This window comes from Budorcas taxicolor, chromosome 6, assembly GCF_023091745.1.
Source record: "Budorcas taxicolor isolate Tak-1 chromosome 6, Takin1.1, whole genome shotgun sequence".
NCBI lineage: Eukaryota > Metazoa > Chordata > Mammalia > Artiodactyla > Bovidae > Budorcas > Budorcas taxicolor.
This window is the reverse complement of record NC_068915.1, coordinates 89433777-89505865: the sequence shown is the minus strand read 5'-3', so window position 1 is coordinate 89505865 and position 72089 is coordinate 89433777. Positions and strand designations below refer to the sequence as shown.

At 38.9% G+C, this 72089-nt stretch overlaps 1 protein-coding gene across 1 annotated transcript; it reads right to left on the bottom strand.

The window, feature by feature from the left end:
- Positions 1 to 37665: 37665 nt before the first annotated feature.
- On the bottom strand, positions 37666 to 46914 carry AREG (amphiregulin). The gene is made up of 6 exons (XM_052642394.1): positions 46854 to 46914; positions 45375 to 45605; positions 42524 to 42725; positions 41639 to 41794; positions 39594 to 39693; positions 37666 to 37743 (listed from the first exon to the last, which is right to left on the bottom strand). Exons 1-5 carry the CDS (start codon positions 46912 to 46914, stop codon positions 39600 to 39602), a joined length of 744 nt encoding a protein of 247 aa, XP_052498354.1. The 3' UTR covers positions 37666 to 37743; positions 39594 to 39599.
- Positions 46915 to 72089: the final 25175 nt, after the last annotated feature.

Here is a 72089-nt window from a genome sequence, read left to right as displayed (position 1 = left end):
ACTTCTTGTGTTATTTGCTTGTTTCCAAGGTTACAAAGACCAATGGGCACTATTTAACATATATGCGGACTAACAACCACTGAACAGCTCTGACAGCCTATCTCCCCTGATTGTTTGCCATATTACTACGCACCGCCATCTGAGAGCCTGTAGCAGCGAGCAGGACCAAGAAAGGGCAGCCATTCCAGCCATTGTACTTCTCAGGGGTTTAAAGGAAAAACAAGCACTCTGGTGAAAGTAAGGAGCTACAACTAGATCTCCCATAAGAGAAGAGCAATGTTCTCTGGGTCCTGCATTGGGAAAGTCTCTTTGTTTCGTATTTGTGGTTAATACCACCCAATGGTAAATTCAGTTAAACCTAACATCTTGATTGTGGCCTGTGCCAAAGATTTAACTGGGAATTCTGCTGTTTCCATCCTGTGTCCTAATTTTTTCAAACAATTAGTGTGTGCTCCATACAATCAGAGTTCAATTAAAGCTATTCAAAACCATGAAAATTGGGGATTCTGTCTTTAGAAAAGGAAGGCAAAACCTTTTCCAAGTGGGCATTAGTCTTTAACTTCATAGCTTATAAACATTGGTATTAATTAGCACTTTAGATGTTTTAACTGCATCTTGCACTGAATTGTAATGATTTGAATCTCTGTTTCTCCTGGTAGAATCTATTTCTTCTATAATAAAAAAGTAACTTATGCACTATTTCATTCCCTAGGGCTCAGGATTATGCCTGGAACTCCTCGGAGACCTTTGAACCCTCTCTGAAGTTGAATCTGCACATATATTTGAATTCTTCAAGTGTTCGTTTTCTGTGGATTAGGAGCTGGGGGTCCACGTGTGAGATGGAATTACACGTAAGCAGAGTTCCCAGTACAACAGGTTATAATTACAGGCAGGCATAGGTGGGGATATTAAAATGTCTTTTTTTGTTTTGATTTGCTTTTCAGATATCCTACAAGGTAGAGAAATTAGCTGGATTCATGTGGATATTTCTCTCAGTTGCTTTTTAGAGAGTCGAAGAGTTCACATGCCTTTGAAACTCTATATGCAAGAGCACAGCATTCTCTACCACCTTGGGAGAAATACAAGTTTTTTTTCACTGGTGCTGATGTCCAATCATACACATACTGACTAGAAAGAAACCTAGTCTCCACTGTCTCAATGTTCAGTGACTCCAGAGAAAGATAAACATAAAATAACAAGGGGATATGTTTATCTTTGTATAACACCTTGTACCATTGAAGAAATCTCAGCTCTGGCTCTGCTTCTTCTCAGGCATTTCCTCCATTTGTGTTGTTGAGTTTTGGTAAATCTTAGAAAAGTTTTGTTTTTTTTCTGGTTGCCTGATACCGGAGGCTGGGGCAGAGCCCGCCATTCACCATTCATCTCAATCTGGATCCTTATCCCCTCACTTTATCTCTTATTTGTGCTGGGTCACAATGAACTTCAAAGGGGACTTTGGAGAAAAAATAAATACAGCGTGGTGGGAAACATTAGATGCCTTGGGTTGTAAGAAGTTCCTCAATTTTTTTCCTAAAAATAAGAGTCTCTGTGAGTTTTTACACAGAATTTGGCTTTGAGCCAGAGTATCAAAATATTGATAAAAGCATCCTTTTCTGTTATCTCTACAGAAACGAATTTCCCCAAATCAGAAGGAGATTACTCCTTTTAATTTTAAATGATTTATTTGCTCCTCTGTCTTATTTTTAATTCCTGTGAACATACAGAATGATATTAAAAACAAGGATAATCTTTGTATGCTACGGAACAGTCAATGACTTTTAAGAGACACTGAGTCCAATTATTCATCTGGGGAAAATATGGAAACATAAGGAGCAAATACATCCTTTTTCTGTTCTGGAGGGTGTGAAATGGCACATTATCCTGATTATATGTTCTCATGTCGCCAGTTTCATAAAAATGCTATTGGTGTAAAAATGCAGTGCAGATATTTTTTAAAAATTACATTAGGTATAGTTGTTTTACATAGCTATGTTAGTTTCTGCTATATAGCAAAGTGAATCAGCTGTCTGTACACATGTAAGCCCTCTGTTTTGAATTTCCTTCCTCTGTAGTTCACTACAGAGCACTGAGTAGAGTTCCCTGTGCTATACAGTAAATCCTTGTCGGTGATCTGTTTTATACATAGCATCAGTAGTGTATATATGGCAATCCCAATCTTCCAATTCACCCCGCCCCTCTTTCCTCCCTTAGTATCCATACATTTGTTCTCTCTGTCTGTGTCTCTATTTCTGCTTTGCAAATAGGTTCATCTGTACCATTTTTCTAGATTTTTTAAAAATCAAATTAGTTCTTATAGTGCATAACAGATAATCTAGGCCACAAAGATAACATATTTATTTTTGCCTATATTTGTAATCTACAGATTATCTGGGCTTCTCAGGTGGTAGGTTCGATCCCTGGGTGGGGAAGATCCACTGGAGAAGAGAATGGCAACCCACTCCAGTATTCTTGCCTGGAGAATTCCATGGAGAGAGGAGCCTGGAAGTTTACACCCATCGTGTTGTGATGAGTCGGACACGACTGAGCAACTAACACTTTCACTTGATGTATTAAGGCTGTATATTATCCAAAACAATATTGCCACATTCCTATGAGAAAGTAGGTTATACTATCTGGCAAATGATCACATTTACTTTGCAAACTATATCTTGACCTCAGCAGAGCATAGTCTTCTTTCTTGGGTGATACTGGATTTCCAAAAAACGTTTGAATGCACCACTACCTCATGGGATTAGGTCTGTGAACATAGTTTAGACTTTCTGAGGCACATGCTGGGAAATACAGTTCTTTTTCTCTCTCTGTGCTTCAAGGATTCCCTGGTGGCTCCGGTGGTAAAGAGTCTGCATGCAATGTGGGAAACCTGGGTTCGATCCTTGGCACGGGAAGATTCCCTGGAGAAAGAAATGGCAACCCACTCCAGTATTCTTGCCTGGAAAATCCCATGGACGGAGGAACCTGGAAGGTTACAGTCCATGGGGTTGTAAAGAGTCAGACACGACTGAGCAACTTCACTCTTCCCTGTCATTCTGCACCTCACAGAAAGATAAGATGCTTCAGTTACCACTTCTATTTACAAAATGGAAGTGAAAAGTTATACATGTGGGAGGTGTGATGAGTGACAGGCCAACCTAACTTGGCAAAAAAGTACCTGGGAGAACACAATCTGCTCTGTAGGGAAGGAGATGGTACCAAGTTACTCCTGTCGGAGTCAACTCTTAGTGGGATGGCCTCGACCTGCATGCGTGTGATACAGGTGTGCTAGCAAAGTCACCCCAAGCCACTTGTGCCTTGTCTCTGCCTCTAGACAAGGTACACCAACTGTAGACAAGAATGAGAGAAAAAAGATGTCTTATTGGAAAACCCTATCTAGAGAAACCCTGAATGTGTGGTAGTGGCAATCTGCCTTCTCAGGGTTGAAGATCTCTGTAAAATAGACATGAGAGATTCTCATCTCCATTTCCCCTGCCCCTTTCTTTCTGGTTCTTTTAATTCCCTTTAGTTCCTGGATGACTTGTTCTTTGGCTGAATCAGCCTTATCATAGGTATTATGATAAACTAGTAATATTTTAAAAGTGGTACATATCTACAATGGAATATTATTCAGTCATAAAAAGGAACAAAATTAGGTCATCTGTAGTGATGTGGATGGACCTAAATTCTGTCATACAGAGTGAAGGAATTCAGGAAGAAAAGAATAAATATTGCATATTAACACGTATATGTGGGATCTAGAAAAATGGTACAGATGAACCTATCAGCAGGACAGGAGTAGAGATGCAGATGTAGAAAACAGACATGCAGACAGAGGGGGAAGGGGAGGAAGGGAGGAACTGGGTCGGCAGCACTGACATAAATACACTGCCATGTGTAAAATAGATAGCTAGTAGGAAGCTGCTGTCGGAGACGGCAATGGCACCCCACTCCAGTCCTCTTGCCTGGGAAATCCCATGGACAGAGGAGCCTGGTAGGCTGCAGTCCATGTGGTTGCTAAGAGTCGGACGCGAGTGAGTGGCTTCACTTTCACTTTTCACTTTCATGCATTGGAGAAGGAAATGGTAACCCATTCCAGTGTTCTTGCCTGGAGAATCCCAGGGACGGGGGAGCCTGGTAGGTTGCCGTCTGTGGGGTTGCACAGAGTCGGACACGACTGAAGTGACTTAGCAGCAGCAGCAGCAGCAGCAGGAAGCTGCTGTATAGCCCAGGGAGCTCAGCTCAGTGCTCTGTGGTGACCTAGAGAGGTGGGACGGAGGGGTGGGTGGGATGGCGGGGTGGGTGGAAGGGCGGTCAAAGAGAGAAGATACACACACACACACACACACACACACACACACACACACAGCTGATTCATGGGCTACAACAGAAACTAATACAAAGTTGTAAAATAATGATACTCCAATTTAAAAAAAAAAAAAAGATGGCCAATCTCTAGTATTGGCTAGAATTCAAAATGGCATGACCTTGAGGCTTGGGGGCAATTTGACATTATCAAACTGTGAGGCATGCATACTTTAGGTATGGATCTAGGAATGCCTTCAAGCAGGGGGTGTTGGAGGTAGGCAGACGTTTCCCAGAGCTGACTGTATGCATTTTGACTCATGTCTAGGGTCTATAAAACTGATCAGCTAGCTACTCTGAGTGTGTAAAGGTACATAGAATGGGAGCTAACATTTATTGAGCATTTTTTATGTACCACATATTGTTTTAAGCATGCATGTTAATTATTCCTTATGACAATAATAGGTGCTGTTATTATCAACCTTAATTTACAGATTATGACATTTAGAGGATAAAGAACTTAAAGTCACACAGAGAATAGGCAGGATGCCAGAATTTGAACTCAAAACACTTCTCCCCCAAGAAATAGCCAAACTTAACCACTTACCTCCTCCTGATCAAGATGCTTATTTCAGTCAACACACTTGTAATAGGGTGAAAAAAATGAAACTACCTAACTAGCACCATTTCCAAACTATTACCTGGAATATTAAGCATCCATTAAAATGAACTATATAGAGCTAAATGAACTCATTGAAGACACCCATTATGTATACTGTTAACTGAAAAAGTGCAAGGTTTGAACTATGTATACAATGCTCTCATTTTTGTATAGCATCAAAACCAAACATTAAAAACAGAAATAACAGGGAACTATATTCTATCTCTTGTAATAACCTATAATGGAAAAGAATCTGAAAAAGAATATATATATGTAATCAGTTCAGTAGAGTTCAGTCACTCAGTTGTGTCTGACTCTTTATGATCCCAAGGACTGCAGCACGGCAGGCCTCCCTGTCTATCACCAACTCCCGAAGTTTACCCAAACTCATGTCCATTGAGTGGGTGATGCCATCCAACCATCTCATCTTCTGTGATCCCCTTTTCCTCCCGCCTTCAATCTTGCCCAGCATCAGGATCTTTTCCAGTGAGTCAATTCTTCACATCAGATGGCCAAAGTATTGGAGTTTCAGCTTCAACATCAGTCCTTCCAATGAATATTCAGGACTGATTTCCTTTAGGATGGACTGTTTGGATCTCCTTGAAGTCCAAGGGACTCTCAAGAGTCTTCTCCAACACCACAGTTCAAAAGCATCAATTCTTTGGTGCTCAGCTTTCTTTATAGTCCAACTCTCACATCCATATATAACTACTGGAACTCTCTGCTTTTTAATATGCTGTCTAGGTTGCTCATAACTTTTCTTCCAAGGAGTGAACGTCTTTTAATTTCATGGCTACAGCCACCATCTGCAGTGATTTTGGAGCCCCCAAAAATAAAGTCTGACACTGTTTCCACTGTTTCCCCATCTATTTGCCATGGAATGATGGGATCGGATACCATGATCTTAGTTTTTGGAATGTTGAGTTTTAAGCCAACTTATTCACTCTCCTCTTTCACTTTCATCTAGAGGCTCTTTTTTCTTCTTCACTTTCTGCCATAAGGGGGGTGTCATCTGCATATCTGAGGTTATTGATATTTCTCCCAGCAGTCTTGATTCCAGATTGTACTTCATCCAGTCCAGCATTTCTCATGATGTACTCTGTATATAAGTTAAATAAGCAGGGTGACAATATACAGCCTTGATGTACTCCTTTTCCTATTTGGAACCAGTCTGTTGTTCCATGTCCGGTTCTAACTGTTGCTTCCTGACCTGCATACAGATTTCTCAAGAAGCAGGTCAGATGGTCTGGTATTATCATCTCTTGAAGAATTTTCCATAGTTTGTTGTGATCCATACAGTCAAAGGCTTTGGCATAGTCAATCAAGCAGAAGTAGATTCTCTTGATATTTTGATGATCCAGCAGATGTTGGCAATTTGATCTCTGGTTCCTCTGCCTTTTCTAAAACCAGCTTGAACATCTGGAAGTTCACTGTTCATGTACTGTTGAAGCCGGACTTGGAGAATTTTGAGGATTACTTTGCTAACGTGTGAGATGAGTGCAATTGTGCCATAGTTTGAGCATTCTTTGGCATTGCCTTTCTTTGGAATTTGAATGAAAATTGACCTTTTCTAGTCCTGTGGCCACTGCTGAGTGTTCCAAATTTGCTGGCATATTGAGTGCAGCACTTTCACAGCATCATCTTTTAGGATTTACACCAGAAAAGTCAGCAAATGCTACACAACAAGCCTCCCCCAGGCAGTTAAAGATGTCTCTGCACACCACTGCCCCAAAGCCTTTTGAAAGTGTTAACCCAGAAAATTTGAAAGTTGTTCAAAGGCTTCCAAACCACCCCATTTGCCTTGAGAAACTCAAAACGCTGACTTCTCCTATTCTGTTAAGAAAGAACAGTCACACAGGAAGAGATTAATTGCTTAGGTGGAAGAAGACATTGCTTGTCCCAGAAGACACTGGTCATTTCCCAGGAGGCTCAGAAGCAGCACCAGAATTGTTAGCCTAATTTTTACCCTCACTGTGTCCTACAAAGCCTCCATCCCTCAATGAAAGAAGGAAGAGAGATATTTCTCACCATGATCTGGGTGATGAATGAACTTGGAGGAAAACAGACGGCCCAGCAAACTCATGTTTGTGAACCTGAACCCCATCCCCCTAAAGGTCCACGTCCACCCAGGACAAATGTCCCACTCAGAATGTTTCCTCCCCATCTTTTCATTCCTCTTAGGTCAGTATTCACTATGGTGGCCTACCTGCCCTTTCTTGTGATTCAGTCTGCTTATTTTGAGAACTAATCGTGTGATGGCAATAGCTATAGAGCTCTGTACTTTTTTTTCCTTGCTGTGAGCATTTAAAAAGAAGTAAACAACTTAAAACTAGCAGTGACAGATGCCACACAAGCAACCAAACTTCTCCTTCTCACCAAACCTGTCTGGGAGCCCAGCCTAAGGGGGCACTGGCTTCAACACATCCCTCAACCTGGTACATGGTTCTCACTGCCAACAGCATTCCGCCTCTCAGCCCATCAGTCTGAAAACTCAGCATGCCTACTGTAGGTGGCAGGAGATGTCTGTAAGGCCACCCCTTTTGCCCCCCTCTCCCGCCTCCTCCCCCTTCTTCTTTCAACCTGGCTTCCTTTCCTCCCTTGAAATCTTTGATGTTAGTACTTGGATCTGAAGTTCTATGTCTCTGTAGGAGGTTTTCTGAGAGACTGTATTCTTGTATTTAAGGGCTTCCCTAGTGGTGCAGAGGTTAAAGCGTCTGCCTGAAATGTGAGAGACCTGGGTTCGATCCCTGGATCAGGAAGATCCCCTGGAGAAGGAAATGGCAACCCACTCCAGTATTCTTGCCTGGAGAATCCCATGGATGGAGGAGCTTGGTGGGCTACAGTCCACGGGTCGCAAAGAGTCAGACACGACTGAGCGACTTCACTTTCACTTTACCCTCAGATCACTGAGGCAAATAAAACCAGAGTAATAAAGTTTTTGACTAGAAGGAACCTCAAATCATCTTGCCAGCCACCTCATTTTTTATAGCTGAATAAGCTAACATAGGAGTGATAGGTGACTTGCCCAAGATCAGACAGGGAGGTGGCAGAAACATAATCAGAATTCACGTCAAAGCCCATACTCCTGATCTTTAGGCTTTAGTCAGTGTAAATCTTTATCGTCACTCAAAGTCCAACTGAAGAGGCTGCACCTTTCTTTCCTGGGACCCCAAAAGGATATCATTCCTGCCTACTCTGTCTGAACGATTATGCCTGCATGTGTGCTAAATTGCTTCAGTTGTGTCCAACTTTTAGTGACACATGGACCTGGCTCCTCTGTCCATAGGATTCTCTAGGCAAGAATACTGGGATGGGTTGCCATGCCCTCCTCTAGGGGATCTTCTGGACCCAGCGATCGAACCTGTATTTCTTCTTTCTCCTGCAGGTGGCTTCTTTACTAGCACCACCTGGGAAGCCCCTGAACCATTATAATATTCTGTGTATCCCTGTTATGCTCTGTTTTGAATTAAAATCACCTGTCTTCTTTTTTTCCCCCTCCTCCTAGAATATAGATTTCTTGAGCTAAAGCTGGATCTTCCTTGTCTCTGTTGCTGCATTGTACTTGGTAGGTATTTAATAAAAATGTACTGAGTGGACTTGAATTGACCTGAGATTTGAGTCTGCTTTTCTGCAGTAGTTATGAATTGCATGTGTGTAAGAAGCAACTCAGGAGTTTATTAAAATGGAAATTTCTGGAATTTTGATTCATGCGCTCTTGAAAAGATTCCAGGGACCTTTATTTTCAACAAGCCAACAAGTGATTCTGAAGCTTAGATCTATCTGTGCTTCCTTTCCAAATCTCTCTTGTAAGAAATATATTTCTGAAATATTTGGCCAAGATTAGAGGCATCATTGAGTTCCCAGAACATGCCGAAGAGTACAGGTCCACACAGTGTCAGATTTTAGAGAATTAATTTCAGTAACAGAGATGTCTACTGAAGTGTTCTCAAATGGGCTGTGAAGTAAGGAATTTCACATTCTGTCAAATGCCAGTCTCACCAAACTCCCCCGCTCCCCAAACTGAGACAAAGTTCTCTAGCAGTGGAGAAGGAGGGACATATAAAGGCTTTCTGTCCATGAAGTCAGCGTGGAACTCATACCTTCCAAGAGTACGCAGGCATTTTAGAAAGAATAAAGAGCTTAAACAGAGCCTCATTACAACACTGACACTCTGCAACACGATATGCTCAATTAGTTAATGTTTGTAAAGTGCTTTGATCTCATAAAGCCGTGAGATAATCCCAGCTTTGTTTACTGAGTGCCTCTCTTCCCAAGGGCTCCAAGTGGTTTATCGGCAACAAGCCCAGTGCTTTGCTTGCCAGTTTGGAGGGGCGCTTGGAAAAATTGGGGGTGGTTGTCTTGGAACCAAACTGAATGAAGGCACTGTGGGTATAGTGATCGTCCATGTTGGGGAAGATCACAGACCCCTGGTAAGTTTCAGGAGGTAAAACAGGTCTTCTGTGCTCACTTATCACCTGTGCTATCAGAGCATTTATCATGCTGTAGGGTAAAATCAACATTTGTTTACAAGTCTGCCTTCTCCCTAGACTCTGAGTTACTTGAACAGAGAAATTGGGTCTTTCCGTTTTGCATGACCTGGCCACTGTCCAAGTCTCCAAGCTTAACTCACACAGCTTTCCCTCTTGTTAACCATCTCCTCTGGAGGAGATGGCAACCCACTCCAGTATTCTTGCCTGGAAAATTCCATGGACAGAGGAGCTTGGCAGGCTACAATCCATGAGTTTGCAAAGAGTCAGAAATGACTGAACTACTGAGCATGGCCTGGCACCACCTCCCGCCAAACTGGTCTTTCTGTTTCTCAAGCATACCAAGCTTCTTTCATCTGTTGGGCCCTTTACACCAAAGCTATTTACCACCACGGCCTCCTCTCAACATTCAAATTTCAACTCAGCTGTCACCTCCTCAGGTGACTCTGATCATTCTTAGCTAAAGGTGCTACTTCCTAGCCACTCTCAATCGTATTATTACTCTGTTTTATAACTGTTTGATTTTCTTCATAGCATCTATGTTTTCTGGCATCATTTGATTTTTTATTTCATATTGCTTATTTTTTTAACATTCTGATATCATTTTGTGGGGGACTGGTGGTTATCTTCATTTTTTCCTCTCTTATTTGTTTCTCTTTTATTTCTTCTATGATAGTCTGTAAGCTTCTTGAAAACAGAGGCTTTATTCACCTCATTCACTGCTGCAGCTCTAGTACCTAGAAAATTTTAAGTGGTCCCTAAAATAATGTTGGTATAAATATTGGTTGTTTCAGTATCTTGTACAGCACTTGATAAATGCTTTTTGAATAAATGAAGACGTGAACTAATTTTAGACTAAATGTTATGCTTCAGCATAAATTCCGTAGATCACTAAATCGCTGGTCATTCCTTTCATTCACAAAATATGACAGGTTTGGATTTCATATACCTCTGGGTATATGATAATCTTTGAGTCTCAGCTATCTTTCAGCTTGTGATATATCCAGCCCTCAAACTTGTTGATTTTTCTTTTCTTTTTTTTTAACATTTCTTGATGTCCACCATTTTTAAAATCTTTATTGAATTTGTCACAATGTAGTTGTTTTTTTTTTTTTTTTTTTTTTTTTGGCAGGAGGCATGTGGGCTCCTAACTCCCTGACCAGGGAGCAAACCTGTATCATTTGGATTGGAAGGCCAAGTCTTAATCACTGGACCACCAGGGAAGTTCTTGATTTTGCCATTGCATTTTCTCACACACCTTTCTTTTCCTTTCCCACATCCATTGCACCTCTATAGTCCATAATTTTAAAATTTTGCATGCATGAATTTCAATATTGTCTTTAACAATGACCCCCAGAGAACCCCGCCATGATGAGTGCTTCCCACGATTGGCAGATTCTGCTGTGTCTCATCCTGTCATTCTCTCCTTCTCAAAGCTCCAAGTATTTATCCTCAAACTCTTTGGCACTTCTCTTTGCCAGCTATGGGGCCATGAGCAAGTTATTAACATAACTTCCTCTTCTGTAAAAATGAATCTAATTCATAGTACCTAACTCATGTCTTGCCCTGAAGATTAAAGGAGTGGGTTAATTCTTATAAAGATGGTGACAGTTGTGGGGAATCACCAGATGGGTAGCTCTTCTTATTTTCTGATTAATAATAACAATGGTTATAGTAGTACAGTTGAAATGCTTTAGCTAATGTTTTTCACTCTACTCCAGGACTATCTTTCTATCTTAGTTTTTCAACACCTTGGCTCCACTATTAGCTTTTCTTTTACCATCTTTACTTTTCTAATCCCAAACATGATTTGTTTTTTTCATCCAAGAGATTATTATTTCTTCTTGTTACAAATTTGATGAGGATGATGTTACTGATGTTGTTGATTTTTCTATTTTTTAGTCTATTTTTTCTGTTCTCTATTTTCTTTTTTTTAATTTTCTTTTTTTATTTTTGGCTGCATGGATTTATCTCTAGTTGTGGCGAGTGGGGGCTACTCTCCAGTTGCAGTGCATGGACTTTTCATTGCAGAGTTTTCTTTTATTGCGGAGCACAGGACCTAGAGCATGCAGGCTTCAGTAGCTGTGGCACGTGGCCTCAGCAGTTTCAGCTCTCAGGCTCTGGAGCACAGGCTCAATAGTTGTGGTGCCTGAGCTTAGTTCCTCCACGGCTTTTGGTCTTCCCACAAGACCCAGAATCAATCGAATCTGTCTCCTGCATTGACAGGCAGATTCTTTATCACTGAGCCACCAGGAAGTCCCCAACTCGATTTTCTATCCCTCCTCTGAAATTGTGTAGCTGTTTTTACTGCCTTCTTAACATACTAACTTGTGAAACTTGTCCCATCACAGTATTACCTGAACTCTTGTTTTGGTTTCTTTAATTGTAACTAGACTGCTGATTCATGGAGACCTTTGAATCCCAAGGAACTCATCACAAAGTATAACATCCTTTTGTTCTTGTGTAATTCTTTGTATTAGCCAACTGCTCACACTGAACATATTGACATGGACCAAAAATGAAAGATAGGGCCAGCCATAGTTCTTTGTCTCAGTCCTTCCTTACTCAACTGTACACTGAAAGTAGAGTGTTGACAGAATGTGGGCATAACAAGGAGTGAAATAAACAGAGTTGAGTTATTTTGGCCTGGTGTTTCTCTTATCCTGGAAACAAAGAATTACGTATGTGTGTATAGAAAAAGTGTACAATTTCAGGGATTCAGCAAATAATGAAGTACAACTATATTTGATTTTAAAAATTAGCATTGCACAATAGAAGCATGAATGGTAAAATCCAAGCTAGTAATATATAATTTTAAATTTTGTTTTACTTAGACACTTAAAAACACCATGATAGGTCAAAAGAAAGATTGCAGAAGTAATGAAAAACTTTGTATCTCAGTTCCTTTAATGGTACTATTTTCTTGCTCTTTGAAAAAAGAGTGTCTCATTTTCATGTGGCACTGGGCTCCACAAATTATGTAGCTGGTGAATATTGATGTCCATGCAATTTCATTTGGAGCTTGAGAATATTCAGATTACATATGCATCTTATACTGTTTCTTATGATGTCAACTTACATGACTATACAAAATTCTAGGGTAAAGCCTTAAAATATATGCTGCATGTTCCTGGTTCCAGCAGAAAGGGGATTTGAAACATAGTTCTTGTTTACTTCTGTTTTGTTTAGAAAAAAGAAAGTGATCTTAATTATTGTTTTGTTTTCTCTTTCCTGCTGTCCTGTTATGTTCAAAATATTATCACATGGGTCCCTACCTTATTACAGTAAGCCTATCACCACTGTACCAACAAAGCTCATCAAGCCAAGACTATATGTGCCCCTCAGATTAAATGATAACTGAACCAGAGCAAAGCCTGCTACAGTTGAATGGTTCTTAGCCCAGAGTGACCTTCACTGCACAAACATATGTAAATATACCCAAATATATAAAGTCAAGCTTCCAGGGCTTCTGACCTGCTTTTTTCCCCTCTTTGACATCCTTCTTTTGTAGCTGTTTGTAGGTGGAATATCCAGGCCCTGCTTTTTGTGCCCGTCCCAGGAGCCCGGCCCCTTTGATGACTTGTGGTCTATGACTTCAAGACTGTGAACCTGGTGCACTCTTCCAAAACCACACCTTCCCCTGGCAAGGCCAAGGACTCAGAGCCATGAGCAAAACTCTAGTTGAGGCGGGTTACATGAGGGCACGTTGCCCTGTTTTAACAACCTGTCAACAACTCAAGTAGAATTGCAGAACATTTTAGCTGGCAAGGTGAAGAGATCAACCTAAGCGGGCAAGTTGCCTAGATTGAAATGAGTCTTAATTACATATATAAAGGTATAGAGATCATAGGACTTTTTCTCTGTCTCTGCATCAACCACCTCCCAGTTTTACCAATGCATTTCCTGTAGCTCATCAATTCCCATATAACTGTTCTAAATAAGGGTTGAAAATGTACCAGTAGGCTGAGCTATGAATACCAGGTTCTGGTTGGAGTACAGCTAAAGAAAGGAAATTTGGTTCCTTTCATGAGTCACTGCCTGATAGTGTGGGAATACTCCATTCATTGGAACTGGTAAGTACTCACAAAGACAACACTTCCTGGAGAGGGGTGAGGCTGCTTGACTGTACCTAGAACCAGATCTCATATTAAAATGGGATCTTAGAAAATTCTGGATTTTTTTATTAAAATTGCAGTCCTGATGTGACACCTTGAAGGGTTGCTGACTAGACAGTCTGAAGTTAATTTCTCACATTGATCCAGCATTACTGTCCAGCCCACACCTGTCTTGAAAAACCATCATCTAAAGGAAGAATGATCCAGGCATGATTAAGCATTGTTTTGATTCCAGAAGCCAGATTATCCTGATCACACTGAAGTAGCTGAGGATGGGGATGTTGGCCTCAACTGAAAAACTTGCTATTATCCTGGCTGGGTAGAAGTTGCTGTGCTGTATAGTGGCAACAGTGGTGGACTGCATCTATAGGAAAATAAGAGAGTGAGTCCCAGAAATGATACTGGAGGATACTCTCAGGGTTATATCTTTTCCATTTAAGGTTTTCAGGCAGATAATGACTATGAAGGAATAGGTAGTCATTTAAGAAATAATAGAGAATAGTGGCATTGGATATTTAAACAGGGCAATTATATGAGCAGTGATTTGTTCCAGTCATACTAACCAAGCAGTTCTGTGATAGATTAATTGGGGAGAGGGATAATAAATGATTGAGATGCAGGAAATTCATTGGAAGACTTTGTGACCATATTAAGCAAGAGATGAGTAGTGCTACACAAAAAAAGTTGGGCTGAAAAATACAGAAAAGACATAGAAAGTTTTATTGGCTAAATGAAGGGAAAAAGTGAAAGCAATGAATGATTTCATTTTCTTGGGCCCAAAATCACTGTTGACGGTGAAATTAAAAGACACTTGCTCCTTGGAAGGAAAGCTATAACAAGCCTATATAGTGCATTAAAAAAGCAGAGAGTCAGTTTGCCAACAAAGGTTCATATAGTCAAAGCTATGGTTTTTCCAGTAGTCATGTACAGATGTGAGAGTTGACCATAAAGAAGGTGGAATGCTGAAGAATTGATGCTTTTGAATTGTGGTGCTGGAGAAGACTCTTGAGAGTCCTTTGGTCTTCAAGGAGATCAAACCAGTCAATTCTAAAGGAAATCAGTCCTGAATATTCATTGGAAAGACTGATGCTGTAGTTAACGCTCCAATACTTTGGCCACCTGATGCCAAGAGCTGACTCATTGAAAAAGACCCTGATGCTGGGAAAGATTGAAGGCAGGAGGAAAAGGGGCTGATAGGGGATGAGATGGTTAAATAGCATCACTGACTCAATGGACATGAACTTGAACAAATTCTGGGAGATAGTGGAGGACAAAGGAACCTGGAGTGCTACAGTCCCTGGGGTTGCAAAGAGTCACACACAACTTAGCAACTGAACAACAACAAAAAATGGAGAAAACAGAGGATGAAGTAAGTGGTGGACAGAAATAAGGAAAACAGCAGTCTTAGGAATAAAGGTGACTGGTTCTCTTTGGGAAATACTGGTTGAGATGCCATCCCAGCATCCCAGCATCAAGGTATAAGGAGGATTTGACACAAAAAAGAATTAGAGTGATGAGGTGACCGTTTTCTCCCCCCACCCAGAGAAGACAGCAGTGAGAGTATGAGGGAAGCTGGGTGACTTGGAGGGATAGAGCCAATTCCGAAGAAAAAGAATGTGGAGAATTGGAGAGATTCCAGTGAAGAAGCTCAAGTATTTTCAGAGATGGTCTATGTTCTGAAAAAAAAAAAATCAAAATAAATAGACCCAAATCTAGAGTTGAGGGAATATGTTCCCCAGGAAAATATTAAACCAAAGACAAAGAAATGAAGAGAACTAGAAGATTTATGGAGCTGGATGCAGAAACTTCTGGCTTCCTTTCAAAGTGAGACTGTGGGGCACTGAGGTTGTATATCTGGAAGAGAAGGCAGATTGCTCAGAAGCTTCCTGAAGATTGACTGAGGGTGAGCGGGGTGCTGCCCAGTGCTGGCCTCCTCCCAGTTTTGCTCTAGATGTGAACTTAGCCCCACCCACAAAAAGAGAGCTTGTTTCTAGTCTCTGAAAACAGGGGATAGTCTGTTTCTCGTCTTTCCTTAAGCTTGAGGACCAACTCAGTCTTCTCTTGCCCATTGATCAGGGAGCAGCGTTTCTCTCTAACCATGTTATCACGTGGCTTGTCTGCTGAACATATATTTCACCCTGTGTCTGCTTCCCTGACTCTATGGGAAGTGTGGTCTGGACAGGACCTGAATCTCTGTTTCTCTTATAATCACCTCAAACCAATACCTCCTTGGGTAATTGGTCAAAATCTCATCTAACGCTGAAAATAAGAAACATTCCAAATTTTCTCAACCATGCTCATCTTCTAATAGAGCCGCAGACAGGGATATTGAGACCAGACCTGAAGGTAGATGGCAAGCTTCTCCCAGAGCCTGTCCAGCCCCTTTAGGACAACTTCGTTTCAGCGGATTCCCTTTACCCTCTCTGATTCCCTTTACCCTGTCTGATTCCCAGCATGCCTCAGTCAGCATGACTCTGTTCATCCAGCAGATCAATGAGCAGAACAACTTGGTCCATGGAAAAAAGCTATGCATCTGTGGCTCAGAGAGGAAGCAGCCTCAGCTTTGTAAATGATCTAGGGACCCTGAAAGTGCTCAAGCCAAGTCTAGTCAGTAGAGTGCACTCAGAAGAAAAGGGTTTCAACACAATGGTGATGGGGGCAATGGTGGAGGGGGTATATGCTAGAAGGAGAGTCAGAAGCAGTGCCTGGGAAAGACTTTAATTCTTTTAATTCCTTAAACTAATTATGTAACATGACATTATGTAGTATGTGACTGGTCCATTAGGTAGTATGGACTCCGTGTGTCGGGAGTCCGGCAATGTTGGTGACTTGCACAGTGATATAACTTAGGGCAGGGATAGGGTAAGCAAGAGCAGTGCCTCTTAAACACAATGTGAGCACCACTTCCCTGGAGATCTTGTTAGAATGCAGATTTTTATTCATTATGTCTGGAGTGGGCCCTGACATTCTGTGTGCCTAACTAGTTCTCAGGCGCCAAGGTCAAACACTGAACAATGAGCATTAGAATTATAGTTAGTTGTGTACCAGCCTTTCTCTCCCACTAAATAAAATGTCTGGCCCATAATGGAGAACAGTGACTGTTTATTGTTTATTGTTATTGTTAAGCTGAGCTTTTGAGCCTTCATTTTATTATTTATAGCTAGTCATTTAATGTAATTTAAAAGTAATTAGCTTACTACTTTTAAATGAAATTCTTATAGAAAAGTGCATACAACCAGTTAAAATCTTGTTTGTACTTAGCCATTTTCTTTCTAAGGTTTAAAATAATTTTGTTCATTATACATTATTATTTTCTTAAAATGCTGAAAGGGCAGTGGGGAGGTTTCTGGAGAGAATCTCATTTGTATCTGCCTCTGTAATACCTACCGTCACATTCAGTGCTCAGAAGCTCTCTGCTAAAAGCCTAAGCACTTCTGCCTGATTCTTAGTTTCTTCTGTATCTGTCTGGATTCTTTTTATAAAAAGATACTCACCACCCTACCCATCCCCCAAATATACAACATATGCTTCCATTCTTAATCAGTAATGATTTAAGTACAGAAAATTTCTCTTTAATAAACATTTGGAATTATTATCATTTAAAATCAGAAAATAGTTCAACTTTGCAAATATTGCAGCCATTGTCTTTTAGTTTCCATATTTCAAGAAATCTTGCTCTTTTTACAATCACTAAAATGCTTCATAAAGATGTTACCCTGTAATTTATGTTTGATTTTTAAATAAATTAAGGATTTGGGAACAGCTGAAATTTGAACCATGTTTGCTGTTGTTGTTCAGTCACTAAGCCATGTCCAACTCTTCGCAACACCATGGACTGCAGCCCTCCAGACTCCTCTGTCCTCCACAATCTCCTGGAATTTGCTCAAATTCACGTCCACTGAGTCGGTGATGCCGTCTAACTGTCTCATCCTCTGCAGCTCCCTTCTCCTTTTGGCTTCAATCTTTCCCAGCATCAGGGGCTTTTTCAACGATTTGGCTCTTTGCATTAGGTGGCCAAAGTATTGGAGCTTCAGCATCAGTACTTTCAATAAATATTCAGGACTGATTTCCTTTAGGATTGACTGGTTTGATCTCCTTGTGGTCCAAGGGACTCTCAAGTGTCTTCTCCAGCACCACAATTTGGAAGCATCAGTTCTTCAGTGTTCAGTCTTCTTTATGGTCCAGTTCCCACATCCATACAGGACTACTGGAAACACCATAGCTTTGTGAGCAAACTAATATCTCTCTCTCTCTCTCTTCTTAAAAATAGGCTGTCTAGGTTCACCATATCTTTCCTTCTAAAGAGCAACTGTCTTTTAATTTCATGGCTGCAGTCACCATCTGCAGTGATTTTGGAGCCCAAGAAAAAAAAATCCATCATTGCTTCCACTTTTCTCCTTTATATTTGCCATAAGGTGATGGGATCAGATGCCATGATCTTACTTTTTTTTAATCTTGATACCAATACAGTAAGATTTCATATGTGTCCATTCTTACCTTCAGTTTGGGCTACCTCAAGGTGGCAAGTATCATGAAACATGGAGGCTTTCTCATCTTCTCTCCTCTGGCCATTATTTCCATTCATGTGGTTTGATGACATATTGTGATGTAACATGCTACTTAGTCAATCCTATTTATTATATTATTCAAAGGATAAGAATTGAGTCTTTAATAAGAATACTGCATCAGCAGTCATTTCTACAGAAAAGACATAATAAGAGCTAACATTTGCTAAAGTGCCAGGTCCAGGGAAACATATTTAAATATTTTATAACTTTTTCACAAGTATTTCTTCCCAGTTAATCTCACAATAACCTCATGAAGTGGGTACTTGACCATTTTATAACTTTCCCATTTTCTAGCTGGGAATAAAGTATTATATCTTATCCATGATCATATAACTAGTAATTATAATTTAAACCTGTTCAGCCAGACCATGGCTTAGGGGTTCAGTGAGTTCACTACTACTTATTGAGTATCCATTGTATGCATGGAGTTTAATCACAACCATCTTGGGTGGTAACCATCATTTCCTTTGTTTTCAAAGGGAAGTTACTGGACTAATGTAGGTCACTTAGCTGGAAAGGGGTCAAATTTGATATGATATTTTAGATCTGAGAAAAAGAACTATTATTTGTTGTAACTTCTTGGTAGAAATCATCCCTTTAAAAACCCAGTCTATACTCTCCCATTGTTATCCCAAGGAAAACAGGGAGAGAAAAGAAGACTAGAAAGTCAATGAACCTACACAAATCATTGGAACTGAAGTGGTTTCTTTGGACAAGTTTGGTTTAAGTTGGTCAGATCTTTCTTTAAACCCAACCCTCCTTCCGAGTTGATCTCTTTCCTCTCACTTCTTCCTTTCCCACCCCCCACCTCCTTCCTCTCTCTACAGCCCCTTCTACCTTCGTGGCTGTTGCTGATGGTTCCATAATTTGGGTCAAATCTGCTTGTCTCTGTCCCATTTTTGTTGTTGTCCTGTTGTTACCTCCTCAGGCCTTGAAACCATTGATACAGGAGTTGTCAGAGGACATGGGTGTGCCCCAGTGCCACTGGCAATCTCTGCTTTTAAATAGGAAGCTTTCCACTCAGGGACTTCAGTTCTACCCTGAAGAGCTTTTGTTGTGTTTGGAAAGGTAATCTAACTAATCAGCTGGGCCCTCCCAGAACAAGTTTAAACAGCACCTTTCCCTGATATGTCTTTTAGATCTCTAGACTTTTTCCTCTCACCTGTCTCCTACAGCTCTTCTTCCCCGTAGAGGTGTGTTGATTACCGCTGAGTTTCTCAAAATGATCACAATTTGGTGAACCCTGAGAAAAAGTTCTCTTGGCGCAGCATTTCTTAGAAAAAGTGATTTATTTCTTTCTAACCAAGAGGAAGACAAACTTTCAATAAAGATAGTTTTAATTCATTTTTTAAATTTCCTGGTATAAGTATTCTCTACTTTTTCTTTAAAGGAAATATATAAGTTTGAAGGAGCCAAAATTTAAAAAGGACTTAAAATCTATATGGGAAGGGTTTTATTCCCAGAAAATGAAAATACATCTCAAAATTCATAATTATGCCTCTACTTTCAAAAATTTTGATGGCATTTATTAATTTCATTCTTTTTCTTCTCAAATGAAAAAAATATACCTGATTCTGTCCAGGGTTAAAAATTTGTCACTTGGTAGTCTAAAATTTGCATATCTTTGACTTAGTTATATTAAGTTATTGGCACTTTGATCTTTCTCTATGCCATTTATCATGTGAGTTACTGATAAAAATGCAAAATATTAGTAAAGTTTTTTTAAGTTGCATAAAAGTGAAAGTGAAAGTTGCTCAGTCATGTTCAACTCTTTGTGACTCCATGGAATTCTCCAGGACAGAATACTGGACTAGGTAGCCTTTCCCTTCTCCAGGGGATCTTCCCAACCCAGGGATCAAACCCAGGTCTCCCACATTGTAGGTAGATTCTTTACCAAATGAGCTATCAGGAAAGCCCCCAGCTGCAGAAGGCTATATTCAAACAAGGACCTCTTGAGAAAGCCATTCAATACAGAAATGGAAGCAGAGATTCTTGATCAAAATGGGAGCTGAGGTTATAGAGCCTTATGGAATTCCCCTCAGAAGATAATTCTGAGGCACATCCTACTTTTTTGTTCAAATACCACTATAATAAAATGTTTAAATGATGGTACAAAAAAACGTTGCCATACTAACAACAGGGACAAATAAACTCCAAAGTGAATTCTTGGTTGACAGGAAGTCTGCCATGCCGTGACTTGAAATGTGCATAAATTAATGCATAAATGTTCAAATAAGATTTATTAAAATCTATGTAAGCTTAATATATGTAAATGTATAATGCATGAAACTAGAAGTTGAAAATTAAATGCATGGAAGTTTATGTGTGGGAGTGCTCACTCAGTCATGTCCAACTCTTTATGACCCCATGGACTATACCCCACCAGGCTCCTCTGTCCATGGAATTTCCCAAGCAAGAATAACTGAAGTGCATTGCCATTTCCTTCTCCAGGAGATCTTCCTAAACCAGGGTTCAAAGCTGCATCTCCTGTGTCTCCTGCATTGGCAGGCAGATTGTTTACCACTAGAGGCATCATAGAAATTTAGGACTGCCTTAATAAAATGGAAAATTAAGCTCCTTATTGCCTTTGTACAATTTTACTATCTATCAGGGCATCTGGCATATAGTAGATAATCAGTATGTTTCTTAAAATGAGTTGAATAAAATGTACTTTTATGCATTTTTATAGGACTGCTAGGTAATTTATTCTTTGCATATTGTATTAATGGAACGTAGGATGTACTTATTGTCATTTTATTTGAAGTGAAACTAGAAAACAAACAAATGGAGGCTAATGTCTCCAGTCTTTGGTAGTGTATACGATGAATGACCACATCTGTGACATTTTGCATTATGCTTCAACCTGTAGTCCCACTATGCTTCAACAGAAGCCTTGAAGGTTGAAATAACAGCAAAAAAAAAAAAAAAAAACAGAGCGTGGTGCTTCATGGTTTGGTAGAAATGAATATTATTTAAAGCACAGTCTTCTAATTAGCTTTGAGTGGGGTCACATTAATCTTTGAGGTATGTAAGTTAAACTCTTTGAAAGAAAGTACCATCAAGAATAAGAGTTTGAGGGAGCCACACTGTGTGTTGAAATGATCTGATGACCATGGCAACACATGCCTGACCACGTGTAGTTATGCCTTACTCTTCAGGCACCTGATAATCTAGAAAAATGCTAAAATTTTGTCAAGGTATCATCCATTCAAATGGACTGTTAACTATGACAAGGCAGCTAAAGGATTCATTTTAGTTTAAGATAAAAGTTTATGCTTGACTAAAAGGAAAAGTCTATATATAAATAATAGACAGAAATTAAGGGAACACACTTGGCCTTTTATTCATTGGAGTGTGAACAAACTAATGGTGCTCTAAATGTCCAGAAGATTTCAATTGGGTTCAATTGAGATTTCATTTTAATATCATGTTATTGAGTGTCTGGATTTTGTTGCCTTCCTTTAAAAAATTTTTTTTTTTTGGTACAGAGATACATTTTTCATACCTGACTAAGTCATGTCCAACTCTTTGTGACCCCAGGAACTGCAGCATTCCAGTCTTCCCTGTCCTTCACTGTCTCCGGGCATTTGCTCAAACTCATGTCCATTCAGTCAGTGATGCCATCCAACCATCTTATCCTCTGTTGTCCCCTTCTCCTCTTGCCTTCAATCTTTCCCAGCATCAGGGTCTTTTCCCATGAGTCAGCTCTTTACATTAGGTGGCCAAAGTATTGAGAGATAGATTAGGTCAGATCAATCTGATGCATTTTTAACTTGTTCTTCAGCTTTATTTGAGTTTTTTAGAGTGACTTCTAGTTTAGTAATGACATGACTCTACAAAGTCTCTATTGAACGTTTCATGTATTCAGTGAGGTCTTGCCACAATAAATGGTATGATATTGAACATCTTCTAATCCTGCTAGAGCCCTGGAAATTTTCCACTCACACATATCCAGTAGTTGTTCTTTGCATAGCATTGTGGAATTTTGCTCTAACTATGCAGAGCTTAATATTTAATCAAAAGTTTGAGACCTCTGTGCAAATTTCTATACCTCTTTCTCTGCATATGTTTTATCTCCATGCTATTGTGTCCCATAAGTTTCAGCTGTCTCAGTTCAGTTCAGTTCAGTTGCTCAGTCATGTCCGACTCTTTGCAACCAAATGAATCGCAGCATGCCAGGCCTCCCTGTCCATCACCAACTCCCAGAGTTCACTCAGACTCACGTCCATAGAGTCAGTGATGCCATCCAGCCATCTCATCCTCAGTTGTCCCCTTCTCCTCCTGCCCCCAATCCCTCCCAGAATCAGAGTCTTTTCCAATGAGTCAACTCTTCGCATGAGGTGGCCAAAGTACTGGAGCTTCAGCTTTAGCATCATTCCTTCCAAAGAAATCCCAGGGTTGATCTCCTTCAGAGTGGACTGGTTGGATCTCCTTGCAGTCCAAGGGACTCTCAAGAGCCTTCTCCAACACCACAGTTCAAAAGCATCAATTCTTTGGCGCTCAGCCTTCTTAACAGTCCAACTCTCACAACCATACATGACCACAGGAAAAACCATAGCCTTGACTAGATGGACATTAGTCGGCAAAGTAATGTCTCTGATTTTGAATATGCTATCTAGGTTGGTCATAACTGTTCTTCCAAGGAGTAAGCATCTTTTAATTTCATGGCTGCAGTCACCATCTGCAGTGATTATGGAGCCCAAAAAAATAAAGTCTGACACTGTTTCCACTGTTTCTCCATCTATTTCCCATGAAGTGATGGGACCAGATGCCATGATCTTCGTTTTCTGAATGTTGAGCTTTAAGCCAACTTTTTCACTCTCCTCTTTCGCGTTCATCAAGAGGCTTTTTAGTTCCTCTTCACTTTCTGCCATAAAGGTGGTGTCATCTGCATATCTGAGGTTATTGAGGTTTCTCCCGGCAATCTTGAATCCAGCTTGTGTTTCTTCCAGTCCAGCGTTTCTCATGATGTACTCTGCATAGAAGTTAAATAAGCAGGGTGACAATATACAGCCTGGATGTACTCCTTTTCCTATTTGGAACCAGTCTGTTGTTCCATGTCCAGTTCTAACTGTTGCTTCCTGACCTGCATACAGATTTCTCAAGAGGCAGGTCAGGTGGTCTGGTATTCCCATCTCTTTCAGAATTTTCCACAGTTTGTTGTGATCCACACAGTCAAAGGCTTTGGCATAGTTAATAAAGCAGAAATAGATGTTTTTCTGGAACTCTCTTGCTTTTTCAATGATCCAGCGGATGTTGGCAATTTGATCTCTGGTTCCTTTGCCTTTTCTAAAACCAGCTTGAACATCAGGGAGTTCACGGTTCACATATGCTGAAGCCTGACTTGGAGAATTTTGAGCATTACTTTACTAGCATGTGAGATGAGTGAAATTGTGTGGTAGTTGGAGCATTCTTTGGCATTGCCTTTCTTTGGGATTGGAATGAAAACTGACCTTTTCCAGTCCTGTGGCCACTGCTGAGTTTTCCAAGTTTGCTGGCATATTGAGTGCAGCACTTTCACAGCATCATCTTTCAGGATTTGAAACAGCTCAGCTGGAATTCCATCACTGCCACTAGCTTTGTTCGTAGTGATGCTTTCTAAGGCCCACTTGACTTCACATTCCAGGATGTCTGGCTCTAGATGAGTGATCACATCATCATGATTATCTGGGTTGTGAAGATCTTTTTTGTACAGTTCTTCTGTGTATTCTTGCCACCTTTTCTTAATATCTTCTGCTTCTGTTAGGTCCATACCATTTCAGTCCTTTATCGAGCTCATCTTTGCATGAAATGTTCCCTTGGTGTCTCTAATTTTCTTGAAGAGATCTCTAGTCTTTCCCATTCTGTTGTTTTCCTCTATTTCTTTGCATTGATCGCTGAAGAAGGCTTTCTTATCTCTTCTTGCTATTCTTTGGAACTCTGCATTCAGATGCTTTTATCTTTCCTTTTCTCCTTTGCTTTTTGCCTCTCTTCTTTTCACAGCTATTCGTAAGGCCTCCCCAGACAGCCATTTTGCTTTTTTGCATTTCTTTTCCATGGGGATGGTCTTGATCCCTGTCTCCTGTACAATGTCAAGAACTTCATTCCATAGTTCATCAGGCACTCTGTCAGATCTTGGCCCTTAAATCTATTTCTCACTTCCACTGTATAATCATAAGGGATTTGACTTAGGTCTTACCTGAATGGTCTAGCGGTTTTCCCTACTTTCTTCAATTTGAGTCTGAATTTGGTAATAAGGAGTTCATGATCTGAGCCACAGTCAGCTCCTGGTCTTGTTTTTGTTTGACTGTATAGAGCTTCTCCATCTTTGGCTGCAAAGAATATAATCAATCTGATTTCGATGTTGATCATCCGATGATGTCCATGTGCAGAGTCTTCTCTTGTGTTGTTAGAAGAGGGTGTTTGCTATGACCAGTGCATTTTCTTGGCAAAACTCTATTAGTCTTTGCCCTGCTTCATTCCGCATTCCAAGGCCAAATTTGCCTGTACTCCAGGTGTTTCCTGACTTCCTACTTTTGCATTCCAGTCCCCTAGAGTGAAAAGGACATCTTTTTTGGGTGTTAGTTCTAAAAGGTCTTGTAGGTCTTCATAAAACCATTCAACTTCAGTTTCTTTAGCGTTACTGGTTGGGGCATAGACTTGGATAACTGTGATATTGAATGGTTTGCCTTGGAGACAAACAGAGATCATTCTGTCATTTTTGAGATTGCATCCAAGTACTGCATTTCGGACGCTTTTGTTAACCATGATGGCTACTCCATTTCTTCTGAGGGATTCCTGCCTGCAGTAGTAGATATAATGGTCATCTGAGTTAAATTCACCCATTCCAGGCCATTTTAGTTCACTGATTCCTAGAATGTCGACGTTCACCCTCGCCATCTCTTGTTTGACCACTTCCGATTTGCCTCAGCTGTCTGAGACACCCTGTACTAAAATGTATGTTTTCTTAACTTGGTGAGACTCCCATGCTCTGCTTAGGTTTCCTCTCCCCGTGCTGGGACATGACACTCAGGTAGAAATTCAGGCTAGTAGTAAAGCCTACCACATTTGCTCTCCTTTTCTCAAGGATCAAAATTCTGAATTGTCTATTGTCCATAATTTGAAAAGTATTGTTTTTTAATTTTTAGTTGTTAACAGCACAAGTTTAGCCCTAGTTACGAAATCATGTCTGAAAATTAAATTCTTCCTATAATTCAGGAACAAATAGGTAATTTTGTCATGGAAAGTTCTGCCATTCCAAAATGCAAAACTTCTCATATCCAAGTCATAATGTCTTACATTTATTTTTCCATGATCCTATTGCTTATGGAGAACTTTTCCATAAAATCTAATAGTCACCTAGTCTTACAAATTAGAATTTATAAACTCTGAGAGATTCTGTTAGTTGTGAAAATTTGTGTTGTGTTTAATTACAATCTATTTTATTGGCTTCCACTTTTCAATGTTTCTGTACACACACACACTCACACACACACACGTATATATTTTTACAACAATGATAAAAATGACAACGTATTTCCCAGCTTAAATGTCCGCTTTATTCATCAGATTTTCTTTTCAATTGTTTGGGTTGCTTCCAAGAATGTAATCCACACAAAACTATGAATATTTGCCATCCCTGAGGATTTTCACAGGAATGTGATACCGTCTGTAAGGATAATTTCAGTGGAAAGTTTGAGTATTAATGGGCTAAGAATAGAGCTTCCCAGTGGGCCAACATGGGCTTTAGTAGTTAAGTTCTGATGTATTCCCAAGGAAAAAAAATAATTTTCAATGTGCTTGAGCTGCTGTTATGATTTCATCCTTTTCTTATGATAGCATAGCCCTATAATCCCTTATCAGAAATGTTTGAAGCCAATGTGCTATGAAATTTAGAATTTTTCTGGTTTGAGGGAGGTAATACTTTATATATCCCATATATTTTATAATATCTCCATCTGTGAATGGGCAACATAGAAATCATACTCCTTGATATTTTTCCAATGAAATGAGTAAATATTTTCACTAACTGGAATAAACAAATAAAAACTACCAGAAGAGTTATTATTGGAGATTTTTAGACTTAGCAGTTTCAGAAAAGGAATTAAGGGTAAGTATCTAAGGTCCCTAAACTTTGCTCAGAAGGTCCCTAAGAAGACTCTAGGAACAAAATATGTTCAGATATTGATACAATTGTAATGTGCTCATATACATTGGTTATCTTTCTTGGTTATTAAGATAGTGAAAAACCTGCCTACAATATGGGTGACCCAGGTTCAGTCCTTGGGTAGGAAAGTTCCCCTAGAGAAGGGAATGGCAACCCATTCCAGTATTCTTGCCTGGAGAATCCTGTGGACAGAGAAGCCTGGTAGTCTGTAGTCCATGGGATTGCAAACAGCTCGACATCACTGAGCGATTAACATGCATATACATTATTCATTAGATTAAAATGCATGTCAGAGTAGGTATCATTTATATTTTTGTTGGAAACAACAGATAAACTTTCATAGGAAACTTTTTCTGCTTAATTTATGAGTTTAAGTACCTTTCTAGTGAAATAAATGGACAATATTGAAAGAAATATAAAGGAGAAGTAATCCATTAGCACTGGTAATCATACTATTCAGGGTTTTACAACATCTAATATTTTTATAATACCACTGTCTGAAAAGCATTTACAGATATTATCTGACTCTTCTCAGAATCCTCTGGGGCTTATAGGATGGGTACTATTATCAATTTGCACGTAAGAAAACTGAGGCTTAAAAAAGCCACCTGCCTTGTCAAAGACCATTTAGGCCTCACAGCTGGGCAAACTGAGTGCTCACTTCACTGTATTTTTCTGTCAGTCCAACTACAGCAAAACTTTATTGTAACATGTTTCTCATTGTAAAGAAGTCATTTGTTTTCTCTACATGGGTTAAGAAGCCCTCATTTATTTATTTATTCATATATTAACAGTAAAGTGTAAAGACTTCCCTGGTAATCCAGTGGTTAAGACTCCATGCTTCCACTGCAAGGGGCATGGGTTCAATCCCTGGTCTGGGAACTAAGATCCCACATGCTGCATGATTCAGCCAAAAAATAATTAAAGTGTATTGAGTATTTACCATGAGTTCTAGGCATAGCACCAGCTCCATAGCATTCTAACTTACTTAGCTGTAGGAATTGCCTTTTGGAAAGAAACAAGAACTTGATCAACTAACTGGGAAGGCCAAAATAAAACCAAATTTCTAAAATTTGTATAAGCCTCCTTTGTGAATAATAAACTAGACTTGTGCCCAAGGAACCATTTCAGTACTAGTAGAGAGGTCCCAGACAGCACTTCTGTTTTCAGGTGAGGCCAATGTTAAGTGTTGACATACCTGTCTGAGGTCCTATAGCTCAGGACACGGCAAACAGTCTCTTTACCAGACCAGTGGCCTCTAACTCAGAGTTCTGTGCTCCTTCCAGCATTCCTTTCAGCTAAGTTCAGAGTATTTTTAAAGTAGAGTTATCTTCTCTCAGTGGAGGGGCATGAACCTTTGTAAACGAGGGGGAAATAGCATGCAGAAGAGAGGCATATGAAGTCACACAGCAGACCCAGACCTGACAAGGGACTCAAGCTCCCAAAAGCCCCTTCTCGCCACACTGACCCCTTCAGTGAGCACAGGTGCCACTACACCTGTAGGGCTCAGCACACTCGGCAGCTCCGTCTCTGGGAAGTCCTCTGAAGACCTGAGTGACAGATCAGCTGATTGGGATTGAATTAGGTAGTATTTCATTTCCCTTGCCCACGACTTGTCTCTAATCAAATCCTGCCCCAGTTCAGATTGTCTCTTTACTTTTTTTTTAATTAATTTATTTTGTATTGAAGGATAATTGTTTTACAGAATTTTGCTGTTTTCTGTCAAACCTCAACATGAATCAGCCATAGGTATACATATATCCCCTCCCTTTTGAACCTCCCTCCCATCTCTTGCCCCATCCCACCCCTCTAGGTTGATACAGAGCCCCTGTTTCAGTTTTCTAAGCCGTACAACAAATTCCCATTGGCTATCTATTTTACATATGGTAATGTAAGTTTCCATGTTACTCTTTCCATACTCTTTCCCTCTCCTCCCCTCTCCCCATGTCCAGAAGCCTATTCTCTCTGTCTGTTTCTCGTTGAAGGCTACTGAATGAGCCCCGGCTCTGGTCCTTGTCTCCTGTACTGAGGCTATTAGCTCTAAAAGCCTTCATGGAATGAGTCATGTGCTAGGGAATCCAACAGACAGTCTGCCAAGTCATTTGCAGTAACTCTGACTAAGAGAAATACCTGAGAATTAGTGCCTCACCAATATCAAGCCATTCTTGGAATCCCAGAATATTTTAATTAATTACTTGTTTTAATTACTTTTTACATGGATCGTAGGTAGAGCCCATAGGAGCCAATGTTCTGAAATAAGGCCTTTGTTGATGTGTCCTACCCCTTCACAGGTAAAGATCACATAGCTATACAGTGCCTTATCCTATAGCACATATTAATATTTCTGAGATAAAGTGAGTCCCAGTAATTGGTATGTGTATGAACGTTCATGCTATATTCATGTGTGTGTGATGCTAAACTCATATAACATACAATGCTCTTTAAATAGTACCATATCTGTATAAGCAATATTTTTTTCATAAATTCATTCTATCTAGGTGTATATCCATTTATCAAAGTGAAGTATGATTTCCATCAAATCTTCAGGCAGTAAAATAAGAAGTCTTCAAGAAAAAAAAAAAAAAAGAAAGAAAGTGTTAGTCACTTAGTCGTGTCCAACTCTTTGTGACCCTAAGGACTGTAGACTGCCAAGCTCTGTCCATGGGATCCTCCAGGCAAGAATACTGGAGTGGATTGCCATTCCCTTTTCCAGGGGATTTTCCCAAATCCAGGGATCAAACCTGGATCTCTTGCATTGCAGGCAGATTCTTTACTGTCTGAGCCACCAGGGAAGTCCCTTTCAAGCTGACCGAAGGAAAAAAAAGTGTTTAGGAATTCTTTCTACCTGATAAGAATAGGCACCAAATAAATTGGAAAAGAGAAGCATGAATGTAGAAAGAACTTATTGATTCATACAGAACTTCACAGGGCCTTTGTTTGGGGCCTCTACAAGGGTTCAAGTTGGCCCTCCTGATCTCTGGTTGTTTGCCCATCCCTGTTACTCTTCACAACAAGGTACTTTGCACATTTTCAGTAGTATTTAATAAAAGGAAGAGCTTCTCTATGGTTCCTGAGTCCAGCATCATTCTTATCCTGCCCATCTTTCTGCATTTATTTCCTCCTTCACATCATTCCTTTCTTGGCACTCTAAACTGCTAAACTCATTTACTTTTTCCCTAGTCTTGGCAATTTCCTCCAACTCTCTCCCCGTAAATGGAGAAACCTGCTTCTTGTGGTTGCACTAAGCATTCTCATGTTCTGCAGAAGGGTTAGGACTAGGGTTAAAGGAGTTTTTATTTGCTTACAAACCCCTAGAATCAGAGTTGAGTTTTTGAGAATACCAGATAACTTTTGAGTGCATTGGAGAGTTAAAAATATTGAGGAACATAGGACTTTTTAAAGTATTTAAACCCAGAGTTTCTTAATCCTCATCCATGGACTCTTGCATGGTTAAAAAATTAGCTTGAAAGATTACGTGGGTCCCCTGTAAATGGAAACAACAAAAAAGTATGAATGGATGCGGAAACCTTTTATTTATTTTCACAAGATTTTGTGATCCCAAAGGGGCCCATAGTTAACCTTTTACAGTGAAAAATTCAGCAAATGGAGATTTGAGATTCCCATCATTCTCTCCTCCTCCCTTCAGGCTCCTTAACAACTGAAAATAGAAAAGGGTAGTCAAATTGGCCCAGAAAATTAATGGTAAACCTTCTGAACAATGGTAGGAGCATCTGAGCCTCAAATGGGGCTTTCTGCTTCCTCCTTTATTAATTAAAGAAAGGTAGGACTAAAGATATGGACACAGCTGGCCTATTCATAGGCAGAGAAACTGAATGAAGTTCAGCCTGCTTGCTCACAGTCATAACAGGAGAAGGAAGAGAGTAAAGGTTGGCAGGTATGGGAGCCTCATCTTTGCAAGTCAGTGACAACAGTTTTAACAACCAAGGGCTTCCCTGGTGGCTCAGATGGTAAAGAATCTGTCTGAATGTGGGAGACCTGGGTTCAGTCCCTGGATTGGAAAGATCCCCTGGAGAAAGAAATGGGTACCCACTCCAGTATTCTTGCCTGGAGAATTCCATGGGCAGAGGAGTCTGGTGGGCTGCAGTACACGGGTTCGCAAAGAGTTGGACATGACTGAGTGACTAACACTTTCACTTTGATAACCAAGGGCCAAGGGATTTTTGCCTACTATTAATTCGCCAAGTAGGTAAGCCATCACATTTGACATCTTATCTGAGGGAGAATCAAATTAGAAGGCAAAAAAAAAAAAAGTGGAAAAATTACAATACTGAGGGGAAGTCACTTTGCCACTGTGGCGATGTGATATGGGAATAAGGTTCCCAGATAACAGGGAATGAATGAGGTGTACATCACTCACAATCCACTTTTCATTGGGCCCCGTGGAAATAAATTTAATAACTTCAGAAATACAGCTTTTGCATTAACCAGAAGTGAAGGCTGCTAATGTCTGTCCTCTCTCCCTTCCAATATTGTGCCTAAGACAGCATGGCATAGTGTAACTTCCCTGCTCCTATTCACCTTTCCCTGCTAGGTAACCATTCTTATGCTTCATGTGACCTTTTATTTCTAATTAACATGAATATTAATATAATCTGTGACATTTGTAAAATGTGTATTTAATTAACATAAAGAAATGTGAACTGTCTTGGTTTATATCTTATTTGCTTGAGCGTTATCTTTAAAAAAAATTTTACATTAAAAAAAAATCTACCCCTACTACTAGGAGGGTACCTCATGTTTCTCATAGCTGCACTGAAAATTCCAGGGTGCACCCACATTTGACTTTTCCATTATCAAGTAATAGACACCTAGATTGCTTCTAATTCCCCACTATCATAAACAACACAACAATGAACATCTTCATGCAGGTTCCTCTGTGGGCCTCCATGTCTCAGAAATATGTTCTCTCTGGGTAACAGGGTATATTTATTTTTAATCTGATCAAGTGTTATTATAATGGCAGTTCCAGGCTAATCTCCAACCAGTAATGTTTAACTGGTTGCCAACATTATCCATCTTTCTATTTTTGCAAAAAAGTGACATTCATAAACATCAATTCTTTGGCACTCAGCCTTCTTTATGGTTCAACTCTCACATTTGTACACGAATACTGAAAATTTGTTTCTGCCCTTATTTAAATATTTTTATTCTTATGTTCCTTGGGTTTATTCTACTGATCTTTTTCTAAATTTTGAGTTAAATATTTAACTTAAGTTGTGTCCCTTTAAAGATTTTCTTATTTTCTAATAAATATACTTTAAATCTACAAACTATTAAGTACTATTTTAGCTATGCCTCACAAATTTTGTAAAACAAAACATTTTCATTAGATTCTAAGCATTTTTAAATCTTCTTTAAGATAATTTTTAAACTGAAGAATTTTTATGTTAGTGTCCAGGCATAAAACAGTTTTTGTTATCCTTTAAAAAAAGGTTCTAATTGTATTACACAATGATCTAAGCTGCCAACCACCTCACTATCAGTGTGCACACACATATATCCAGAGCTGTTTATGATACACTTGGTCTCTCTAGAGAGTCCTGGAGGAAGCTTGGATTGCCCTGTGCAAACCATCACTATGGTTATAGCAGATGCTCAGTAAATACAGCAAACCACTCCAGTACTCTTGCCTGGAAAATCCCATGGACGGAGGAGCCTGGTAGGCTGCAGTCCATGGGGTCGCTAAGAGTCGGACAAGACTGAGTGACTTCACTTTCACTTTTCACTTTCATGCATTGGAGCAGGAAATGACAATCCATTCCAGTGTTCTTGCCTGGAAAATCCCAGGGACAGGGGAGGCTGGTGGGCCTCCATCTATGGGGTCGCACAGAGTTGGACACGACTGAAGCGACTTAGCAGCAGCAGCAGCAGTAAATATTTATTACATTAATGATTAAATGAACATAGTATAGATATGTTTGCATGTGTGTGTTTTGAGAGATTAGAGGTTAAGGTGAAAATATTCACACAAAATATTACTAAAGGATTATGTCGATTTCTGAGTCACAGAAGAAAATAAGTGTCATTACTTTTATATTAGTCACTCAGTCGTGTCTGACTCTTTGCAGCCCCATGGAGTGCAGCCCACCAGGCACCCCTTTGTGACCCTGTGGACTGCAGCCCACCAAGTTTCACTGTCCTTCACTCTCTCCTGGAGTTTGCTCAAATTCATGTCCATTGAATCGGTGATGCCATCCAACCATCTCATGCTCTGTCACCCCCTTCTCCTCTTGCATTCAATCTTTCCCAAAATTAGGACCTTTTCCAATGAGTCCACTCTTTGCATCAAGTGGCCAAAGTATTGGAACTTCAGCTTCGGCAATAGTTCTTCCAATAAATGTTCTGGGTTGATTAGAATGGACTGGTTTGATCTTTTTGTTGTCCAAGAGACTCTCATTAAGATTATTCTCCCGCATCACAGTTCAAAAGCATCAATTTTTCAGCACTCAGCCTTATGGTCCAATTTTCACATCTTTTTAAGACAACTGGAAAAACCACAGCTTTGACTATATGGATCTTTGTTGGCAAAGTGATGTCTCTGCTTTTTAATATGTTGCCTGGGTTTGTCATAACTTTGCTTCTAGGGATCACATGTCTTTTAATTGCATGGCTACAGTCACTGTCTGCAGTGATTTTGGAGCCCAGGAAAAAAAATGTCTGTCATTGTTTCCCCATCTATTTGCCATGAAGTGATGGGACCAGATGCCATGATCTCAGTTTTCTGAATGTTGAGTTTTAAGCCACTTTTTCCACTCTCCTCTTTCTCCTTCATCAGGAGACTCTTTAGCTGCTCCTTGTTTTATGCCATAACGGTGGTGTCATCTGCATATCTGAGGTTATTGATATTTCTCCCAGCAGTCTTGATTCCAGCTTGTGCTTCACCCAGTCTGGCATTTTACATAATGTACTCTGCATATAAGTTAAATAAGCAGGGTGACAATATACAGCCTTGACTCACTCCTTTCCCAATTTGGAACCAGTCTGTTGTCCTTGGACTGCAAGGAGATCAAACCAGTGTATCCTAAAGGAGATCAGTCCTCGGTATTCATTGATAGGACTGATGTTGAAGCTGAAACTCCAATACTTTGGTCACCTGATGCGAAGAACTGACTCATTTGAAAAGACGCTGATGCTGGGATAGATTGAGGACAGGAGGAGAAGGGGATGACAGAGGGTGAGATGGTTGGATGGCATCACCAACTCGATGGACATGGGTTTGGGTGAACCCCGGGAGTTGGTGATAGACAGGGAGGCCTGGCATGCTGCGGTTCATGGGGTCGCAAAGAGTCAGACACAACTGAGCGACTGAACTGAACTATTGTTCCATGTCTAGTTTTAACTGATGCTTTTTGACCTGCATACAGATTTCTCAGGAGGCAGGTCATGAGGTCTGGTATTCCCATCTCTTGAAGAATTTCCCACAGTTTGTCATGATACACACAGTCAAAGGCTTTGGTGTAGTCAATAAAGCAAAAGTGGATGTTTTTCTGGAACTCTCTTGCTTTTCTCTATGTTCCAATGGATGTTGGCAATTTGTTCTCTGGTTCCTCTGCCTTTTCTAAATCCAGATTGCATATCTGAAAGTCCTCAGTTCACATACTGTTGAAGCCTAGCTTGAAGGATTTTGAGCATGACTTGTTAGTGTGTGAGATGAGTGTACTTGTGTGGTACTTTGAACATTCTTTGGCATTGCCCTTCTTCAAGATTGGAATGAAAACTGACCTTTTCCAGTCCTGTGGCCACTGCTGAGTTTTCCAGATTTGCTGGCATATTGACTGGAGCACTTTCACAGCATCATGTTTTAGGATTTAAAATAGCTCAGCTGGAATTCCATTACCTCCACTAGCTTTGTTTGTAATAATACTTCCCTCTTGACTTTACATTCCAGGATGTTTGGCTCTAGGTGAATGATCACAACATTGTGATTATCTGGATCATTAAGACCTTTTTTGTATAGTTCTGTGTATTCTTGTCACTTAAAATCTTCTGCTTCTATTAGGTCCATATCATTTTTGTCCTTTTTGTGCTCATCTTTGCATGAAATGTTCCCTTGGTATCTCTAACTTTCTTAAGATTGCTAGTCCTTCCCATTCTATTGTTTCCTTCTATTCCCTTGCATTGATCACTAAAGAAGGCTTTCTTATTTCTCCTTGCTGTTCTTTGGAACTCTGCATTCAGATGGGTATGTCTTTCTTTTTTTCTCCTTTGCCTTTTGCTTCTCTTCTTTACTCTGCTATCTGTAAGGCTTCCTCAGACAACGGTTTTGCCTTTTGCATTTCTCTTTCTTGGGGATGGTTTTGGTCACTGCCTCCTGTACAGTGTTACAAACCTCTATCTATAGTCTTCAGACACTTGGTCTATCAGATCTAATCCCTTGAATCTATTTGTCACTTCCACTGCATAAGCATAAGAGATTTGATTTAAGTCATACCTGAATGGCCTAGTGGTTTTCCCTACTTTCTTCAATTTAAGCCTGAATTTTGCAGTAAAGAGCTCATGATCTGAGCCACAGTCAGCTCTAGGTCTTGTTTTTGCTGACTCTATAGTGCTTTTCCATCTTCTCCTGTAATGGTTCAATAAACTTTTATTTTGTTTTAAGGACTAAGAAATTACACGGAATAATAGGAAATTGCCTAGAACCTTCACAGTGACTCTAGAAGCCTGAGTCATCCTTCCCAGTGTTTGGTGACAACTGAGATTTTTCAATTCAAATGTACTTTTCTGCAAACTCATTAGCACTTCATTTGGTAATCTTGAGCATTTTGTGGCTTCAGTTACAACATATATATTTTGACAACTCTCAATGTATAATTCTTCACCTCACTGGATTTCAAACTTGTATATCCAACTGCTTCCTATTAATAGATATCTCCTGATATCTCAAACTCGACAGATCCAAAGCTGCATTTATTATCACACTTGTAGACCTAGTTTTTCCTCTCATCTGCTCAATTTCAGCTAGGAGGTGAGGGCCAGTGTTGATTCAGTTGACTGATTGTTCAGGCTGGTACTCATTTCTTCACAAATCCATTAAAAAGTAGAAAGGGTGATTTTATGAAATAGAGAAGAGACATTCTTCATTCAAGTGTAACTAAAAAGCCATGCTTTTCTTTTAGAATATTCAATAAGCTAGTTCAAGAGATGGCTACTTAAAATTGTGTCACTATCTTCCTAGCCACTAAAGCCAGGAACCTGAAGGCCACGCAAGATTTCTTCTCTCCTCTCACTATCTTGTTCCCTCTGCTTTGTTTGCAATAATACATCACCTTATTTTTGCTTTTTCAATCTACAAAAACATCTCCAAATACATGTTGGGTTTCTCATTCCCTCCCTTAACTTCCCAACTTCAACTGTTTTTCTTTTCACTCTTGGAATATTTCAACGGCTTCCAAGCTAATGTTCCTACTCTGGCTTTGGGCTTTACCTTCACCATATGGTTGACTGCTAACCTACTTGAAATACAAATGATCAGTACTATCCTTGATCAGCTGGCTTCAGTGGTTCCTCATTTAACTTACAGTGTAAGTTAAGTGCCCTGTGTGCCCCTGCTCTGACCACTCCAACTTCCTTTTTATAGACTCTCTTGACTTTACCCTTTGTTTCAGTAATCCTGCACTATTTTATATATTTTCCTTTTTGAGGCATACTCTTTGATGACTTTGTAATTTACTTGTGACTCTAATGGTTTCTCTACATAACTTCTACTCACCCTTCAAAGATTATCTCAGGTGGGCCCTCTTCAAGAAACCCTTCCTGCCCCAGTCAGCCTGGTCTGGATAAGAGCTCCTCTAAATCCTATGAATTCTGGTACATATCTTAATCCAGCTATTTACTGCACTGTATTGACAAGACATACTCTCCCACCAGTTTGGTGGTAAATGTCCCAAAATAAAGGCTTTTTTGTCTTATATCCCTAGCACTATATTTGAGTCATCTACAATAAAGAATCAGTAACTGATGCTGGGGACAATGTATACTTTAGATGTGCACACAGAGGTGAACCAGAGGTTCTCAACACTGACTGTAAATAGGAATCTTTAAAAAACACAGGGACCAATGACCCACCCCTGACCATTTAAGTCAGAAACTGTGAGGAGAGTGTCAGGGTTGTGATGAGGATTGCCACTTTGAGATTTTAAACTCAATTAATAATGTGTGAGACTGGAAGCCAATTGGTTAGATGGTCACTGGGCAAGAATTTGGAAATCCCAGTGGCTCAGTAGGTGTAGAATCCATCCGCCTGTAATTCCAGAGTTGCAGGAGGCATGGGTTCAATCCCTGGGTCAGGAAGATTACCCGGAGGAGGAAATGGCAATGCACTCTAGCATTCTTGCCTGAAAAATTCCATGCACAGAGGAGCCTAGAGGGCTACAGTCCAAAGGGTCACAAAGAGTAGGACACAACTGAGCAACCACATGCATGTTAGAGACAGATGGAAGTGTTGGTATTTGAGGCACCTTTCATCCATAAAATTCCATGAGATGATTGCTGGGAATATGCTTATTACTGGTGAATATTCTCAAAATATATCCTGCACAACAGAAAGGTTATTTTGTTTTTCACCCAGGTCACTTTAGTTGACCAGTCAGGGATGACTGTGAATCATTCCACAACCTTAATGCTTTTGAAAGAACATTCACCAGAAATACACATGTATTTGTTTAAAATAATGTAAGAAAAGAGTAGCAAGTGGAGAAAAAGAAGAGTATGTTTTAAATGCTTTATACATTTATGTCATGATATTAGGGAAAGAAGTCTCAAATCTAAATACTTCCTGGTTCATGCAAAAGGCCATGTTCAAACCTTATTCCTTTCTTGTTTATGGTGATGATAATGATGGGCAATATATTTTCTCTCTTTTATAATATCTATGTCTACTATACCAGAGAAGCTATGCCACATGTTGATTTTAGAAGCTTTTATAATTTATTGGACTTGCAAGTTCTATGTGGAATAAGAAAGAACAGTTTGGGACATCAGTATCTGTGAGAGGACTAAGTGACTCTAGTTAATAATTTTCCCATTAAGAATACTTTTTAAAAAAACAGTTAAGTTTTGAAAATAAACATCAAAACAGTAAAAAAAAAAAAGGGGGGGGGAAGGAACTCCTTTTAAAATGATCATTTAAATGTTAGACAAATACCCTAAAGTCTTACAATCTCAAAAGTCACATTCAAACTCTCAATCTGTTTGATTAAAAAAAAAAAGTTTAATGAACTGTAAAATAAATACACTTCCATTAAATATTAAATAAATTATTTACAACTTGAAAAAATAGTTTTTATCTCCATGCATCTTTATGTACAGAAATAAGACTTAGCATTAAAAAGTGACAATTGAAAGTTTAAAACCATCAGAATAAAAAGGTTCCGTTTTCTTAGGATTTGCTGATAAGGAGAACCCATGTATCACTTGCAGCTGTGACTTTCAGTGATTCCGATCTGATACCCTGTTGGAAAATAAATCGAACTGTTAGAGACAGCCCAATTCCAACATAGCTTTGAGATAAGGTCAAAGAATAATCATCAATCAGAATTTCTGCCAATCTTTTTTTCCCCCCTAGGATGTCCTGTGGAAAGTGCTAAAAGCTTTTCAGAGACAAACTAGCCCTTCTGACTTGAATCTGTCTTTCACATCTGCTTCGGTTATATGCATACTCGAGTAGAAGACTGTGTTCAAACCTGTTTCGTCAAATTCTGTTTATTAAAATTACAGCACTGAGAATAGTGATGAGAAATAGTTTTCCTAACCAAATCTATGAAGCGGACATAATTAAAAACAAAGATTAAGTGGCTCAGTATATTTATGATATACAGTTAATTTAGGATAATTAGTACCAAGGGCATAATAATAGTAGCTACCAGTTAATAGGCAGCCACAATGTGCCAACACAGCATATTCCTTTTCCTAAAGTCATTCCAGACCTCCTTTGAGAAATTTCAATTGCACTAAACAACCAAAAATAAACTCTTATTCATGCTGGTGACTTTAGCTTCAGAACATTAAGCCAATTCATTAATAACTTTTGATGAATAAGTATTGAGTATAGCATCGGCATGGATAATTATCTATTTCGTGACTTACTGAGCTAATTCTGTAATAGGCTCAGAACACAATGCCTGTACTTAACCAATGCTAAAGATAGTGTTCTCCAAGCATCTGGAATGTTAATAAAAAATGGAACTGCATATTTAGTAGATTTAGGATTTGGCTTAGAAATATGCATATTTAGCAAGTATCTCAAGTAATTCTTAAAGCAATTGAAGGCAAAAAATAATATTGGGCTGGCCAAAAAGTGTATTCGAGTTTTTCTGTAAGACTGTAAGGAAAAATCATAGTTTTTGGCCAACCCAATAACTTGAGGATGTTTCCAAAATGTCTGAGGAAATGGAGTTCCTTCTTTGGACTGATGTTAACAGTGTCCTTGATCTCCTTGCCTCCCCATTCTTGTGGAAGTCTGTTTCATCAGCTGTTGACTTTAGTTATCAACGAAATATCCCTCTCCATACTTTCTCCATACAACATGTTCAGCTCTCTCTCTTTACAAAAATTAAAAAAAAAAAAAAAAAAAGGAACTACAGTCTGTACACTAACCAAGTTTCCTCTCAAGTGTGAGCCTCTCTCCATTCCTGCTTCTTTTCTGTGCAAGGATATCCCACTGCTGTTTCTACTTCCTCACATTTGTAGTGCAGGTGCCCTGATGTTGGCTCTCCACCATATGAGCTCAGCCTATCAGTTCAACCTTATCTTCTCCAACACCATTTGATCTAGGTCATCTTTCAAACCTTTCTAAAATAATCTAGCCCATCTCACACTATTGATCTTCCTTTCCACTTATAATCACTTGTCCCAGGCTCATCAGTTCTTTGAGGCTCACTTCCAAAGCCATCCTCTATTGCATCTTTTTCTGCTCCCTAAATGCAGCCCACTGGGTTCTATCCCTCCTTCACTGGAAACTCCTCATATTCCATTAGTTCCTTTTGTATGACATATATTTTACTCCCCCTGATAGTCTCGTTTCTTGCATTTTTTTCTCTCTTCAAAACACTAAGCTCTTTGAGAACAGAATTTGTGTCTCCTTCATTTTTCTATCCCTTAGAATAGTAAAGACATGGTCCATTCTCAATATAGAACTGCAACTCAAGCTGAAAGAATAACACTTTTGTGTAGCCAATGTTCGTAGTATACCATTAAGAAAACATGCTTTTCTCATTTTTCTTCAGACAATTAGACTTTATGTTTTTAAATTGTAAAATATTATTTAAAGATATCTTTTAAAACTCCAACCTGCAATAATACCTTCAGTTAGGCTACAGCATGTCCATTTCCATTTTCTTGTCGAAGTTTCTTTCGTTCTTCAGCGACACCTTCATATCCCCTGAGGTATCGTCTTCGAAGCCTTCAGAGAACAAGATATTCTACTGTCACCAAAGTTCTATTCATTTATACATTGACTGGGGTTTCATGAGCACAGGGAATTTCTTTCATGAGTCCTTATGGACCACTATACACTTACGGACCATTCCACCAAACCTAAAACTAAAGCCAGCTAAAATTATCACCAATGTTCTTTTAAGGGAATCTTTATGTTGATTTTATATAAACATATTCCCAGAGTACTGAGATTTAAACAAATGTGCATTGGGATGCAAACTTTTAGAAGGCATGAAACATATCCATATTTTTCCCCAAAATAGCACAATTGCAGGCACAACTGGAAAAAGATAGTATAGTTTTACCACAGAAGGGCTGTATGCTTGCACAAACTAATGTAAATGCTTAGGTTTTGGTTTTTTATACAGGCTTAAAAACAAATTTATTTTATTTCTAAATATAATAAATATTTCTAATTTTATTTCTACCTGTTACCAAAACACTCAATGGTCTGAAATGTTTTAGTGTTGTTCAAGCAATTCAATTTTTATTAGCTTTTTTATCTACTAAATGTTATTATTAAAATCTTAAGAACTTTAGTTCTGATGTTTGGGAAGAAACTGATTTCAGATATGAAAAAGCAGCAACTCTGTCTTAGGCTGGTATTTGCGATGTGTTTCAAATACAGGGAAGAATACAAAAGAAAAGGAAAGCATGACAAAGTTTTTCCGTACTTTTCCAAAGGGTTATTAAATATTTCAACTTGAATAATTATGAGTTTTTGAATAATTCTTTCAAAACATCTTCCCTAACTGGCAGTTTCTTCTTCTGTAATTCTACGTCAAATATTAATGGTGTCTGAGTGCATTTTTCCTAAACACATTTGCATATCATATCGGGCTTGAGGTACCAACAGACCGAAATAATTTCTCTGATGTACAAAACAAATTTAAGCCACACATCAAACTTTACGTGCATCATAAAATTGTGTTTTACCTAGCATTTTATCATTAGCTGATCTGAGTTTAAACTAATAGTAAACAATGACAGAAGATAATTCCTTGTTTCCTGAATGGCAGGAGTAGATCATGTATGCAATCCAGTTGTTAAAAGTAATTTACCAAGACCTAAAATTAGAATAATGAGTCTTGCTTTTCCCAAGCTCCAGTAGCACATGAGTCATTTCAGAGCCATTCACACCCTCCCTGAAGCTCCTTCATCTACTGACTTTTGTTTGACAGACAATGCCATTTTTACATACCCACCAGTGGCTACTACCTAGGACAGTTTAGTTCTAACATTCATTGGTCATGAAGTGAAGTAAGTGATCTGTTATTATGAGCACAGGGAAGATACTGCTAGAGTGAAACAGTAATAGAATTGTCCCTGCTTCCTATGCCATGCCATTTGGAGGAAATGTTTTGTTTTGTTTTTTAGTAATTGAATTCCCATATTGCATTGGACAATTATAAAATAGGCATAAGCTCTAATAAGTCAGTACCATGCTATCAAATTCCTAACTCAGAATTTTGCATTCTGACAGAAGCAGAAGACATCTTTTCTTGGCTCCTGGTTTGAAGCTCTTTGTTAATTTTTAGTATCAAAGTAATGTCTCTGACAACCTAATTCTTAATTAGCTTCTGGGAAGCTTGCTTAAGCTTAATATACTAATAGAAGATATCAACAATCTGAGATTCAGAAGTAGCCATGAGTAGACATATAACATGAAACAAAACCATCAATTTTTAAGTTCAAGAAAGGGGTTCATATGTTAAGCTTCAATGATGGCCAAAGGAATGCACTTAACCATATTCTGTGAATTGTCAATAAAATGTAAAGATATGGCCAAATATCACATACCACTAATAGAATAACTCACGTAAAATATGATACCACATTAAGATAGAAATCCTGAAAAAAATCAACCTGGCATTACTTTATTAGGGATTTTAAAGACATGCCTTACTTACAGGATTGTAATAACAATAGCAATAGCTGTGAAGGTCATGGCGGAGACGAAAGCAGCTATAGCTGCTAAAGCAATTTTTGATAAATCGCTGTCGACCATGCTCTGAGTCTTCATGGACTTTTCCCCACATCGTTCACCAAAGTACTCTGGATAACATCTGCAAATAACCCACATTTTAAAATTATAATCACTGAAAAGATTCCAATAAATTTTACATTTACTTTCCTGATCACAAACCATCATTAATTCTAGCATTCAAAAAATCAGTCCAGGCATTTATTTGTATTTCAAAATGATGAGCTGTAGAACGCATTCGCACCTAAGGTCTATTAGTATAAGAACAAGTTGAGATTAGTCTGGGTGTGATATTCCAAGAGGACACGCCTTTTCATTCTTTGTGCTCCTTGTATGACCAACTGATGAATTCAGTGGCTTGTTATGCAGCTAATACATTCTACTACCATTTAATGTGCTAGCAGCTTTTAGAGGGAAGGAAGCAAGAACAACATTAAGTGAAAACTACCTTAGTTCCTTTTTTATCAAGAGGTTTTGTAAAATATATATTGCAAAATGATGATTTCCACCAGGGTTCAGGAAACTATTGCCCACAGGTCAAATTTGGCCATTTGCTAGGTCTTTTATAGCACACAAGCTGAAAAAAGTTTTTTTTCTTTAATTTTACAGTTTTAAATGGCCATGTTTTACTTGGTTATATGATAACCATACATAATCTTGACCCACAACACCCAAAATATTTCATATCTGCTTCTTTAAGGAAGTTTGCCAACTATTGGTTTATATATTGAAAAAAAATGGTTTTTTGCAACTAAGGGTTTCATACACAGTGTTAGAAATATAGAATTCCATATGATTTAAGGCAACTTACTGGCATGATACTGTTTCCAGTTGCTCTAAAAATGTGCATTTTCCATGAATGCAGAAATTTTGAAATTCTGTATCACACAGATTTTTCCTCTTTCTGTTTCTTCTGTTTTTTCCATTTTTGCCTCCCTTTTTCTTTCTTTTGGGTTTATCTGAAGTCTTTTCACTTTCCGTTTTGTTTTTCTTAGGCTTAACTACCTGTTCAACTAAAAAAATAAAAAAGAAAAGAAAAGATTTATTGACAAATAAATCTTTATTTCTCTCTTTATGTGGAACACCATTTTGAAGACATGAGAGAAAAATGTCCTAGCAGTGAAAGTTCACAGGGTAACAGCCTTATCAGTCACATTTTTTAACACAACTCATATACATAATTGAACAAAGACAATATCTGTACTATGTGGCACTTAGAATTTGAACACATTTGTTATTTTATTAGCTTAAAAACATATTTTGATTTATTTGTATCAGCATTATTATTACTGATAACAGGAATAATAGGAGTTACTTGTCTAAGAAAATCCATGAAATATTTTAAACATTTGTTTTTACTTTAATACATACAAGGTTCTTGGTAACAAGCATTAATTTAATTAAACCCAAATCACACTTGAATGTATTATGACTATCTACATGATATAGATGAGAAAAAGTAGAGTCGAGTAAAGAGAAGTAAATTGCACTAAGACAGTAGCTAGAAAATGGCAGTGCTGGGATGTTAAAGCCTATTAATACCCAATTATATTATGTTTTCTCTGGGAAAAGCTCAGTTCCATTAGTTAAAGCGGGGTTTGAGTATATTTGGTGATTTTCTCTACTCATATCAGTCTTGTGCTATCATAGTTGGGAATTGGTGTGTATTACCTGAGGTGGAGAAAACAGAATTATACATTAGAGTTAACTTTCTTCAACTCCCAGATTATAACAGATTATAATTAATTGATACTTTCTGGGGGCTAATTTCTGTGATCAATCTATTTGAAAAATAGAAGTCCAGAAATATTTGTACTTGATGCTTCATGGGTTCATCCTAACTCTTCAGATTCACAGAAACCTTTGTTCAGTGTTATAGCTATGCAGGGTATAGTTTACCCACACATTAAATATAGGAAGGAGGAGTTTCTATGTTAGAGCTGTGCATTTTGTTTTACTAATCTCTACATAAGTTTATCTGAGCAAGTATTTAGTGAGCCCAGAGAAAAGAGTCATAAAGTCATAATAAAGTTAGTCATAATGGTTCTGCAGTGCCCGGTAAATAGAGAACTCTAGAAACATAAGGAAGGGTAGCAAAGCTGGAGCCCTGTGATTAAGGTAATGAAAAATTAAATACTTTGAGCATTTTAGCAGTCATTATATCAACATTAACAATAGTCAAATTAGGAGCAATGTTTAATAGGTGGCTATGCAATTTTTGCGTTGAAACTTCCCTCTGATGATAAGAAAAGTACCCCAAATTAGAACAGTTCCTCTAACAGAAACATTTTAAATCGATATTACAGCACTTTACAGATACATTACAAATTTTAAACAGAGATAGTCACTATGCTGAAGTATTACAATAGACATTATCTTCATGGATCAATTTTCACTGTATTTTACAGTGCATTGTAATTTTGGCCCCAACCATTTTCATTCATCATCATCAATTCATTTGGCCTTATGAAATGCTAACTTGAAACATCTTTAAGAGCAAAATTTCTTAATGGTCTCATCTCATTCCCCTCCCAAAATAAGAATTATAGATGGACCCCTTTCCCACCTTATGCAAAAGCACATAAAGGAGGTGTGGAGCAAGGGAGGAAAATGGAGTGTTTGATAAAACTTTTCCCACCTGTCATTGTCTTCATGTTATCACTTGCTATTCCTTCACCAGTTCTGGGAGCTAGACAGAGAGGAGTCAGGGAAACTAAGATCAGGAAAGAAGATGCTTTAAACTTTGCCTTCATAATGGATGCTCCTAGGATATTTAGATCTGATTTACTGATGATCTCGTCTGCCCTCAAACTCCAAAGTAATATGAGAGTAATGAACAATAGTGACCTCTTTCTCTGGTACCCTCATTTTAAGTAAATGCTCTTTTTGAAAAATCAGTTAACAGCAGAAGAGAAGAAATTATAGGTCACTATTATTTAACTGACAAATGAGATTTGGGGTTAAACAGAGATTTTAGTGACATAAAATCCATGCATATTTGTTCTTTAATATTTCCAGAAAGTGACATTACTATTATTATTACCAATGTCGCAGCACAATACACAGTGGCTAAGATCCAATCATTCTTTTCCCATTACATCTTTCTGTTCCCTTACCTGAGTCTCCCGCACCACAGGCAAATTCTTTACCAACTGAGCTATGAGGGAAGCCCTATTTGTGTCCAACTGCAGTAATTTAGAGAAAAATGGTGGTGGGGAGAGGCTATAAAAGCTGAGATATAAAGTATATGAGATTGGTTGATGTCTATATTGATTTCTCACATGGGGGATTGGTCATGTGGCAGAGTATCTGAAATCCAACAGATTGGAGTTTCTCATTCTGGCTGTGGAACTTTCGGCAAAATGCTTAACCTTCTTAAGGTTCAGTTATCACAGCTGTAAAATGTAACAATTCCTACCTCATAAAGTTGTGAAGATTAGACTTCCCAGATATGAAACGTTTGTTAGAGCTCCATACACAAAGGTTGTGCCCACTAAAAGCTCTTTCTATCTCAGTTTCCAGCTTAACTAGCGGGATGCAGAACAGTCACACACACAAGAAAGCCACTGGGAAGATCTTGGAGAGGCTTTTCTTTGGAAGCAGCTTTGCTCATACAAACCACATATCTTATAGGTTATACTGTCACCTTCTCCTCTACTCACCTCTGACTGAATCATCTACAATATAGCCAGATATCTGTGGTTCATTATCATACTCCTCTGCATAGTCATAGTCGATCTCCGAGGACAGTTCGCCACCAGGAGGCGTTTCACTTGCAGAGGAAATCTCACTTCTTGAGGTCACCTCAAATCTGTCAGCACTGTGGTCCCCAGAAAATGGTTCTCCTTTTCCAGAGTAGGTGTCATTGACATCTAATCCAGCAGTATAATGGGCTATGGGAGTGAGAATAAGAGGAGAAAAGAAAAAGTAAAGCGGGGTGCCTTTTCTCTCCAGTCAATTCTGTTCGGAAGGAATGTTTATCTTCAAAGCAGTGACTGCACATGTGTTATTGTTTGTGATTGAGTCACTTATGAAAGCTGCTTCATACTCTGCCAACAAGCAAACTCAACTGTCCCAATTACAGAGCTTCTTTCATTTAGGTTTTCTTTTCCACAGATAATCTACATTAATTTCCACATAAAAAACCTGCCAAATAGGCAAATTAATGTATAATTATTTGAGAGGTAACAATATGACCATAACTTCATATACATATATACAATAGAATGTTACCTGTTCCATTTTAATAAACAGATTCTAGAGATAAATCCAATATCTTTTTAACACATGCTTACCTTTTTAAAAAGAGTATGCGTATCAAATGTAAAAAGTAATATGAATAGTAGTTGGTAATAATTTTCTTACTGTCATTGTCTCTTATTATTCCCCTCACATAGAGAAGAAACTAGGGACTAAGACTTGGGGGCCAGTTTCAAGCCCCTGCTTTATCGTTTGTTGCTTAGCGGCTAAATCGTGTAGGACTATTTTGCGACCCCATGGACTGTAGCAAGCCAGCCTCCTCTGTTCAAGGAATTTTCCAGGCAACAATCCTGGAGTGGATTATCATTTCCTTCTCCAGGGGATCTTCCCAACCTAGGGCTTGAATCCGCGTCTCCTGCTTGGCAGGCGGATTTTTTAGGTCTCAAAACAGTGTTAGAGAGGTGCTTTTAAGTAGAACTCCCTGGGACGATGCCAGGCCCTCTAGAATGGTAAAAACAAAATCACTTGACAGAGGAGACGGAGAATTTAGGTAGGAGGTAGAACTCCTTGGTCTGGGACTTAACTACTCTTCTCCAAGATCTCTGGAAATCACTTCACCGCTCTGGACCTCTGTTTCTTGATCTGTAAAAGAAAGGGTCTGGATCACAGGATCTCTAAGCTCTCCTTCCTCTGGACTAAAGTGAGAGTATGAAGATTCTCAGGCACCCTCCTGCTGGCAGACACCCGGCCTCTTTTCTCTACCTCCATAGGAGGGGCCGGTATGTCGATTACTTTCCACCGGACAGAGTCGGGGGACACCCAGAGGCGGCTTTCTTTTTTTTTTTTTTTTTTTTTTGAGAAGCAGCAGCAAAATCCAAGAGAAGACCTGTTTGCCCTGGGTGGGAGAAGCTACGGGCAGCTCAGAGCCGGGATGTCCTCACCTGAGCCGAAGATGAGGAGCGACAGCACCACGGGCGCCGGCGGCAGCAGCGGGGCTCTCATTGGTCCCTCGGAGCGGCGGCGTCGCGGTCTCTGGGGCAACTCGGCCGGCAGCTGCGGGCGGGAAGAGGCGGTGGTGGCCGAGAGCTGGGACGCGGGGGGCCGCGTGGCCGAGCTCGCAGGCCCGGCCAGCCTGGGGCGCTGGAGGCAGCTCCTGGAGCTCGTCTCGGGATGTCTGGGCTCAGGTTCCCTGGGCTCAGGCTCGGGCGCCAGGTGTGCGAACATTCCGGAGGTGCTGCGCGCACCTGCCGCTTTATAGGCCGGGCGGGGACCCGGGCATCGCCCGTGACGTCACGCCGCCGCGGAGGGTGGAGGCGGGCGGCCTCCCGGCAAGAAGTTACTACCCGAAAACCACACACGGATGCCAGGCGCCCCACCTCCCGGGAGCGCAGAGAGCCGCTGGAAGGAAGTGAAAATTAAACCTCTCGCTGCAAGCTGAAAAATAAAAAATAAATTACCAGATCCATACAAGGGCCTGGAGTGGAGTCTGGGAGCTAGGAGCTGACAGTCAAAAGTCCCGAACTTTCAACCCATCTGAAAATCCTCGGAATATACTTTGGTTGATCTTAGTGTTACCACAGACAGGAATTAACTAGAAAAAAATTCCATTTTAAAATGTTAAAGGAACTTAAGATCAGGAGTGACTTAACAATGGCCCGATGTCTTCAACAATAACGGTCATAATATAACTACAGAGCCCACCTCCTAATGAGAAGCTGCTTTATTTACCTTATCTCACCCGGGGGCCCTTCCCCACCCACTACGGTGAAGTGGTCAGAATTTCCAACCACCTCCCGTCCAATGTCTTTTTGTGGCCCAGGGACCCGTCCTTGTCACAGTTATTTATTGATTTTTTTTTTTTTTTTTTGGCAGAACAATACACTAAAAATATTACCAATACCACCTCACTCAAAACCTAGGGAGGTCTAAGTATCATTTTCCCTGTTTTACAAGAGGGACAAATGTCAGCTTCACAAGGCAGGGAGGACTTCACACAGCTGGTCATGGCAGGAGCCAGATAGATTCATCTTCAACCTCATCTCACTCTTAAACTCTCTTTCCACTCTGATAAAAGGATTAGACTAAGCTTCTCTTTGAAAGGAGAATTTCTAGGTTAATTAATATTTAACCTAAAGGAATAATCTCTGCTGATAGCATATTGGCATTGGATGAAGAGTGGTGGCCAAAATTTTGCTTCTGGAATCCCAAGACAGAATGGGCCAGCTTTGAGAGTCCATTTAGAACCTAGTAGAGCATTTTAATCATGACAAGTAGATAAAGTGAAGAGAGAGGGAGAGAGTTGATTAATTTGACTAACTTCGATGTGGAGACAACTCCATAACTTGATTTTTCATGACTTGAAGAGAAAAAAGCATTGTTCTAAGTATTTCTTTGTCCTGAAGGTATCTGTCTCTTCCATGACTGTTCCAGTAAAACAGTTCTTTTTAGGAATGTGGGTCACAATGGCATGTGTCCTAATTCTGGGAAACTTTTTTTAAAGTTGCGTGTTTTTTAATGACATGTCATAATAATGGAGGCTAAATAGTACCTTACATATAGTAGGATAAAATAAACAGTCATGACTCATGTCTTTGCTCCTATTGGACATTTGTTGAGACCATATTTTGTATATTTCACCTGTTTTCCATTTTATGCAGGGAGATAATTAAATGATGACCAGTTGCCAGTAGCTCAAGGAGGTGAAAGTCAGATACAGAGTAAAGTAGGTCTGTTATATCAGATAAGAAGGATTCAGTGCCATGAAAAAACAGGATGCAGTTTAGTTTTGTTCTGTGTATCATGGAAAGCATTGTGGAAAGATGGAGAGGTCACTCAATGTTCTTCCCAGAAGCAAGTGTAAATGAAAAGAATACCTGAAGACAAGGTGTGACCGAGAGTGGAAAATCAGATGAGAAAGATGACCCTGCCCATTCCAGGGTGAAGCAGGGGCCTGCATGGTCATCTCTTTTGGTGGATGAGGTGACTGTGATTCAGACAGACTCACATTCTTACCAGCAGATTTCAAAAGATGGTGGAGATTTTGTTTAGCGTGCAGATTGTTGCCTAGGCTGGTATATCTTTCTGCTGTCATAGGTTTTGATTCTGTTCTCATCCTTCTTTTCCTCTCTTCTTCCTCTTTCTTCTTATTGAAAGTGAAAGTGAAAGTAGCTCAGTCATGTCTGACTCTTTGCGACCCCATGGACTCTACAGTCCATGGAATTCTCCAGGCCAGAACACTGGAGTGGGTAGCCTTTCCCTTCTCCAGGGGATCTTCCCAACCCGGGGATCTTCGCAACCCAGGGATCGAACTCAGGTCTCCTGCATTGCAGGCGGATTCTTTACCAGCTGAGCCACCAGGGAAGCCCTTCTTCTTATTGAGGTGAAGGCAAGTTGTGTACACCTATCATTGAAAGTGTTTCACATTTAAGTGAAAGTGGGCTCTTTACATTGGAAATTGTTTTGTCTTTTCTCCAGTTGGAAATTTAGAGGGTGATAACTTACATTGGTGTGGAACATAACATAGCATCATAGGGACTGAGTGCTTAGTATGAACTTGAGATTCAAACCAATTGAGTTTTCATATACAAATTCCACCATATAGTAAATTACTTAATATCTGAAAGACTCTGGATTCCTCATCTGAAAATAAGAATAAAGATACCCACGTGCTGTAAAGCAGATTAGGTAAGATACATAAACAATAGCACAGATCCTACTTGTAGTGAGTACACAATAAATTTATAAACTTGACTATTATTAAATATTATTAACCTTAACATTGTGATAGTTACATTATATTAATTACACTGAAGAACTAACTGACCCTTAGAAATGTAGCTACTCACAGAGTAAGTGATCAGTAATCTCCTCCAATACTTTCAAGCAATGAACTTTGTACCCACTTCACATTAAGATTAAGCATTTTGGCATTATGGTGCATCACAGGATATCATGGGGTGTCATAATAGTTGCATCACAAAGGCAGCACCCCTTGATGACTCATGGCATTCAGGAATACATGCATGAGAGGGAAATCAGCCCCATATAAGTGTGGGATTCTTTACATTCTGATTGCTAAGCTGAGACCAGGAGGAGCAATTTCAAAAAATTCAAGTAGAGAAGCAACTCTTTTTATCCTAATAAATTCACAATTCCCTCATTGGTTTGATATTAAAGGCAGCCTCAAAGGCAGATGTTCCTAGCCAGTCACACACTCTTTTGGGGCCTAGTCTCTAGAGCCTGATGATATTTTATATGTAGGGTGGAAAGAAAGTCACTTTGACTCTGCTAAAAGATATTCTATAGAACCCACAGTAGAATCAGTTTCTGTTCATATAGCTGATCTTGAAATTTTACAAATAGCGTCAGGGTCTGAGTAAATATTACATCATGGTCATTTTTATGAGTCAACATATGAACTCTCAAACTAAGATTAAGAAATTCTCTAAAATATAAGCAACAGTTCACATATTATTAACAGATGCATTAGCTCCACTTAGATGTCTATAATTTTCTACTTTTCATCTTGGAAATATCCACTCTAAAGAGTATGTAATTTCTAGTTCTTTCAAAAAGAGACCTTAAATGAACTTGATTGTTTTAATTTGACAGAATGAAATAAAATTTCTTGTTCTTTGTATCCTTCACATGATGACTGTTCCAGAGCAAGGACCAGAAGATGGGACTGAAAGTCATAAATGATTTGATACAGTGGGAACTAAGTAAACACAATATACATTAATATTTGTGCAAAAATCAGTCCTCTAGGTAGTTCATTTATTCATCAAGTATATTTTGAGAACTAGATATTGGGTTAGAACTTTAAATTAGTCATAGTGTCCTTATTTTTAAAGTCTTTACATTCTATTAAAGAGAAACACATAGTAACCAAGGAACAATACACCAAATAAATTTAGATAGAGAAAAGTGCTAGAGAGGAAATAGAATGTATAATATAGAGAACTTGAATGGTGGAAGAAGATAATATGAAGAAATACAAGGTAGCCCCTACACTTAAGTATTTTATATTTTCTCCCGAGAGGAAACATGGCAGGATAAAATGGGGAGGATTATCCTATAGAATGATAACAGTATCCAAGAGCAGAGATAGACTTGCGGGCTTCCCAGGTGGCGCTAGTGGTAAAGAACCTACCTGCCGATGCGGGAGACCTAAGAGACTCAGGTTCGATCTCTGGGTCAGGAAAACCCTACGGAGAAGGAAATGGCAGCCCACTCCAGTGCTCTTGCCTGGAGAACCCCATGGGCAGAGGAGCCTGGAGGGCCAAAGTCCATGGAGCTGCAAAGAGTCGGACACCACTGAAGCAACTTAGTGCATACACACACGGAGACAGATAGACATAAGCAGTAATAAACAACAGACACAGGCATATACAAGAAGAATGAGGAATACAGAGGCCTTAAATTGGACCTCAAACGTAGACTATTTTAGGACATTGTAGAAGAGTCTATTCCACTAATCATTTCTTAAACACCTTTCTTAGCAGTGCTAGACAAGAGCTGTCTTTAGTTCTTAAGCAAAGGTTAGCTGATCGGAATCATCTGAGAACCTTTACAAAATGTACTCTCCATTTTCCTCTCTTGATTCAGTATGTCTGATGTGAGTACCTGGCCTGTGTATTAAAAAAAAAAAAACTTTCAGGAAAATTCTGGTGTGTACCTCTGATTAAGAACTACTCTGCTAGGGAATATAGGCAAAAAAAATCAAGGTACATTCAGAGAGATTATAAAACAGTGAGGCTGCATATTCATAGAGATGGAAGATTTGTTTGAAACATGAAGGATGGAGAAATGAATTTCAACAGGAAGCATGTAAGTGTGATGAAGACATTTATCTTATATCTAATAAACTCATCCTACAAATTAACTTAGATACTTTTAATTTAGTAATAAATAGGGGACTATTTTAATGTAATAAAATATGTCTGAATATATGAAAAAGAAAAAATCCACTTTGCATATAGTCCTTCAAGACTCAGTTTCTCACAAGAACGGAGTCACATCTACACCAAATTATTATGGGTTCTCACTAACTCAATTCTGAGTGTAAGATCAGAAAACTAGATGTCCATAACCATCATCATACACTGAGTTAAGAAGCATGTATAATTTTAGTGTGCTGTTATTCCTTTAAGAATTTAGGATTTTAGGATAAGATTTGACATTTTATTATTTCTTAAAAATATATTGAGGTCAAATGGTCGAAGTATATTAGAGTCCTATAGAAGATTTTTATAATTTACCAATTTTAGTCAATAAATAATGATATCCTTAATTCATTTTTTCCAAAATTAAAAAATATGTTGTGTGTGCTTAATCTTCCTTTAATGTATTTCTACTTTCCTTAGCTTCTTGCATTTTATTTTTGATATTATTATTCCAGTTATCAAAAATTCAATATTGTGTGATGACCACTTTTTCACAGATGTGAAACTCTTGTTGTTATTGTTCAGTTGCTTAGCCGTGTCCAACTCTTTGCAGCCCCATGGATTGTAGCACTCCAGGCTTGCCTGTCCTTCACCATCTCCCCAAGCTTGCTCAAACTCATGTCCATTGAGTCAGTGATGTCATCCAACCATCTCATCCTCTGTCATCCCCTTCTGCTCCTGCCTTCAAACTTTCCCAGCATCAGGGTCTTAATGAGTAGCTCTTCACATCAGGTGGTCAAAGTATTGGAGCTTAAGCTTCAGCATCTGTCCTTCCAGTGAATATTCAGGGTTGATTTCCTTTAGGATTGACTGTTACTTGCCTTCTTTTACTTAAAAATTGACAACATATGCATACATTTAGCAACTCAATGGCAATATTATTAATGATACATATTTGATGTTTCTTTTATCACTTTAGATAGTCTCTCTAAGCATTCATGCATTTTTAGCAAAGCTATGTTATATTACATGTAGATTTTGTTGTATTTTCCCATGATCACAACAGGCTTTTTTTCCCCTGAATTCAGTAAGAAGAGCAGTTTTTAAAGATCATAAGTGAAGAAAAGACTATTTTGTTGAGTAGACCACTCATGTACAGTCTGTCCTAGGCAGAGACAGATTAAATCACAAATAAAATGACCTTTGTATGTCATACTTTCCAAAGCTTTCTGAACGTATGCCCTGAATTTATGTGACCAGAATAAGAAGAAGGTAATATGGAAAAATACATACACGCGTGGAACTCATGGATAAGGAAGAATTGAAAATATAGCCATACATTTTATAAACATTAAGTGCATTTTTAGTAATCTTCCTGAAATCAATATCTTCATCCTAAATCTGGATTTTGGGCTTCCCAGGTGGCACTAGTGGTAAAGAATCCTCCTGCCAAAGCAAGTGAGGCGATAGAAGTGGCTTTGATCCCTGGGCAGGGAAGAGTCCCTGGAGTAGCAAATGGCACCCCACTCCAGTATTCTTGCCTAGAAAATTCCATGGACAGAGGAGCTTGGTGGCTATAGTCCGTGGGACTGCAAAGAGCTGGACATGACTGAGCACGCCTGGATTTATGTACTCCCAGGTGATTTTGCCATTTGCAGAGGATACAATACAATTTCACTCCTAGATTTCTTTTCTTCCACAGAAACTCTAAAAATCATTAGTTTTGGTTACTTCTTAAGGTAGCAGTAGCAGACATTCCAAGAAGATACTTTTAATATCAAATTTCTAGACAATTTTGAGATTCTCAAGCACTATCTTATGTGACTACAAAAAATATATTTGACTTTCCAACAGTACAATTGGCCTGAGCAAAGCTAATATAATAGTGGGGAAATGTTACATGACAGCAAAAATTTTTTAAGAATTTTTTAAAGAAATATAAATGTGATCAAATGTTTCCATCTTAAAAATAGGTATTTACTAAAATTCTTACATTTATTGAAGTAGAAAAAAAAAACCAAGACTTTGAAGATATGTTTTGCCTAAAATTACTTATTTGAAGAAACGCATGTAGTCTGCACTTTTAAGAGTTACTTTAACTGCCAGATAGTTAAGGATATAATAACTTAAAAAATTAACTATGTAAAGTTTTATGTTTCTCAGTTTTGCTAATTTGGAGATTTGAAAATATGTCTATACATGTTTATAAAATTTGCTTCATTTTTTTCTTACAATATTACAATCTGCACAAAAGGATTACTGTAATGGTATTTTACTGGGAAAAAACTAAACAAGTATTGTGGCTTTATTTCTGCATCCATAGATTCAGGGAGGTAACACATATAAAAGGAAAGAGAAAAGAAGAGTGTAAGTCTACATTTTTTAAAAAATCCATTACTTATAAGAGTAAAACCAAGAAAGAGTTTTATAGATATATTAACATTTTAATATAAAACATTAATAAAGCAGCATGTTCAGTATAAAACATTTAATAATATATTTACAAATATTTATGTACATATCCTATATAAATAAGTACATGTAGATATACATGAACAGAAACATTCTGAAAGGATATAGAAAGAATGTCAACAATGTTAGTCTGGTTAAGGAATTGATTGCTTCTCTGTATGTTATAAATATGTGCGCAAAGATCAAATATTACTTCTTTTTTGTTTTTTAAATTAAAAACTCCAACCCAAGGCAAGAGAATGATTTTCCAAGCAAACTGGTTTGACATGATTTCTATGATCAATTATTTTGTTTTTTCCAGTTAGGATGTCAGTTTTGAAAGACAGTGAGCACTGAAGCTGGCTGCTTTTCCCCATTCTTCCTTACCCTTAAACAGTTGCTCCTGCATTTGTGCTGTCCTTTGCTGGGTGGAATCCAGGAGGCAGAGTGAAGAGGTTAAGACTGTAACATTTGAAGCTGAAACTACTGGATTTAAGTATTATCTTCTTTTTAAAATATATGTTTAATTGAAAGATAATTGCTGTACAATGTTGTGTTGGTTTCTGCCCTACATCAACATGAATCAGCCATAGGTATACATATGTCCCCTCTCTCTTGAATCTGCCTTCCTCCTCTCATCCCTCTAAGCTGTCACAGAGCATCAAGTTGAGCTCCATGTATCATACAGCAAATTCCCACTAGCTAGCTGTTTTACACACGATGATGTATATGTTTCACTGCTCTACAGTCTATTTCTTACCAACGGGTCAAAGGATTTAAATGCTTTTGTGGATTTAGCTTTCTAATCTCTAAAAAAGGAGATGATGATAACCACGCCTTAATCATAGGATTGTTGTGATATTTAATTGTGATAATGCACGTAAGACACTTGGAACAGTATCTGACCTTTCATAATTTCTCAAAGATCTTTTGTATTTTTCTTATGATTAATATTGATACAAATGAAAAATGTACTGGAGAATCCAGTGAAAAAATTCCAACCCTATTTGTGGATGGGGATAAATAACTAAACACTGTTCTAACTGATTTCATAACTTGAGAACCTCTGCTTATTGTGACAGATAAGCCTTTAAGAATTCAAAACTTTTTTAGAATGATGAAAGCAACATGAGTGAGCCCTGTTATTAAGGTCCTATTGCAAATAGCTTGCACTGCTGACTTCAGATGTGTGACATTTCCAGAGCATTGGAAAAATGAATGTGTGTGCTGTCGTGTCTGACTCTGTGAGACCCCATGGACTGTAGCCCACAAGGCTCCTCTGTTCATGGAATTGTCCAGGCAAGAATACTGGAGTGGGTTGCCAGTTCCTACTCCAGGGCATCTTCCAACCCAGGGATTGAACCCTTGTCTCTTGTGTCTCCTGCATTTGGAAAGTGAATTCTTTACCACTAACGCCAACAGGGAAGCCCTTTCCAGAGCATTACTTGTTTTTAAACATGCAAACTCTGTTTTTCAGCTGTGCAATATTTTCCTACTATATGAAGTCTTCATACTACAATACCATGATTTCACAGCAAAATCAGGCCATTTCTGCTGTGAGTACATTGTTTGTTGGTGAAATTTCTTTTTTCACCATAAAGTAACCCAACTGAGCAATTTTTCAATACTGACTACCACATCAATAATTTTGTCCTAGACATTACTCAGTATCCATTCCTATCTCTTTCCTTAGTAATAGAATCCTAATGTTATTCAGATGGCAATATGTACAACTTAAATAGAACATTTCCCAGGTTTCCTTGAAAATAGTGGTGACGATGTGACTAGGTTCTGCGAGTCATGTCTGGTGAACTGTAAGCAGAAGTATGGGTAGAATTTCTGGGAAGGCTTCTTGAAGGAATTTTGTGAAGTTAGGAGCCACACTTTTATTGGTCTTTCTTTATTCCTTTCCGTTGCCTGGAGTATGGACTCTTGGCAGCATCCCCCAGAATTGTACGGAACCATGAACTGACCCTGAATTGGAAGGCATGTGCTAGAGTGGTGGGAAAGACAGAAAGAGCCTGAATCCCTGATTTGGAGCTGCTGCACCACCTCTGTACTCTTTACCTTAGAAGAGAAAACCTTCTATCTTGATTAAATTGCTGTTATTTAAGGTTTTCTGGTGTGTGGTTTTCTGAGCCCAATATGAAATGATTTGGTAATCAGACACTCTCATATTTATAGCAGTATTCCCTTCCATCACAATGTCCTCAAGCTAAAGACCACAGGAGCACAGCTGAAGGGAGTGGGAATGTGCACCCGGGTATGTGGGTATATCAGTAAAAGATGGTGTCAAGTAAGTTATAGAAAGAACAGAGACGATCTGGGCTTGTGTTAAGTAATTTAGGGGAGGACATTTTTCTCTGAATTGGAAGCTGTCAGGAAGTGGGCATAATTCTATGGTTGGATATCTTGGTCTTCCATAGAAGCAGCAAGGCTAAATCTGTTCATTGTGAAGGCATCCACAGTCACCCATAGTAATCAGGATAAGAGGATGTGTGGTCACTGCTGTGGCTTGAACCACGTTCATGTCTTGTCTATGTTCAGGTGTGATTATGAGATGGTCTTGATTTTGCCATAATCCATGATAGTCATACAGTGACCTTATTTGATGTTGCTGTTGTGTGAAATTTTTAATGTTCAGGAGAACATCAAGGCCAAGGTGAGAGTACCAGGCCAGCTCCTGGATGTCAGGGGCTGCCTTTTTCTTTGTCACCTGTAATAATAGTTGATGTGGGTTAAGGTCTCAACTGTTGGTTGAATGAACTGAGTGAATTAACAAGTGTGTGCTGCTGCTGCTAAGTCGCTTCAGTCGTGTCCGACTCTTGGTGACCCCATGGACTGCAGCCTACCAGGTTCCTCCATCCATGGGATTTTCCAGGCAAGAGTACTGGAGTGGGGTGCCATCGCCTTCTCCAACAAGTGTTTAGTAAACAAATTAAGAACCTCCAGTTACTATTTTTATTTTACAGTGACTTAGGTAACATTTGGATACATTTACATCATTTTTTAAAATAAATTTTTTCACATAAGAAAGCTGCATAAGGACTAGATTAACATGGTTACTAAAGCTAAATGAGAGACACTTGAAAAGATACCAAGAATGAGAATTACCATATCCAACATGGGTAATATGTGAGGACAGGGGCAGGGATGTATTCTCCCCATCTGTTCACCACTCTTAAATCCTAGCACAAGTTTATATGCATTGTATGTTCTCAGCAAATATTTAACATTATATAGAGGTCTTGAGATAAGAACAGAATCCATTAGGTGTTTCCTATGCTAAAAAACTGAAACTATCAGTTTAGGTTTCCATTTCCTTTATAGGTGCCTCTGACAGGAAAGAGTACATTTAAGCTGTAAATATTATCATATAATTTAGATAACAAGTATTGAGTGTTTATACTCTTAAGTACATTTTAGATTTCATGCCATTTGGTCTTCATAAAATCCTTTAAAGTATGTGTTATCATCCCCACACAACAGCTGAGAAAATCAAAGTTTCAAATAACTTGCTAGAAGGTTGCGCTTTTATTTGATAGAAGTAGGATTCCAACCAAGGTCTCTTTGACTTAAAGCTCATGCATTTAATCATTATTATATATCACGGTCAGCGTAGCACTAGGCATATGGTAGATGATAGTTTCCTTTTTTTTTAAATCAGTTTTTATTTTTGGCTGTGCTTGGTCTTCATTGCCGCACATGGACGTTCTTTAGTTGTGGTGAGCAGGGGGTTCTCTCTAGTTACAGTGTATGGTCCTCTTGGTGCAGTGGCCCCTCCTATTACAGAACACTCTCACAGGTTCTAGAGTGTGGGCTTTGCTAGTTGCAGTGCATGGGCTCAGTAGTTGCACACACAGATTTAGTTGGCCCACAGCATACGAAATCTTCCCAGACCAGGGATCAAACCCATGTCCCCTGCACTGGCAGGTGGATTCCTACTTCACCACTGAACCATGAGGGAAGTCCTCAACAAATGTTTTTAAAGTTACTTGCTTGGTAAACCAAACACTAGTGATATCATAGTGTAAAAGAACCTAGAAATAAATTGACTTTAAAATTTTTCTGATAAAGCAGAGAGAAAACATATAAAATAACTCAAAAATAACTAAAAATAACTAAAAAAAATCCAAAGGCCCACAAAAATCTAAAAAATCCAAAAAACCTCATAGGACTACATTTACTGTTTTAGTAAAACTGAAAGACTAATGTGCCAATAAGAATGGTGACATAAGAACGTTAAAGTTGGCTCTCTCCATTGGAACACATTTCCAGGAAGGATTTTCTCTGGCCCAAGGAGTTCATCTCTTTCATTCTGACAGCTGACACATCATTACTGAAAAAATAGATATATCTATTTCACTCAGTCTAATGCCTGAGTGATCTCTGATTAGAATTTGTCTTCGTAGGTTGTCCAAGGTCATTGCAGGTCAGAAGATCAGCAATCACAATTTTCACTGGAAATTATTAACTTGACATCTGGATTTCTACTTCACTCTGTGCAAGTCTGGTTACACTACTTCTGAAAGTCAGATTTATCCTTCAAAAATGGCCATGATGGTGTTCTGAATGTGTAAGTCATTCATTCATTCAACCTATTATGTATTACCTGTTACATATTATATATGGCCTATTATGTATTATTACTTATTATGTGTTATTCTGCATTGCCTATATCCCAAGAACTGTGATAGGAATGTAAAAATGAAAAACGATTCTTCTAAAGAGTTTACAGTGCAGCAGATGGATACAGATGAGAAGGAGATGACTATAGTGCATTGTGGTAAGTGGCATGATACTAAGGAAAAGACATGGCACTCTGAGACCGAGGAAGTATGGGAAGGTAGCCTAGACTTAAGAGCTGTAGCAAGGCATCCTGGGAGAAATGATATCTGGGAAGAATGAATTGGCCTCGTTAGCTGAAGAGTAGGTGATTGCGTAGATTAAGTCTGTTGTGGGAATGAGGGTGAGGGTGAGAAGAATGCTAGTGTTCCAGGCAAAGGTCACAGCACTCTCAAAAGCCCGTGTCTCACTGGGACCCAGGCATTAGGTACTGACAGCTCTATCTGCCTGGGCCCGTGTCAGCAGCCTTACGACATGAGATGAAATAGATCACCTGAGACATATTTGATGTTTCATCCTTATAACAACAAATACTCTTCTTCTCTGACCTCTTTTCTTTTACCCCAGCTACATAAACAGACAGGAAGCCAAAGCCCAGCAGTCAGCGGCACTCCTCTGGACTTGATCCTCTATGACATCATCTGGCTTTGTTTCCTTGTGTTTAGAGAAAGACTGTGGAACCGTTGCCGTGGCAGTTCTATTAAACATGAGTCATTCTGGACACCTTCACATGTGCAGCACTCTTCATTGAAGAGATCTCAGTTTGTGTCCTGTTTGCAAACAACACAGAGTTCAGGGGTTTGGAACCTGCTCTTGGAAGCCTCAGATATGGTTCTGTAAAATGGAGGAGGGATCAAACATTGGCTTTCACAGTGCATTCTTTACGATTTCAACATGATAAAGGTGAATTTTAGCATAGAATAGTATTGAAAATAGTATAGCTAACAGGGAATATCGACATACCCTACCTATGAAAGCTTACTTCTGTGCTATTTTATATTGACCTGCGTTCTTCTCAACACAAGGAGCAGAGTGGTGGATAATGAGAATGAGATTCTGTGATGTCTCCTAAATCTGTAACATGTCTTCATGGATTTGTTTTAAGAATATTTCATTCAACCTCTTCTATACTCAAGATGTCCAGACTGTATCTTGGGAAAAAAAATAAATTTATGTATGAAAGAAAAAACACATTTTAATAAAATAAAACCAAAAAAAAAAAAACCCACACAGAACTGAGTGAGCCATGTTAATTTATTTTTGGAATGTCAATGAATTAAAAATAACTGACAATGACAGAATTTAAAACAAGTTGTCTCATTCATCTCACTGCTATTTTCAAAGTAATTATGGGAGGTGGCTAGATGAAATCAAGAATAAAAATGTGAATAAAATAATTCAGAAAGTCCTTCTGTCTCCACTACCAATTAATTCCTCATGCCATTTCTCTGATATTACTAGTGTCATTTGGTTTTTTGGCTCTGCTGGTGGTTTTTATAGCTTTATGTATTACAGTATTTGCTCTATTTTTGACTTGTTAGTTTTAGGTATTGTTTAGTTCTCCAGTGAAGGAAAAGAAATGTAATATTTCACACTATCTCCCAATCCCATTTGGCCCTCAATTCTTTTAAGTTACATTGTAGTTGTACTTTATCAGTTGCCTTCATGACTTTACAACATTCTTAAAACACTGTTTAGGATTTGACTTTACATAGAGAATACTGACTCCTTTCAAGTAAAAAATTGAAATGTGCTCACTTTACTCTTTTTTCACTTTTCACTTCTTAGTCTCCTTCCAATGATCATTGTTTAAGCTTACCCCACTTTATAAATTTGAGGTCCTATTCTGTTACTATAGTTAGTGTCATTTTGAATGTTTATATAGATGACTTAAAACTGAAAATAAATACATAGTATTTGGGACATTATTGAACTGAGCAATATGTTGCATCTACAGAGGAAGAGATGTCGTTTGCATTTCGCCTCTCCAAAGAGGACTTTGCTAGCATCTGTCAGTCTATCTCCAAGTGTCTTCGACATAAATCACAGCAGGATCCTCTATGACCCACCTCCCAGAATACTGGAAATAAAAGCAAACATAAACAAATGGGATCTAATTAAAATTAAAAGCTTCTTGAAGAAGGAAACTATAAGCAAGGTGAAAAGACAGCCTTCTGAATGGGAGAAAATAATAGCAAATGAAGCAACTGACAAACAACTAATCTCAAAAATATACAAGCAACTCCTGCAGCTCAATCCTAGAAAAATAAATGAACCAATCATAAAATGGGCCAAAGAACTAAATAGACACTTCTCCAAAGAAGACTTATAGATGGCTAACAAACACATGAAAAGATGCTCAACATCACTCATTATCAGAGAAATGCAAATCAAAACCACAATGAGGTACCATTTCACACCAGTCAGAATGGCTGCAATCCAAAAGTCTACAAGCAATAAATGCTGGAGAGGGTGTGGAGAAAAGGAACCCTTTACACTGTTGGTGGGAATGCAAACTAGTGCAGACACTATGGAGAACAGTGTGGAGATTCCTTAAAAAGCTGGAAATAGAACTGCCTTATTGCCTGGAGCCAGCACGAGGAGTCCCGCCCGTGGCAAAGGTCACGAGGTTAAGGGGTCCGACAGGCAAAGGCGAGTCCAGCCTTAAGGGAGCCTTGCTAGATTTTCTCAAGCATCTACCCCCCAAACCAGAGTCTGCCTGCCATACTGCATTATGCTTTTCGCTTATGCTTCTGACATTAACAGGGGGCTGTCCCCCCACCACCTTTTTCTGGAAAAAGTTAATTTAGAGCTTTTAGATAATAAGTCTCCTGGGCATAATAAGAGTGTTTCAATCCAAAAACCCCTCTGATGGCTTTCTAGCCTGCCCGCAGGACTCTTACAGCTGTGCATGTGATTGTTTGCGGCCTCCCGCAAGAGGCACAGGAAGCTCAAAACATCCTAGGAGTGTAGGGGCTTCCGAGGAGTCAAAATCATTAGAATAGGACTCATTAAGGGTTTCATTTGTTGAGCCAATATTTGCTGCCAATTTTTCATATCTTTTATTTGTTGATATAGTTGGTATATAGAAAAAAAGCAAGTAGCAACATAGATCTTTGAGTTAAGTACCTTCTTTGTTTTAACCCACTGCACCTTTGTTCTATAGGGATGTAACTTTAGTGCTTTGAGGATGATGCAGATTAAAGAAAAACACTTCAGGGGAAATGAGATTAACATTCATTAAGGAAGAGAGCCATAAATTGTTAACAGGCCTCTTGGCCAGAAGATAATGTAAATCACCTGAGAGCTTTTGTATACAAAAAGATATACAGAAAGGGTCAGGACTGCTGCCCCTGCATGACTCGGTTTCTTCCATTATGTAAAACTTAGGGTATATAAGCACCTTTTGAAAATAAAGTTATGGAGGTTTTTGCACAAGCTTGGCCTCCCCCGTGTCGTCTCTCTCTCTCTTTCTCCCTCTCCCTCCCTCTCTTTTTCAGGCTGATCCCTTGGAACGCGGAGGTTCCCTGTGTCTACTTATTTGCCCGGGCTTCTAAGACCCACGTGAGAGGGAGCCCAAGGCGGGGCACCCTCTGCTATTCTAGCGGGCACCTGTGGCCTAACGTAGACTGTGCAAGTTTCTTGTCTTGAAACTTTATTAGCTTTCCGTGTAAACCAAGGAATATCAGCCTCTTTTCTCCTCTATTTTTTCACTACATTATTCTTCCCTAATCTCTCTTTAAATTTATAGATAAATAAATCTCTTCTCGCCAACTCCGTCCCCCCTTCGAATTACCCTGGATCCACCGGGGCAGGACCCTGGCAACTTATGACCCAGCAATCCCACTCCTGGGCATACACACTGAGGAAACCAGAATAGAAAGAGACACATGTACCCCAATGTTCATTGCAGAACTGTTTATAATAGCCAGGACATGGAAGCAACCTAGATGTCCATCAGCAGATGAATGGATAAGAAAGCTGTGGTACATATATACAATGGAGTATTACTCAGCCATTAAAGAGAATACATTTGAATCAGTTCTAATGAGGTGGATGAAACTCGAGCTTATTATACAGAGTGAAGTAAGCCAGAAAGAAAAACACCAATACAGTATACTAATGCATATATATGGAATTTAGAAAGATGGTAACGATAACCCTGTATGCGAGACAGCAAAAGAGACACAGATGTATAGAACAGTCTTTTGGGCTCTGTGGGAGAGGGAGAGGGTGGGATGATTTGAGAATGGCATTGAAACATGTATAATATCATATAAGAAATGAATTGCCAGTCTAGGTTCGATGCAGGGTACAGGATGCTTGGGGCTGGTGCACCGGGATGACCCAGAAAGATGGTATGGGGAGGGAGCTGGGAGGGGGGTTTCAGGATTGGGAACATGTATACACCTGTGGCGGATTCATGTTGATGTATGGCAAAACCAGTACAGTATTGTAAAGTAAAATAAAGTTTTAAAAAATATGTTTACCCACCAAAAAAAAAAAAAACCAGCAGTCTTCAGTTTTCTTCTCTTCTTATAGGTTACAATCAGCTGTTACTCTTTCTTGAATGGCATATCATCCTCTTTCACGTTCTCCTTATTTAGCTTTTTCTTTCCCTGAAATATCTTTTCAACTAAACTTCCGCATTTTTTCTTTTGAACTTTTTATTTCATACTGGGCTATAGCCAATTAACGATGCTGCAATAGTTTCAGGTGAACATTGAAGGGACTCAACCATACATGTACCTCCATTCTCGCCTAAATCCACGCCCCCCCTCCCCACCACCAGGCTGCCACATAACATTGAGCAGAGTTCTGTGTGCTATACAGTAGGTCCTTGTTGGTTATCCATTTTAATATAGCAGTGTGTACATGACCATCCCAAACTCCTTAACTGTCCCTTCCCTTCGGTAACCTTAAGTTCATTTTATAAGTCTGTGAGTCTCTTTCAACTCAAACTTTCTGATGGTTGTGTGAGCTGTTAGTTGTCCACATTCTTATACATCTTAAAATGTATTTTCTTTTCCATTTGGCTGTTAGCTGTGTATCAAATTCCAATTTCAAAATAATTCTATTCTGAACATTATAGACGCTGCCCATTGCCTTCCTATGCCCCGTGCTGCTGCCGAGAGGGTCACCATCATCAGTCTGACTCTCATGCCTTTTAGGACACCTTTTGTTTGTCTCTGTGGCTGTCAGGATTTTTCTCTTAGGATATTTTGTTATAGATTTGAGATATTGTTTATAAATCAAAAAGAAGATCAGCATTCTCTTTTAAGAGGAATTGTTAACACTTTTGTATTGTATCCATTTTCTAGTTTTGATATAGTTGAGTGTCACCTGCGTGACGTTAGGAGATGATTTGAGATTCATTCCTGATGAGATGCAATGATTTTTTTCCACAAATGATTGTTATTTAAACCAACGACCATCATATTATGGTTTCTTTCTACATGTCTCTTAATATCTTTCCATCTCAGGGCTTTAACTGACTTCAAAAGCAACTCAAGATAAGGAGGAACTATGTGGGATACAAAGAGCCAGACTTAGCTTTCTATAAACCTACTGTGTACTACGTCTGAGTCATAATCATTTTGTTGACTGTTTACTTTCCCTGTTGTCAGCACAATAGAGCTAACACCAACGGCTTGGAAGTGAGTTACACACTATTCTTAGTTTATTACAATCAGCTCTTAATAACTTGGGGACTCATTAAGTACTCTGTGAACTGGCTTCTTTTCCTTATGTGGCCTGGAAATGGCCTTGTGCTGGAGCATTCGACCTTTTTAAAACCAGGACTTTTATCCCAGTGTCAAAGTGTAAATAAGGGAAATGAAGAAAGACAAAATTCAGTGGACAATTGTAATGTTTAATGCAGGTTTAAAAACTTGATCAGTCTTTAGCGGGCTTAGAATTCTGTGGCCTCTGGTACTTTCTCTTAAAATGCTTTGATGTTATTAGAGTGTAGCTTTAAGCTTTTACTAAAGTGTTGATGAAGATGATAATTAGTTTTAAAAGGGGTATCTTGATTCTTAAAGGAGAATCTAACAATTTAGAGGGGACAAGGAGATCCAACCAGTCCATTCTAAAGATCAGCCCTGGATGTTCTTTGGAAGGAATGATGCTAAAGCTGAAACCCTAATACTTTGGCCACCTCATGTAAAGAGTTGACTCACTGAAAAAGACTCTGATGCTGGAAGGGACTGGGGGCAGGAGGAGAGGGGACGACAGAGGATGAGATGGCTGGATGGCATCACTGACTCGATGGACATAAGTTTGAGTGAACTCCGGGAGATGGTGATGGACAGGGAGGCCTGGCGTGCTGCGATTCATGCGGTCGCAAAGAGTCGGACATGACTGAGCAACTGAACTGAACTGAGCTGAACTGATACTCTTTATGTTTCTTTAATGTACATTCATCTAATACAGAATATAGTTAATCAGTGAAATGCAACTTAAAACTGCAACAAGCTATTGCTTCACACGTTAGAATGCCCAGTATAAAAACCACAAGCAATAAGTGTCATCAAGGATGTGAAGGAAAGGGATCAGTTTTGCACTGCTGGTGGGAATGTAAATTGGTAGGGCACTATGGAAAATAGCATGGAGGTTCTTCAAGAAATTAAAAGTAAAACTGCCATATGACTTGACACTCCCACTTCTGGCTATATATATATGAAGGAAATAGAATCACCATTTTACAAAAAAAAAAAATCTCTTTTTCATGTTCAATGCAGCATTACTCACAATAGCCAAGATGCAGAAACAACTTAAGTGCCCATTTTTTGATGGCTGAGTAGATAAAAATGTGGTATGTGTGTGTGTGTGTGCGTGCATATGTGTATCACATACACATGTACACTGTGCTTAGTAACTCTGCTGCTGCTAAGTCGCTTCAGTTGTGTCCGACTCTGTGTGACCCCATAGACGGCAGCCCACCAGGCTCCCCCGTCCCTGGGATTCTCCAGGCAAGAACACTGGAGTGGGTTGCCATTTCGTGTCCAGTTTTTGTGACCCCACAGACTGTAGCCTGCAAGGCTCCCTTGTGCATAGAATTATCCAGGCAAGAATACTGGAGTGGGTTGCCATGCCTTCCTCCAGGAGATCTTCCCAACCCAGGGACCAAACCAGGTCTCTTGTATTGTGCTCGGATTCTTTATAGTCTGAGCCACCAGAGAATTCTGTGCACACAGACATACTCAAGCACAATGGGATATTACTCAGCAACAAAAAAGAAGGAAATCCTGCCATTTGCAACAACATAAATGAACGTTGAGGGCATTATGCTAAGTAGAAAAAATCAGACAGAGAAAGACAAATACTGGGTGCTATCACTTATATATGGAATTTAATAAGACAAACTAATAGAAGCAGAGAGTAGAATGGTGGTTGCCAGGGGTTAGGGTGGGCATAAGAGAAATGGGAAGATGTTGATTAAAGTGTACAAACTTCCAGTTATAAAATGAATAACTTCTGAGAATTTAATGTACAATATGACAGGTATTAAAAATTAAAATAGAATTAAAATAAAATCCAACAGGTATTAAAAATACAGAATGATGAAATAAATATCAAATATTATGAGCATTATTGAGCAGTGGATTTAAGAGCACGACTTTTGGAGTGAGGGCTTCCCATGTAGCTCTGTCGGTAAAGCATCTGCCTGCAATGCCGGAGACCTGGGTTCCATTCCTTGGTCAGGAAGCTCCCCTGGAGAAGGAAATGACAACCCACTCCAGTATACTTGCCTGGAGAATCCCACACAGAGGAGCCTGGCAGGCTACAGTTCATGGGATCACAAAAGTTGGATATGACTTAATGCTGTCTTTGGAGTGAGAGACTAATTTCAGATTTTGGTATTTCTTTGGACTACATTAATGACTTGGGTAGTTAATCCTTTATTGCCTTGATTTACTTGTCTGCAAAATAGTGCTATTATTGTGCCTTGGATTATTGTAAAGTTTGATTGAAATAGCCCATGTAAAGCATGGCATCACCGACTTGATGGATGTGAGTCTGAGTGAACTCTGGGAGTTGGTGATGGACAGGGAGGCCTGGCATGCTGCAATTCATGGGGTCGCAAAGAGTCAGACACAACCGAGTGGCTGAACTGAAATGAAAGCATGGGATAATTGTAAGCACTCAAGCATTATTTTTTCTTAGATGCTTTGATTCTTCTTCTTTTGCCTGAAATACATCTTTTCACTCTTTAACTAACTTTTATTCGGCATTCAACTTAGAGATCAATTCCTCTAAAAAAGCCTTCTATGACTATTGCCCCTAAATCCAGATTGCATATATCTTTCTACATATGCCCAAGGCACAGATTATTTCTCCTACCATATTGTACCACATTGCAATTCCCTGTGACTGCCACATGTTGCTAACTGCACTGAGATCCTAATGAGGGCAGGGGCAATAGTATGTATCTCAATTGAACCTTAAATGGAGGACTCTCTATTTCTCCCAGAGTTTAGCACATTGCCTGGCACATAAAGGTACTAAATGAATAATTGTTCAATATTTATGTAGTTCATTAAAAATCTTTTTCATCTATACTTTTATACTCAATTGATTTTCCATCAAGGTGCCAAATAAATTAAAGGAGAAAAGAAAGTAGTTTTAGTGAATATTGTTGCAGCAACTAGATACACACATGGAAATAAACTGATTACTTATTCCATACATAAAAATAATTCTAGATTCATTGTAGATCTAAATATGGAACCCAAACCTTAAAACTTCTTGAATTGCTATCTACTTTAGTAGTTACTAGCCACATATGTCTATTTAAATTAAATTTTAAAAACTTCCTAAGTCATTGCAGGCACATATAAATTGCTTCATAGCTAGATATGCCTACAGGTTACAGTACTGGATGGTGCAGCTAAGGCAAAAAATTCAATCATCAAAGAAAACTGTATTAGATTGTGCTATTTTTTAAAAATGTATGAAAATATCTTTAAAACCTTGATGTAGGCAAAGATTTTCTGGACAGGGCACAAACAACACTAAACCATAGGAGGAGAAAAGTTGATATTTTGGACTTCAAAATTTTTAAGTCTTTAAAATCACTATTAAGAAAATGAATAGACAAACCACAGACAAGAAAAAATATTTTTTTATTGTATGTATATCTGACCAAGAGTTTGTTATCTAGACCATATGAAAATCCAATCAAATTGATAACAATATCATTATACCATTTAGAATGGCTAAAATTGAAAAGATTGACAATTCAAAATAATTTTGATGGTGTAAATGAATGTGATCTGACCTATATTTACTGGTGGGAGTGTAAATCTGGTGCAAGTACTTGGAGAACTGTTGGGCAATTTTTAATAAAACTGAATACACATCTAATTTATGACCCAGCAATTTCACTCCTGTGTATTTACTAAAGAGAATGTACAAAGTTGTGCTAAGCAACCATCTTCAAAATTGCCCCAAACTGGAAAAAAACCCAATGTCTATCAACAGAAAGGTGGATTTTAAAAAATGGTATATTTGTACAGTAGAATGACACTTAGCAATAAAGAATGACATGTAGAATAACAGAGGAACCTTAAAAGCATTTTAAGTAAATGCAATGAGACAAAAAGATTTAAATGTATTGTTTCAATCTTATAAGGTCCAAGAATAGGCAAAATCAATCTATAGAGTCATGATTTAGAAAGTATATGCTCTAGGAGCAGGGGAAGGGATGAATTGATTGGAAAGGGGATAAAGGAATTTGTGGGGATAATAAAAATATTTTTTATCTGGCTTTGATGGTTACATGGATATATTGTCCATGTCAAAACTTATGAAACTGAGATCAGGGGGTCCAAAGTTAAACCTGGACAGAGATGCAAAAGAGACACAAACTCAGGGTCTCAAAAGTTTGAACAAGATAAAGGTCTAATTACTGATATATAAGTGTATAGTTATGATAATCAGGGAGAGCTGGAGAAAGCATCAACCAGAGAAGGACCAATAGCAAATATGGCTCAATGTTAGCCACCAAAGAGGTGGCCAGGAACACTTTAAATCCCCTCAACCTCAGTAGAAACACAACCAATTGTAGTATATAGTACAGGATGGGCCTGTTATGATGAACAGTGTCTTTGAGAGCAAAGAGCCACAGTTACATTGCGACTTTAAGCTTAGATTCCACACTAAAATGGCCACACTTATGTGATGTGCCCCTGCCCAGTTTAGGGAACAGTCACTTCTCTTATATCTCTCCTTTTCCTAAGGGCTGTATTGGGAGGAAAGAGTTAATCTACTCCTTTCCAAAGTTTTCCATTTAAAAATTAAATTTCATCTCCTAATTCTTTCCTGCTATCACATTTTCTTCACATTCCATACCCCAAGTTCTTGCTAATCGTACTTAAAGATATGAATGTTTCCTAAAAAATTTACAAAAATAGCAATAAAATTCACTGTTAAAAGTTGTTCAGCAAAGAACATATAAAGCAAACTGAAAGCAAGAAATTGCCTGAAAGGAATGTGGTATCTATAGTAAGAAACACAGAATCTAAATTCATTTTGAGCCAGGGTGCAAGATATAAATGGAGAAAAATGGTCCTCTTTTTAGATTTATTTTCTGTAATAAAAGATACAGTTGTCTGTGAAAAGCAAACCAAAAAAGATCTTTTAAAAATGACAGAATCCTGGTGCCCAGATCCTTAATATATGTTTTCTTTCTTCTGTCCTTCTTTGCTTCCTGCCTCCCTTTTCTCTTCTTTTCCTACTTTTTCTTCTTCATAGTGGCAATGTTAAATTAAGTCGGAGTCACAGTGGAAATGAGAGCTCAGGGAGAAAAGCAAATAGGCAAAAGAAACAAATGATTAGCATTATCCTCCATATTTCAAGGAATTCTGTGATTGCTACAAGCCATCCTGTTTAGCTACTGTGTGTGATGTGGAGTAAGGAGTGGGGATTGTCATAATAGTGTGTTCCCTTTTCCACACATCATAGCAGAAAGCATTAGTTTTGGAATTAATACTAGCTTCAGTTGAACATATGGATGTGAAGGTTGGACTGTGAAGAAAGCTGAGTGCCAAAGAATTGATGCTTTTGAACTGTGTTGTTGGAGAAAACTCTTGAGAGTCCCTTGGACTGCAAGGAGATCCAACCAGTCCATTCTGAAGGAGATCAACCCTGGGATTTCTTTGGAAGGAATGATGCTAAAGCTGAAACTCCAGTACTTTGGCCACCTCATGAGAAGAGTTGACTCATTGGAAAAGACTCTGATGCTGGGAGGAATTGAGGGCAGGAGGAGAAGGGGATGACCGAGGATGAGATGGCTGGATGGCATCACCGACTTGACGGACGTGAGTCTGAGTGAACTCCGGGAGATGGTGATGGAAAGGGAGGCCTGGTGTGCTGCGATTCATGGGGTCGCAAAGAGTCGGACACGACTGAGCGACTGAACTGAACTGAACTCAGTTGAATAGGCTATTCAAAACCTTAATCTCAGTTTCCTCATCTGATAAATGGGGATGACAAGCAATATTTTATAGGGTGGTTTCAAAAGCTTCACTTGCACTGACCCATGGTAGATATTCTGTGTGCTGTTCCTTTGGATGATCTGTGTCCAACAGTTCCTTTTCAAATAACTATTGTTTTCTTCATTGTCAACAAATTAGGGCAAATAGAAGATGACTTGGTAACAGAAAGAAAAACAGTTTCTGTTTGTAAGGTACTGCACAGTGTACAAGTGTTTTCCCATGCATAGATTAAAAGCATCTCAGGAAAAGAAATGAGGAAAAAACAGATGAAAGAGAGCCCTTAGGATCTTCTCAGTCTGGGCCCATAGAAGGACCAATCTGTATATTATATTCACCCAAAATTTTCTACTTTTGTTTGCTTCATGTTTTTTGTGACTAGTGAAACAGTGACACCATCTAAACTTTATTCATTATTTCCAATGAAGTTATTCTGTCAGTATAATTTACATCAGATTTGTTAAGCTTATTCTTATTTAATAAATATTTATTAAATACTATTACATTTTAAAGCACCTGTGCCAAGTGCTTTTCTAGATATTGGAGATAAGTAGTGAGCCAGACATATGAGGTCCCTGCTCTCATTAAAATATAGTGACAGACAGTAAACAAGTAGATGAATAAAGGTAGCAATTTAAAATGTTGGTAAGGCTAAAGAAAATAAAGTGAGTTAGAGAAGGCTGAGGTGATAGTGGCTAACTGCACATTGAGTTAGATTGGATTAAAGAAGTACATTGTACAAGTACATTAGTACATTGGATTAAAGAAGTTCTCTTTGTGTATGTATTCGAGCTTGGATGAGTGATAAGGAGAAAACCATGCAAAGATTTAGGAGGAAAATGTTAGGAGGACAATTTTTTAGAAGGACAAAGATTTAGGAGGACAAATGCAGAAGGAAAAGCAAGTGCAGCATCCCTGAGGCTGGTTTCTCCTCCCTAGAAGCCCTTAAGAACAAACATACGGGGAAGTCCCTTGTGGTCCAGTGGTTAAGAACTCATCTAGCAACGCAGGGGATGTGGGTTCTATCCCTGGTCGGGAAACTAAGATCCCACATGCCACACAGTAACTAGGCCCAGGTGCCACAGCTACTGAACCCAAGTGCTCTACAGGCCATACACCACAACTAGAAAAGGCCACACACACTGCAACTAAAGAAAAGCCTGTGTACCACAACGAAGACCCAGCACGGTCAAATAAGTAAATTACAAGAACAAGCATACATTGGCACTAAGTATCATACTGAATTGTGTGATCTATGAAAAAGATAGAGGTATAAACACGTCCAGGCACATATTCCCAGCTGAATAAAATGGGTCAAGTGTTTTTTCAGCCTCCAAGGGAATAGTCTATGATCCATGACCCTCATCAACAAGCAGGAGCAGGTTCACGTGTCCCCAGAGGAGACTTGGTGGATCACTTAACAGAGTGAGTTCTATTAAATTTTATTCTTTGACTTTTCCTACCATGTGAGGAAGTATCCAGAAGAATGTAGGGATGGACAAGTTCTGTTCACATACCCTCCTCTGCTTTCACTCCCACTTCCTTTCTTTCTCTCTACAGAGGTACTTGTGACATCCTGTATGGATAAGGAAATGATGTGTATCTTCTACCACCTACTTAGAAATACTTGGGGGCCATTGGCCATGACTGTTATTCTTTCTTCCCCACCTGCATCTCTAGCCCTGTCTACCTGGTATGAGAATAAGGTAATGGAAAATGT

What these genes read in the sequence shown, in the direction of transcription:
- AREG (XM_052642394.1), bottom strand. Translation starts at nt 46,914, where the DNA reads ATGAGAGCCCCGCTGCTGCCGCCGGCGCCCGTGGTGCTGTCGCTCCTC. An exon ending in GCTCCTCATCTTCGGCTCAG is followed by an intron (nt 45,606 to 46,853) that starts GTGAGGACATCC and finishes TCACTCCCATAG; the next exon opens with CCCATTATACTGCTGGATTA. An exon ending in GCTATTGTTATTACAATCCT is followed by an intron (nt 39,694 to 41,638) that starts GTAAGTAAGGCA and finishes TGTTCTCTGAAG; the next exon opens with GCTTCGAAGACGATACCTCA.